The sequence below is a fragment of the Castor canadensis genome, chromosome 18 (assembly GCF_047511655.1).
Source record: "Castor canadensis chromosome 18, mCasCan1.hap1v2, whole genome shotgun sequence".
NCBI classification, from domain to species: Eukaryota; Metazoa; Chordata; class Mammalia; order Rodentia; family Castoridae; genus Castor; species Castor canadensis.
In genome coordinates this window covers 37,686,129-37,756,037 of record NC_133403.1, presented here as the reverse complement: position 1 = coordinate 37,756,037, position 69,909 = coordinate 37,686,129, and the positions used below count along the sequence as shown (strand labels likewise).

General features: G+C 49.7%; 3 protein-coding genes across 6 annotated transcripts; all 3 read left to right on the top strand.

Annotated features, from left to right (window-relative positions):
- Positions 1–1,411: 1,411 nt before the first annotated feature.
- On the top strand, positions 1,412–10,205 carry Oas1 (2'-5'-oligoadenylate synthetase 1). The gene is given in 8 exon segments (XM_074060803.1): positions 1,412–1,654; positions 2,696–2,904; positions 2,906–2,967; positions 5,982–6,157; positions 6,949–7,181; positions 7,950–8,103; positions 8,659–8,711; positions 9,393–10,205. Coding segments are annotated over 8 exon segments (1,068 nt in total). The 5' UTR covers positions 1,412–1,477; the 3' UTR covers positions 9,397–10,205.
- A 10,484-nt stretch (positions 10,206–20,689) lies between these two features.
- Positions 20,690–43,634, top strand: Oas3 (2'-5'-oligoadenylate synthetase 3). Of its 3 annotated transcripts, none has more exons than XM_074061260.1 (16): positions 20,690–20,996; positions 23,202–23,484; positions 25,772–25,947; positions 27,520–27,758; positions 28,801–28,951; positions 29,219–29,653; positions 31,461–31,740; positions 33,815–33,990; positions 34,697–34,947; positions 35,356–35,500; positions 36,543–36,716; positions 37,902–38,187; positions 39,280–39,455; positions 40,065–40,303; positions 41,235–41,382; positions 41,513–43,634. In XM_074061260.1, the coding sequence occupies exons 1-16, from the start codon at positions 20,817–20,819 to the stop codon at positions 41,522–41,524; spliced, it is 3,351 nt and encodes a 1,116-aa protein (XP_073917361.1). In that variant the 5' UTR covers positions 20,690–20,816; the 3' UTR covers positions 41,525–43,634. The 3 variants fall into 3 exon arrangements, with proteins under 3 accessions (XP_073917361.1, XP_073917360.1, XP_073917362.1); XM_074061259.1 differs by having other exon boundaries at positions 33,788–33,990; XM_074061261.1 differs by lacking the exons at positions 40,065–40,303; positions 41,235–41,382; positions 41,513–43,634 and having other exon boundaries at positions 33,788–33,990; positions 37,902–39,362.
- Positions 43,635–45,357: 1,723 nt separating this feature from the next.
- Oas2 (2'-5'-oligoadenylate synthetase 2) lies at positions 45,358–62,564 on the top strand. 2 transcript variants are annotated; one of them, XM_074061262.1, is made up of 11 exons: positions 45,359–45,766; positions 47,318–47,576; positions 49,661–49,839; positions 50,940–51,172; positions 51,900–52,044; positions 55,853–56,026; positions 57,193–57,475; positions 58,635–58,816; positions 59,625–59,863; positions 60,610–60,763; positions 61,295–62,564. In XM_074061262.1, the coding sequence occupies exons 1-11, from the start codon at positions 45,590–45,592 to the stop codon at positions 61,391–61,393; spliced, it is 2,124 nt and encodes a 707-aa protein (XP_073917363.1). In that variant the 5' UTR covers positions 45,359–45,589; the 3' UTR covers positions 61,394–62,564. The 2 variants fall into 2 exon arrangements, with proteins under 2 accessions (XP_073917364.1, XP_073917363.1); XM_074061263.1 differs by lacking the exons at positions 50,940–51,172; positions 51,900–52,044 and having other exon boundaries at positions 45,358–45,766.
- The last annotated feature ends 7,345 nt before the right edge of the window (positions 62,565–69,909 follow it).

The following is a 69,909-nucleotide window of genomic DNA, read 5'->3' as shown; positions in this document are numbered from 1 at the left end:
GATTGGCCAGTGGTGGATGGTGGTTGGAGGCGCGCTGGGGTGGAGGACCTTCCCTGTGAGCTATAGAGAGAGTTGGCACTTTCTAGGATGGGGGTCCCAGTAAAGCAGCTCAGATCCCGGAGGAAAGCTGGGAGAGCAAGGTCAGTGCCAGGAACTCAACTCAATCCCGAGTCTCAGCACCAAATGTTAGGAAAAACGCCGCTCTCAAAGAAAGCTCACGAGAAAACTCATGTCCATAGAGCGAGGTTTAATGGCAGGCCCAAACTGCCAGGCTGGCTGGGGAAAAGATGACACAGCCCCGAGTCTGGGGGAGCAGTGGCTTTTATAGAAGGGGGAGGGTAAGGAAGTTAGTACAGGTGCAGTAGTCTCTGATGGGGTGGGGCTGTCTTAGAGCATGGGAATTTGTTTAAGGGTGGGGCTGCCATTTTGGCTGGTTCACAAAATGGTGACATTATTGTTCTATCAATGATAACTTAAAGCCACCTGAAGGGCATGAAGCCTTAACCCTGAGTGAAACTAAAACTTCCAGTTCTTCCCTCAATCTTTTCCAGCTTCCTCGTCTCACTCTTGGCTTGTTCTGTGCAGGGATTCACATTTTGTGAGACAGGGTCTCCCTATGTAGCCCAGGCTGGCCTCAGCCTCAGTGTGCTGGGATTAGAGGTGTGACTTATAAAATTCTCCTGTATTGTATCTTTCAAAGAATTTGGTGGGGGTTTGCTTTGGTTGGTTGGTTGGGTTTTGGAGTGGTACCGTGTGTGCTTGGTATATTTGAGGCTGCGAGCTCATTCCCTAGTATGTGTGTGGTGGTGGGTAGGGGGATAAAGAGAATGGAAGGAATTATGCGTAAGAGGAAGGAGAGGGGGCTTATAGGAGCTCTGAGCTTTTTGTTCAATTGTTCTGTAAACCTGAAACTGCTATATGAAGTGAAATCCATCATGAAAAGAGAAAAATATATTATGGTATTATTTCTTAAAAAGAAAGGAGAACTGTGTCCATATCCATGTGTCTGTGTGTCCACAGCTGAAAAATCTCTGTGCCATGGTGTCTGCAATGGTGAGTAGTTTGGAGTTTCAGATCATAGATGATCTTCATACTTCTGATTTTTTTCTGACTTTTTTCTTTTTGCAGTCTGCATGCATTCCTATTAAAAATCACAGAAGACTATGCAACAATTTTTTCAACAACAAAGAAAGCCCAAGGAGGAAACCCCAAATCTGGTTTTAGTATGAGTCCTCTTAGTTCAGGGTCAGGGGGAGGTGTTAAAAAGCAACAGGCCGGTCTGGTTGTGAAAGGACAGAGGAAGTTTCAGGAAGCAGGGAGCAGGTGACCAAGAGGAAGTTGTGGGGTGGGGCGGGGACAGGCCACATCTTCTCCCTTCCCAGGAAACCAGGAAGCCAGCACAGCCCAGGCTCAGCCAGCTGAAGACATAAGAGCTAGCAGGTCCCCAAGACAGTCCTACTCTCTTGTCCTACTGAGGATGGAGCTCAGAAAAACCAGGGCCACGGAGCTAGACAAATTCATTGAAGACCACCTCCTGCCAGACACTGAGCTCCACAAGCAGGTCAAAGCAACCATCCAAATCATTTGCAAGTTTCTGAAAGAAAGGTGTTTCCAAGGGGCCACCCACCCTGTGTGGGTGTCAGAAGTGGTGAAGGTGAGGCTGCTCCTGCCTGTCTGGGCAGGGGGCACTGAGTGGGCAAAAGTCTCTCAGAGCTCAGGCTATTAATCTGAGGGGTGGGGATTGAGATCTTTGGGGCTGGGGGTGTCTGATCTGTCCACATCACAGACATAACCAAGCTTGTTACAAATCAGCTCTGCGTGAGGTCTTACATTTGGATTGTTAAGAAGTATCTTAGGTAAAGTTTATGATCCACCACCATTTCACAGAAAGGGAAACTGAGGCCCTACTGTGGTAAATGATGTGCTGATGATAGCCAGGCTGGGGTTTCTTCAGTCTTGTGAGCTAGTTAAGAGTCGTAAGTTTTGAAAGTTTTGAAAGCAATGGCATTGACTTGCTGTGAAACCTTGAGCAAGTTACTTAATTTCTCTGTGCCAGAGACTCCCCAAGGATAATTTCTAATTGGCTCATGCTTGGAATCCCAGCTATACAGGAGGCACAGATTGGGAAGATCACATTTTGAGGCCAGTCTGGGAAAAAAAGTTATTGAGACCCCAATCTCAACCAATAAGCCAGGTTTGATGTTCACATCTGTAATCCCAGCTGGGTAGAAGGCCCTAGGTAGGAAGACTGATGTCTGGGGCTAACCCTGGGCAAAAATTTAAGATGCTACCTGAAAAATAAACTGAATCAAAAAGGGCTGGAGGCGTGGCTCAAGCAGTAGAGCACTTACTTAGCAAGCATGAAGTCCTGAGTTCAAACCCCAGTACTGCCAAAAATAAAAATAATAGTAACACAAGATAGCAAAAGACAGAGAGTACAGAACAGAGACTCTGGAACAAGGTAGTGGACTGGTGAACTTCACTGAGCATTCATTCCGGTCTGTACAGTGGGAACTTACATTGCAGCACTTAACTTAGCCAGGTGTGCATTGCAGACACAAAGACTTGTAGCCCTCTGAGGACCGAGTGTCTTGCTGGAGAAGAATGTTAGTGATTGCTCCCAGTACTTCATATGGAAGGTTCCTCCCAGTGTCAGTGTCCCACCCACTAAGCTGCTATTCTTGTCATTGTTTAGGATGGTTCCTCAGGCAAAGGCACAACCCTCAGAAGCTGCTCTGATGCTGACCTGGTTGTCTTCCTCACAAATCTTACCAGTTTTGAGGAGCAGAGGCTACGCCGGGGAGAATTCATCACAGAAGTCAGGAGCCAGCTGGAAGCATGTCAAAGAGAGAGATGGCTTGGTGTAAGCTTCAAGTTCCAGAGCCAATCATGGTTCAACCCCGAGCACTCAGCTTTGGCTCCAGAAGGAGGTGGAGTTTGATGTCCTGCCTGCGTTCGACATCTTGGGTGAGTGATCTCAACCTTCATCCTACACTGTAGCTCCTTCCTCACTCTTCTATTTCTGGGTTGAAATGGCCCATAATTTTGAGTGTTTTACCAAAGAAAGTATTGCATCCCTTTAAGACAATGGACGGGTGAGGAGAGAGGGAGATCAGAATTTCTCCAGGGGCAAGAATGAATAATCCATCACAGAGGTGACATTAAATAGCAAATTTGCACAGTTTGGGGACAGAGACATTTCTTTCTTTTTTTTTTTTTTTTTTTTTTGCGGTACTGGGGATTGGACTCAGGGCCTACCCCTTGAACCACTCTACCAGTTCTTTTTTGTGATAGGTTTTTTCGAGATAGGGTCTCATGAACTATTTGCCCAGACTGGCCTTGAATCTCCATCCTCCTGATCTCTGCCTTCTGAGTAGCTAGGATTACAGGTGTGAGCCACCGGCACCCGGCCAGAGACATTTCTTCTAGAACATCTATCTGCACAGCTTCCTAGCTCTATTGATGACAAAGCATGTGGATTTTATCTTTCTAAAAGTGAGGCGGCATAGATCTAGCTTTTAAAAACCCGGGGAGGGGGTTTGAGACAGGTTCTTGTTATGGAGCTGAAACTGGCCTTGAACTCGTGATCCTCCTACCTCCACCTCCTGAGTGCTGGGATTACAGGTATGCACCATCATGTCCGGCAATGTACTTAAAACTAACATCAATTTCACATTTCTCCCAACAAATAGGGAACCCTCACCAACCTTATGCTGAGGGTTGTGTATCTTCAGGAACATTTGGACAGGACTGGTAACTTCTCACAGGCTCGATGGCCATGTCAGGAAAATTGGTAAAACCCCACCACCTACATCATATAATTATTTAATATTGAATGATAAATCTACACTAAGACCTTATGATGGGCCTGACACATAGTAGGTCTTTAAAAATATGAGTTCCTGGGACTTGAGATGTGGCTCAAGCAGTAGAGCACCTGCTTACAAAGCATGAGGCCTTGAGTTCAAACCCCAGTATCACCAAAAAAAATGAACCCACAGCAGGTAAGTTTTGGAATAACTGAGGTTTTAATTTTCGAGCTGAACACAGAGACATCTGTTGGACACATGGAGAATTGCTACTTTTAAGCTGCAGACCCTACTACATTTATTTGCTGATTTATTACATTTGCGGCGGGGGGGGGGGGGGTGCGGCGACACTGGGATTTGAACTCATGACTTCATGCTTGCTAGGCAGGTGCTCTACCACTTGAGGCACTCCGCCAGCGCTTTTTTCATGATGGGTATTTTCAAGATAGGGTCTTGTGATTTGCCCAGGCTGGCTTTGAACCACCGTCTTCCTGATCTCTGCTTCCTACAAGGTTTTCACCAAGCTTGGTTAAAAATAAATAAACATCAGTTTCTAAGACAGAATTTTAAATTCCCGCATGTGCATTACAAGGCTCGGTGGATGTGGAGAAGCTCAGTCAGCTCTGTGTCACAATCCTCATGTTTAAATCCTCCTGTGATCGGCCTATCATTTAGTGAAAATCTGCCTCCCAAAAAGCAAGCAGTGTCCAAAACACAAGGTCAAAGCAAATAATGAAGTGGTGAAATGAAAACTTTAGATTTGTTGAAAGGTGGAGTATCTTTTGTGCCTCCACAGAACAGAGTGGGCTCATATATATATGAGCTAAAGGCAGCAGGAAATGTGAAAGACTAGAATTCTATATTAGATGCAGGGGTCCTACAGTTGCCAAAAATAAGAGGGAGAGAGAGACAGGGAGGGAGAATGCTCCAGGCAGAGGGAGCCCCCAGGACAAAGGCCTGGGGGTAGGGAGAGGGCAGGGCTCACTGGGGACCCTGCAATGGACTGGAGAGAGCCAGGAGGAGGCCACCCAGAAATGAGCTGGGGGTGCTGGTCTTGCCCCAGTGTGTGATCTTGGTAATGAACTTCTGAGCACTGTGCAGCCATGATCAAGTTTGCAGTGGGGAAGTGACTCAATTGGATTTGTCTTTTAGAAGGACCCTAAACACAGATTATCCATGAGCTGAGCACTTGCTCTGTGCACCAGGTCTATAGCCACGAAAAGTCAGACAAGGAACCTCTCTCCCAGAACCTGGCAATAAACACTTAAGCAAGCACGTCCACAAGTTGCCTAGCAACGGGGTGCATTCTGAGAAATCCATCATTGGGTAATTTTGCCATTGTGCAAACATCAGGGGCATACTTACACAAACCAGATGGTATAGTCTACTGTACACCTACAGCACACGGGGAGTATACACGAATAAGTGTATCTATACATTTATGGTATAGCCTATTACTCAGAGGGTCACAACAAACAAAATGAGATTATTCAAGCAAAGGGAAAAGAGTAACGACAAGAGTCATGGTGTAACATAGTGGCCGACTGCTCTACAGTAAGCTTTTCTTATAAGCAGGAGTGCATGTTGGAACACACCTATAATCCCTGCTAGTCAGGAGGTAGAGGCAGTTGGATCTTAAGCTCAATGCAGGAGTGCATGTTGGAACACACCTATAATCCCTGCTAGTCAGGAGGTAGAGGCAGTTGGATCTTAAGCTCAATGCCAGCCCCGGTGGCTGGAAGAGTGATTCAAGTGGTAGAGTCTCCCTAGCAAGCATGAGGCCCTGAGTTCAAACCCCAGTACCACCAAAAAAAAAAAAATGCCTAGGCAAAGTAAATGAGACCCTGTCTCAAAAGCAAAAATACAAACAAAAGGGCTGGGTGTGACTCAAGTGATAGAGCATTCATCTTCCATGTGCAAGGCTCAGGTCAGTCCCTAGCACCAATGGCTATGATGTCACTAAGCCATAGGAATTTTGTAGCTCCATTATAATCTATGGGTCCAATGTCACATACACAGTCTGCACCATGTGACTGTAGGTGGAGTTATTGTTGCTGTGATTAAAAACTAACTACCCTTTGCACTGACCCTCATACCAAGTTTGTTCCACTTCCAGAGACTGAACTTCAGAGAAAGGCTGACATCTTAAAACTGGAGTTTCCACCCTAACAGGTCAAGACAACAAACCTGAACCCAAACACTACATCAAACTTATCCAGGAATGCACTGCCCAGAACACAAAGGGCGAGTTTTCCACCTGCTTTATGAAGCTACAGTGAGACTTCCTGAAGCAGCGTACAACCAAACTGAAGAGCCTCATTCAACTCATCAAGCATTGGTACCAACTGGTATGGCCGCCTCACCCAGCCACTGTGATACCTTTCTAGACAGGGGGCAGAGGAGGAGATGGGAGGGGGGGATGCTGGAGGAGGGAAATTAAATTGAGGGAAGGAAAGGAAGAACTTCTTTTCATAGTTTATTCTGGATGGTTTCTTCTAATCTGCCTTCCAGTTAACCAATTTCCTTTCTAGTTGTGTTTAATTTACTGTTGTTAGTGACGATTTTCATTTTTATTCTAGGATTTCTACTTCATTCTTTTTCAAATCTGCCATGTTAATCTTTTATGGGTTCTAATTCCCTGCTATTTCAAGCTTTTATGTCTTTGAACATGACATTCTTAGTTATTTTCAATATCAAATATTTTGTACTTTATTACTATTTTCTTTTGTTCTGCTGGCCACCATGCCTGGTTGTTTATGTGCTCATTGTTGTACTTGAAAATTATTTGTGAAATAAAGAAAAAATTGAGCCACTGAGAGACTAAACCACCAGCCCAGAGTCAGACAGTAGCAGAGCTAAGATCCAAATCCACCTCAGTAAGAATCCATAGCTCAGGCTGCACCCAGGGCTACACACACTTGTTTGGTACAGGACCAGGTAGTAAATATTTTAAACTTTATCAACCACTTGCTGTCTGTTACAACTACTCACTCTGGCTATAGTAGGGAGGTAGCCATAGACCATAATAGAAATGAATGGGTGTGGCTGTGAGCCAATAAAACTTGGTGGCAGGCTGCATTTAGGCCATGAGAAAAAAGCTAGAAATCCCCATTTTTCCAATTATTTTTCCTCTTCTCAGTGCAAGGAGAAGCTCGGGAAGCCACTGCCACCACAGTATACCCTGGAGCTGCTGACGGTGCATGCATGGGAACATGGGAGTGGAAAATCTGAGTTTGACACAGCCCAGGGATTTCATGCTGCCTTGAAATTAGTCGGGGACTACCGGCTGCTGTGCATCTACTGGATGAAGTATTACGACTTTAACGACCGTATCATTTTTGATTACCTGACCAGGCAGCTCAGGAAACCCAGGTACCTGTACCCTCACAGTTTTGCTCCCACCTCAGGATGCAGCTGCAGCACAGTAGAAATGAGGAGGTGGAGGCTCCACATTTACAGAGCTTCTCCTGTTTCCTGGCACTGGGTGGGGCCTGTCCTATGCTACTTGATTAAAACAAGAACCTCCAGCCCCAAGAGAGGCCCTGTGGCCATCCTTCACAGACAAGGAAACTGAAGTTCTGAGCTTGTCCAAACCCAAACAGAAAATGAGTGAGGCTGGAATTAAAACTTAAACACCATGGTGGCAGCATCAATAATAATAATAATAACTGCTCTAGGAATTGAAAATTTGTTACAAGACTAACATATCCAAATATGATAACATGATAGCAAAAATGATCACCCGTGTAAGTGACAGGTATCGTTGTGGTCCAGCCACCTGCCAAGCATTCTGCTGCCTGGGTTTATCTTCATGTCTTGATCTTTGACATTGGCACAGGTCAATCCCCATCTCACAGATGAGGAAACTGAGGCTTAGGGAGCTCAAGTGTCCTGCCGGAGGGCGCACGGCTAATGAAGGGCAGAGGACGAATTGACACCCAGGCCTGCCAGGCTGTGAGCAAGGCTCACCTCTCGTGCACCTGTGCTGTGGGGCAGGGCCTCAGGACACATCCCGGAGCAGTGCCCTGTGGACCCCTCCTCATCTGAGGCCCAGGCTGTCCAGGCTGTTGTCAGCTCTGCCAGGAGACCCCGGCCACCTGGACAGCACCCAGCTCTTCACCCTCCCCTTCTGCTCTGCAGGCCTGTGATCCTGGACCCGGCTGACCCGACAGGAAACCTGGGTGGTGGAGCCCTGGAGGGCTGGCGGCGGCTGGCAGGAGAGGCTACAGCCTGGCTGACCTTCCCGTGCTTTAAGAAATGGGACGGGTCCCAAGTGGGCTCCTGGGCTGTGCTGGTGAGACCTGCTAACTCCCTGTACTCTGCACCCCCAACCCTCCGTGAAGCCCCGCCCCCTGCAAACAGCCCCGCCCCCTGCACGCAGCCACACCCTGCGTGTAGCTCCGCTCCCTGCACAAGCCACTCCCCTGCACAGAGCCTCGCCCTGTGCTCAGCCACACCCTGCATGTAGTTCCGCCCCCAGAGCAGCCACACCTACTGCTCACAGCCCCGCCCTGTGCACAAGCCACACCCCTGCACAGAGCCCCGCCCCTGTGCTCAGCCACACCCTGAATGTAGCTCCGCCCCCTGAGCGCAGCCACACCCACTGCACGCAGCCCCGCCCCCTGCACACAGCCCCATCTTGCTCTAAGTCACCCAGGCTCTTAGAGCTGCAGGTTGAGCTCCGTATTTCTCAATCATTTGGTTCTCAACAGGGAGTTCTGGGATTTTCCCATCCCCTGTCCAGCATTCACTCCACTAGGAGTAGTAATAAGTATGAACGACTTGCACTGCCTTGGACTATGCTTCTGTCCCAAGTCCGCTAATAATCATTTCATTAAATCCCTGCCAGGTGTGCTTACCAACTCCCTCCGGATTACCCACAGGAAAAGGAGGCTCAGAGAGGTAAAGTCACTTGCTCAAGGGACGCTCAGCTCGGGAGTGGCAGGGCTGGGGTTCGAAGCTAGCAGACACCAAGGCCACTGCTCCTTGCACTGTGCTAAACAGCCCGTCCTGTCTTGCCCCAACTTATCTGCAGACGGGAGACTTGGCGCCCCTGAATGACTTGGGCTGTGTCACACAGCTGAGGAGGCATATGAACTTGGCCTCTCTGATGCTATGAAGCTGATGATGTCATGGCAGCAATATGTCCCTAGGCAGACTCAGGGTGGACATTAGGGTATTTGGGGTGAAGTCCCATTGGAACCAGCCAAATGGGGAGTGGAGGGAGCAGGAGAGGACAGGGGAGGAGTGAGCAGTGAGGAGGGAGAATGGCAGCTTCCGCCAACTCCACAGACAGCTCCCAAGCTGGAGTGGCCTTTAGAGCTGTCACACAGCTGTCAGGTGGCCAGGCTTTTCTACCCCTTCCCTTCAGTCACTGAGTGTGGGCACCGCTGGAAGGGGCTTGGCTTTGTGGGGAAGATTCTGTAGCCCAGGCCACCCTACAGGGGCTGAAGTCTGCTGCTGGCCACCTGCCCAGCAGCTGGATCCAGCTGGCCAGTCACAGTGTCACCCCCCCATGCTCACAGGCATCGAGTTCCAAGGTAGGAACTGCTCCCTGATGTGACCATGTGTTTTACTTTGCAGATAGAGAGCTCCATTGGCACCTTCGACATTTAGAGTAAATGGGATTTTTTCTTGTTTATTTGTTTGGTTTTTGGCACTTCTTTTGGCGGTACTGGTGATGAACTCAGGACATCATGCTTTCTAGACACGGGCTCTACCTCTTGAGCCACACCCCGTCCTTTTTGCTCTGGTTACTTTGAAGATAGGGTTTCACTTTATCCCCAGGTCAGCCTGGACCATGGGCCTCCTATTTACATTTCCTGTCATGGCTGGGATGATAGGCACAGGCTACCATGCTCAGCTTTTTCTGTTGAGATGGGGTCTCATGAACCTTTCACCCAGGCTTGTCTCAAACTGCAATTCTCCTGATCTCCACCTTCCAAGTAGCTAGTATTACAGGCATGAATCGCCACCCCCTAAACCAGATGCTTTCTTACCCTCCCCAGCCAGCAAATGCTCCAAGGCAAAGAGACAATGTCTGCCCTCCTGTGAATGCATCTGCACCTGAAGGGAGAGGGAACAGACTCATCCAGACAAGCCCCTCCTGGCAGGCATCCAGAGAGGACATGGTGCCACTCTAAGGTCCTGAGTGCCCAACCCAGGACCAGGACCCAGTCCTCCTGATCCCTGCCTGCCCCAATCTTTTAGCTTCTTCCTTCTCATGGAGAGCACTGCCCCACAGCCAGCCTCATCCTGACTTAATCCATGACAATATTCTCTGAGAGATAACAGGAGTTATTTAGACAAGAGAGAGGAATACAGCCATGACGTTCATCTGTGTCACTGGTGCAAAGGCTCTGTCCAATTTATTATCAATAATAATGAATAAAAATAATAGATGCCATACTGTGTGTGTGTGTATTTTCAATGATTCCACTACACTTATTTATTGAGCACTTGCTAAGTGACAAGCATAGGTGTAGGTGCTGGGGACACAGAAATGAACAAAGCAGGCAAAAATCCTTCTTATGAGTTTAACATTTTGATACTGGGTGGTTTGAGATCCTCATAATTTTCCTGGTTTAAGTAATCCTAAAACAAGCATCCTTGCATCATCCTTGTCTGCATCTCTAGGGAAAATTCTAGACCTGTCCCATCTAATGCATAGTTGTTCAGGAGCTATGTGTGGCTGTTGTAGCACTTAAAATGTAATTAGTTCAAAAAGGATGTGATGTGGGTACAGCATGGATACTGGGTTTCAAGACCATGGAGAGGAAAAAGGAGGAGGGGGAGGAGGAGGAGGAGAAAGAAATGGAAGAGGAGATGGAGGAGGAGGAGGGGATGAAGAAGGAGGGAAGGAGAAGGAGGAGGAGGAGAAGAAGGAGAGGAGATGGAGGAGAAGGAGGAGGGAAGTCAAATTCTTGACAACTGATAATTTTAAAAGTCGGTTGTGTATTGAAATGACAACTATTGATAGAGTTAAATTCATTGTTTTACTTTTTTTGACACAGGGTCTCACTATGCAGCCAAGGCTGGCCTCAGATTCCAAACCCTCCTGCCTCTGCCTCCTGGGTGCTGGGACTACAGGCTTACACCACCATGCCCAGCTCTCATTTTAATTTTTTAAATGCAGATACTGGAAAATGTAGAGTGACACGGGTAGCTTGCATTGAATGTCTACTGCACAGCTATTTCCAGATTTCCTGTTCTCATTGCCAGGTTGTCATGCTGTCCTTGGACCAAAAGCCATCAATTCATTTGTAAGACTGCAAACAAAAAATTCCCCAAAAGAACCAAGCCTGCCCTTATCACCCGGGTCACTGGTCACCCAAGTGGCTGGAAGGCAGTCTCTGTTTTGTCCTTATTTCTTTTCCTCCTCTTCATGCCCCACGATCCATGGCAGACGGCTTCATTAGTTTCTCATAATAATGGAAGAACTTGAGATCCTCAGAGGTCAGGGCACCTGCTCAGGGCCACTGCTAGTGGGAAACAGACTGTGGTCTTGACTTCTGATTCTTCTCTTAATCACCATAGTATGGTCCTAGGGATTCATTCACTGAATTCTTCTGCTCCCCCACTCTGATGACCTTGAGAACCAGGGGCACCGATGTCAAAGGCAAGAGAAAATGAAAGTCCCAGATGGACCAGCCTGCCACTCCCCCTTCCTCTCCCTTTTGTTCTGTGTTGGTTCTCAGCAGAATGCATAATGCCAGCCCACAATTCCAGTGCAGCTCTTCCAGAAACACCTTCACAGATACCCCAGAAATGATGGATTTCTTTTGTTTTGTCTTTTGAGACAGGGTCTCAGTACATAGCCCAAGCTGGCCTTGAACTCACCATCCTCCTGCCTCAGCCTCCCTACAACTGGGATTACAGGCATGAATCACTAGCCTCGGCCCCAAAATAATGTGTTGATAAGTAACACCCACTGTTCTCTGGATGTCACCCAGTGCATGTCATGGGGACATTATCAAATTAACCATCGTGTATCCATGCAGACAGGGAAGTTTGGGCTTGATATGTGATGCCTGCGTTTTGCTTTACCATGTGGATGACCCACCTGTGTGATCTTTTGAGAGCATTTCAGTGTGATAAACAATATCACAACCAACAATAGACTAATGGAACTTGTAACAAGCTGCTTAATTGAAGAGTCACATGATCAAGCGTCTATTAAAAATGCTCACCCCAGGATCCTTCTGTAAAAGGCAAAGAATTTTTTTTTTTTTTTGCAGTTCAAATCCAGCCCAGGCAAATAGTTCACAAGACCCTATTTTGAAAAAAAAAAAAAATCACAAAAAAAGGGTAGAGTGGGTCAAGGTGTTGGCCCTGAGTTCAAATTCCAGTACCAAAAAAAAAAAAGAACTAGGTCTTTACCTAGTGACTGTGACCTTTAATTGTCCTCAGCCTTTTGGCTGTCTATGCTTGATTTCTTTTAATGACCTAAACTGAGTAGTACCCTTTCTGGCTGCCCCAGGAGGCCATACTGGATTAACCAGGCCCACAGCTCATAGTGGCTCAGGACCCCTGGCTGCCCCTCCAGCCACCACTACCTGGTATCTAGGGTCCTTGCTGGGTATTAAGTCCTGTATCTCTGCAAAGTCCCCTTAATCTGTGAGCTCCCCCTTATCTGATCTGACAGCACCTTGACCAAGACGCTCAGCATCCTCTTCCTCTCGTTCCCACATGGTTGGCGCTGGCTTGGTCCTTTGCTACTTTGGGTGATTGGCCCCTTCTTCCCTTAGTCCTCAGACACAACCCAACTGGATGGTGTTGGAACTTAAGCTTAGTGCTGGCCTTCTGGGCAGAAGGGAGGTGGGTACAGGTCCAGGTGAAACCAAGGCCCAAACTCCTAAGGTTCCATACTCCAGGTCCAGCCACCCACCCCTAAACGCCAGATAAAGAGGCATGGTGAAGGCAGAGAAAGGAGGTTTATTACATGACTCAGGATATGTCATGGGAAGAGGCACAGTTAGCACTCAGCTCATCTTCAGCCTTCGTCAGGGTACAGACATGAGCTACAGGTTAAATACACAAAGAACTGGGGACGGGGGACAAGGGTCTGCATAGTTAAACAGTCCCAGTCACAGGTGTGGTCTTGTTGACCATTACCTCAGTCTAAGGGTTCCCAGAGGGGTTCCAGAGAAGACATCATTGCTGTCATCACTTTAGGGGAGGATCTGGTTCCCATGATCTGATTTCTCCTGCTCTAGGGTACAGCCTTATCATTACAGGTCATTGTCCTCATTTGGAAGGGTTGTTTGTCCTGCAAGTCTCCTCTGTTCTTTGTGGGAAGTTTCAGTCCTTTGTCATAAAGATGTCATCAGTTCTGTCCTTTCTGGAATCCAAGGTGATTGCAAAGTGAGTGTGAAGAGAATGGCTTAGAGCAAAGACAGATACAAAATGGAGGCAGGGATGCCAAGCTTCTCCTGCTTTTAGTTAATTCATGGGCCCAAGTAAGGAGTCAGTGCTTTTCAGCAAAAGCAATTTGAGTGCCTCTCACACTGGGGACCGCGTGTCTTGCAGACAGGAGTCCTCTGCCTGGGGAGAATTAGGGAATTAAAATCAGAGTGGGAAATTTTTGAATTTCCATTCTGGGCCATTGGGGACACAACTCCTAGAAGTGTTCTTGTTTAGCGACAGAGGTGAGGGTGGAGTTCACACTGGAAGTGGGCTGTGACAGACAGCTGTCAGTTCACACTGGAAGTGAGCTGTGACAGACAGCTGTCAGCTCACACTGGAAGTGAGCTGTGACAGACAGCTGTCAGTTCACACTGGAAGTGAGCTGTGACAGACAGCTGTCAGGAAGAGGAACCTTCCCAGGAGGTTCACAGGCCCGGCTGTTGGTGCACTACCTCCTCTGACCGCCTGGGGGAGCCCTCCCACGTATCCCCTCCTCATACACAGCCTCCCCAGGTCACAGCACAGGCGGCCCTGCCCACATCACCTTCAGATAGGTCACAGCCCACCCGTCCCACCTGGAGTCAGGCTGCCCGAGTTCAAATCCAGCTTCTAAATCTTCCCACAGGCTGTGAGCTTGGGCAAGTCCCTGACCCAGTGATAAGCAGCTGGTCCTCTGTTGATGGCTCTGGGGAGAATTTAATGAGCAAATGGGTGTTGGATGTGTACAGAGCCTGACTGACGCTTATCCCCAAAGAAACTGGAGCTAATTAATATGATTATTCAAAAACTGGTTATCAGGACCTGCCTGGCCAAGTCCTATACTTAATGCTGAGAATATAAGGGAGAACAAGGACCAAAGGCGTGGGGAAGCAGGCTATATGAACTCCATTTCACTTATAAATATGTAAGAAATTACCTAGTAAGTTATTAGAGGTCTTATAAATGCAATGACAAGAGCATGTGGGAAGAAACGGCAGGGCAGCTGGAGCAGCCTGGGAACCCAGGCAAGAGTTCACTCCGAAGGAAGGAAAACCTCAGCCCAGGGCAGAAGGATGCAGGAGTATCAGCCATGAGAAAGTGAGTCTTGGCCACAGAAGGAACAGTCTATGCAAATGCCCAGAGATGGGAATGACTCACTCTTGGAAAACCAAAAGAAACTCACCAAGGTAGGCAGTAAAGCCTCACAAAACAGAAATGTGTTGTCTCACAGTTACAGGGGTTAGAAATCCGAGGTAAAGAAGGTTGGTTCCTTCTGAGGTGGGGAGGGAAGCTCTGTCCCAGGCCTCCGACTTTCGGTGGCTGCCACAGTCCTGGCACTCCTGGCTTGCAGGTGCATAGCTCCCGACGCCACCTCTAGCTCACAGGATGTCCTCCCGTGTGCATGCAGGTGCATGCATTTGTGACCAAATTTCTCTTTCTTATGAGGTCCTGAGTTGTACTGGATTCAGATCCACCCTAATGACCTCATTTTAACTTGCTTACCTAAGACTCTGTTTCCAAATAAGGTCACATTATGAGGTCCTGGGGGATGGAATTCTGACAGATCCTTTGTGGGAAAGGCCTCCCAATGAAGCCCATCCCCAAGAGCACCCAGTCCACAGCCACAAGCTGCTGTGCCTCACTTGAGCACAAGGCTGGCATAGCATAAGACACCTCCCAGCTGGCTCTCCAAAGGATCCTCAAGAAGCCACGGGATTGGAGCTAGGACACAGCACTCCCACCCACCTCTCAGAGTGAGGTGCAGACACTGGGTGGTCTTTCCCTCCAGTTAAACCTCGCCGCCCACCATGGCCCCTCCACACTCCAGCTGCAATCTTAATGTAGATGAGGAGTCCAGAGAGGTGAGACTGACGCACAGCCCCTTGGTAAATTCCATTTTTGGTGATTTGTTGAGCACTTAGTTTGCTTCCTGGTGCCACCTATCTTAGAGGCTTGGAAAAAAAAACAATGCAAAAAGAGTCTCTTTTTACATAGTAAGCAATAATAATGAGGGGGAGAGGAAGGCAGAGGCAAGGAGGAAGAAGTAGTGGTGACTTTGCTGGGTGCTTTTACTAAGTCCCAGCCACTGTGCTCAGCACTTCATGTGTTGTCTTGTCTATCCTTTGACATAGGCAGGTTCAACTCCCCATTGAGCTCAAGTGTCCTGCCGGAGGGCGCACGGCTAATGAAGGGCAGAGGACGAATTGACACCCAGGCCTGCCAGGCTGTGAGCAAGGCTCACCTCTTGTGCACCTGTGCTGTGGGTACACATCCCGGAGCAGTGCCCTGTGGACCCCTCCTCATCTGAGGCCCAGGCTGTCCAGAGCTGTTGTCACCTCTGCCAGGAGACCCCGGCCACCTGGACAGCGCCCAGCTCTTCACCCTCCCCTTCTGCTCTGCAGGCCTGTGATCCTGGACCCGGCTGACCCGACAGAAAACCTGGGTGGTGGAGCCCTGGAGGGCTGGTGGCGGCTGGCAGGAGAGGCTGCAGCCTGGCTGACCTTCCCGTGCTTTAAGAAATGGGACGGGTCCCAAGTGGACTCCTGGGCTGTGCCGGTGAGACCTCTGCTGTTTTCTGTGCCCACCCCCCACCCCCGCCCCCGCACAAGCCCCACCCCCTGCAGCCCCGCCCCAGCGCACAGCCCCGCCCCCACCACGCAGCCACACCCCCTGCACAAGACACATACCCCGCAGCAGACCCACCCACTGCATGTAGCCACGCCCCCTGCACGCAGCCCCTGCATCCCATAGTCCTGTCCGCAGCCACAGTGCCCTCAGTTTCCTTGCTTCAGAGAGCATCACCAAGTTTGGGTCATTGCATGCAAGGCCCAGAACGTTCTTGGTCTGCTCAGAGAAAATTCAAGGACGGACACAGATGGGATTTAAGCAGGAGCGAAAGGGCGCCCTCCAGCCGGGAGAGAGGACAGGCTCAAGAGGGAGCAAGGTGCTGGAGGTACCAAGACCTCAAGCTTCTGTTGGGGTCTGTGAACCTGGGGTGGTCGGTCCTGGGAAACTGGGTTGTGCGTTAACTTCCGGAGACTGAGTTATGAGTCGTTGACTCCTCCCACATGTCGCGTGGGGAGTTCATGGCCTGGGATGGTCGGACACCACTGTCATTTTCCACAGGCTCTGGGGCCCAGGCCCTGCTGTACATCACAACCGTTCGGCTAACGTCAGCGGTGATTCCTTGTCAACCTCCGAGCCATCGTTCTCAGCCATCAGGTTTCCTAACCTCTGCCTCATCCTAGATCAGGAGGATCAAGGTCCCCTTCGGCTTTGGCCAATGTGCAGTGACCGGCTGTGCTCCTACAGAGCAAATATGAACAGAATCGGGACACAGGATAACTGCAGCTCGCCAGTGTAGATGGTGTCAGCTCCACGGCTTGTGCTCCCTCAAATAGCATGCCCCATGTCTCTCTCCCTCTCTCTCTCTCTCTCTCTCCCCCCCCCTCTCTCTCTCCCTCTCTCTCTCTCTCTCTCTCTCTCACACACACACACACACACACACACACACACACACACACACACTCCTGGGTTAGCCAGCTGATCGATGATCAGCACTTGAAGACCTGCTGGTTTTCTTTTTTTATTTCCAATAAAGTTCCATGTATTGATTTGATGCAATATTAAATATAAATTGCATGACCATCACAGCACCTCTTTACACCACACAATCACTAGAATTTGAAAAGTAAAAATAGGACATATATAGTCTGACAATTAGAGGTTGCACTGTTACTATATAAAAACCAGGTACATGGTTCAATGCGACTGCAAAAATAGAAATCTGCAGATTCGACAAGAAGGCCAAATTGTGTTTTAAGACAATCTTTGGAAATTTTTGAAGTAAAATATTCAACACAGCAGGAAATGGACCAACAAAGGAAGAGGAAGAGGAGAAGGAGGAAGAGAAGAAAGCAACCTATAACCAAATAAACATCTGATATTTTCTCTCCCTTTGAGAATAAATGCAGTTAAGGTCACTTTAGCCTTGGAGCAGATATACGTGTGCCTATGATGACCTTGCTAACGACTACACAGTTTCTGACGCCGTCTGGATTAGTTTTGAGAAAGCCATAGTTACGAGAGGCATCAACCGTAAATACCTAGAACTTCCTTTCATGGCAACCACTGTAGAATTCACTTGTCTTCAACAGTAAACAAGGGAAGATGGCCTCATGTTTCCTTGGCCATAAAAGTATATGTTGAGGACCAAGTGGCTTTCAATCAGCATGGTGGGTATGAAAACGTTTGCAGTTTAATCGTTCTGTTGCGTTTATGGGCTGGTGAGTCTGTGATGACATCACCACACTGGGCTGAGGTACGCTTTCTAGTTCCACTGTTGTCCCAGTAGAGCCCCGTTTCTTCTGACAGGAAAGTGTGCAAATTGACATCATGGAGTCTGTTTCTCCTTCGATTAGCATCCGATCCACTGCTTGCATGTGCAGGAGAGCCTGGGGTCCTCGACCCACACCCACACCAGCCATTGCACCAAGACGGGCAAAGTAGGGCAACCCAGGAGGCTGCACATCAGACCGAACTGGTTCTACGAGTAGTTCTGCGTTTTCTAACCCAAGTCAACACGTCCTATTTTGCCACTGATGGCCGATCTGAATTCCAGTGTCAAAACTTGGCTGACGGGTAGCCCCACTTTCTCTGTAGAGGTTGGTGACAGCTGTGGCTGCGTTTTGGAAGGGGACCCAGAGAGAAAGTCCAGGCTGCTAACTCGGTCTCTGTAGAGCTGGACCATGCTGCCTAGACCTCTACCCAAGCCAGCCTGTGCCACCGAGCCTACGCCGCGGGCTGTCGGCCACTTGCTGGTTTTCAGAACAAGATGAGGTCGGCTTCCATTCCAGCGTCAGGCTGAGCTGTTGACCGATGGGCTCCATCTTTGTGCTGTTTGACCAAGGCCTCTGGGTCATCGTTAGCACACATACCATCCATCGAAGAGCAGAACCGCCACCTCCCTGCTCTCAGTCTGCATCACGCAGCCTGGAATTGTACTGGACTTTGTTTTTGACATTTCACTGTGAGGCGCGAACATACACATCACGGCCCCCACGTGTTAACACTGAAGTGTCTGAAAGCTTCACGTTCACCCTCGCATCTCATCCTCATGTAACAGCCTCGTGACACAGCAGAGCAAGGAGTTGAAAAGCAAGGAGTCTGGGATCAGGCTGCCTGTGTTCCAATCCTGGCTCTGGCAATTACTGACTGTGTAACATTGGGTGACTTACTTAACCTCTCTGATCCTCCATTTTCTCATGTCTAAAATGAAGATGATAGTAGTACCTGCTTCATGGGGCTTTTCAGAGGATTGAGTTTATAAAGTATTTAGAACAACACCTGACACCTAGTAATAGTTCAGTAAGTATAATCCCATTTTACAGATGAAGAAACTGAGGCTTGGAGGAGGGTTGGGATAGGGGCGAGACTCAAACCTGTGAGAAATACTGTCCAAACTCAAAGGATGAACTCAGAGACACATGGAGTACAGCAAAGTGAGACTTGAATAGTGGTCTTGCAAGATGGGTTGCCCCAAAGCAATTCCAACAAGCATTATATTTTCTAGTGCACGAGTCCTTCCCCTGGTTCCTCTTTGGCTGAGTACTATGGGATGTAAATTTCTACCCCCACCCCTATCGGGTTATTTTAAAATATGCCTCTCTTAGGGTCAGTCAGATCTCCACCTCCCTTTGTCTCTGTCACCGTGCTCTCCAGCAAGTACATAGTTTGACCCTTTTCCTCATTTTTTCACAGTCATTTGTGATTTTCTTCCAGGTGCATTGCTGCTCTGTAAGTAAGTTATCAGTAATTTTTCCATGCGGGGTTGCTGTTTCGCCTTGACAATGGACCACCACTGACTTCTTCTCCCACAAACCCAAGTCCATCTGACTCTACAAATCTTTGTCTTTTTTTTTGAGGGGAGGAGAAGGAGTTACTGGGGTTTGAACTCAGAGCCTTGCACTTGCTAGGCAGGTACTTTACCACTTGATCCACGCCCCCAGTCCTTTTTAGCTTTAGGTTTTTTTTTTCAGGTAGGGTCTTGCACTTTTGCCTGGGCTAACCTCAGATCTCAATCCTCCTACTTACAGCCTCCTGAATAGCTGGGGCAATAGGTACACACCACTACACTGGTTTATTGATTGAGATGGGGGTCTCACTAACTTTTCCCCGATAGGTAGCAGCTAAACATAAGCGTGGCCACAAGAGGAAGACAGGAAGAAATCATTGTAATTCAACATTCCAACTCCACCTGTCTTTTTAAGATCAGATAGTCAGAGCCCAGGGGCTATCACAGGATGCTAAACTTAATTTTTTTTTTTGTGGTTCTGGGGTTTGAACTCAGGACCTTCACTTTGACCACTCCACCAGACCTATTTTTGTGTTAGGTATTTTCGAGATAGGGTCTCTTGAACTACCTGTCTGGACTGGCTTCAAACCAAGATCCTCCAGATCTCTGCTCCTGAGTAGCTGGGATTACAGGCGTGAGCTACGGGACCTGGCCTTAATTTGCTCTCTACCCAAGAGTAACCTACATCCTAAACGTCAACTATGTGTGATGCAGGATGGTTTTCACAAGGAAAATTTGAAAAACAAAAACCAAAACCCTAAGAGCTAGATAGAGCAAAGGTCAGAAGTTTCAAAACATTCTTTGTCAATTAGAGTAGAAACAAGTAGATTACTCAGTGCCTCTCTTAACAAGACAATTATCCAAGCTCAGGAAATCACTCCAGGGACTGAAAGGACCCAAAGCTAAGAGTTTCTTAATAAATACTCCAACCTTAAAACCTAGCTTGCTGTTCTCACTCTAGAGGCAGCCCGCTTTAGTGTGTTGAAAGTGTATTTCCTTCCTAATATATTTTACTATTATTTTCACTAATAATCTTTGTGTCTTGCTGGAATTCTTCTGCTGGATGCAGAAACCGAGGTCATTATCAACGTTATTTTTCCAGTAACACCCCAAAGGGCTGTCTTGCAATTGCTATCCTCCTTTTCTGTGCCTCCCAAGTAGCTAGGATTACAGGTGTGCACCACCTCACCCCACCAGCCTTTGCCCTTTTAACACCTTGCCTTGCATGACTTCCATATGACAGATAAAATGAGTCCCAGAGAAGCTAAGTGACTCACTTGGGGCTGCACAGCCAAGCAGATCAGCAAGAAGGTGTGTGTTGGGGGGAGGGGGGGGTCTCCAGGTGCCAGGGTGGAGTTGCTGGCATGGGCCTGGCTCACTGGCCCCTGTGGGCAGCACAGTCCATCTTCCAGTTCCAAGTGAACTTGACAAGGGTTGGCAGGCATTGCCTCACAACTGGCGAAAGAAGAGGAAGTCACAGGAGACAAAGGGACCCCCTTTATCCCGGTTCCCACCCTGCAAGGTGGCCTGGGGCGGCAGAAATCCCTTAAGAAAACGATCAGAGTCATCAACTGACCTCTTGAGCTGCAGGAAAGAGACGGAAGAGAGGAGGAGAAGGAAATGAAACCGAAAGCAGGAAAGGGAGCCCCGGGGTGCCGGGGAGCAGGAGAAGCGTGGACGGGGCGTGGTGACCGGGGAGCCCCACAGGGGAAACGAAACCCGAGACCCGAGACCCGAGACCCGAGACACGGGCGCGAGTGGCCACGGCCATGGACGTGTACAGCACGGCGGCCAGCGCGCTGGACAAGCTGGTGACCCGCCGCCTGCAGCCGGACGCCGACTTCTTGGGGACCGCGCGGCGCGCCCTGGGCGCCCTGGACGCTGCCCTCCGGGAGCGCGGGAGCCGCGGGGGCGCGCAGCCCACGCCGCGGGTGCTGAAGACGGCCAAGGTGAGCGCAGGAGGTGGGGGGACACACAGGTCACCTCCAGGAGCCTTCACCTTAGCGGCTTGCAGCACTCGAGGGGGAAACTGAGGCACGGAGCGAGGTGAAGTCACCTGTAACGGCCCAGCCACAGGGTTCATGTGCAGGGAGTCTGCTTTCCTCCTCTGCGCGCCCCAAGGCCGCCTCTCCTCATTCATCCTCGCAGTCACCCAGTTATGACCTGGCACTGTCCCTGCCTCCGAGGAACCAGAAATGATCCTGTTGTGTAATGCGCTCCTTCAAGAAGAAATTGCCAGATAGCAATGAACTTGATCTGGTTAAATGAGTGTTACCTCATTCCTCAGACTCGACGAAGTGGAAGTTGTTGCCCCTCTTTTATGAATGGGTAAACTGAGGCTGGGCGTGGTGGTTAAGCCACTGCTGCAAGTGACAGTGTGTCACTTACGCACTGTGACACACTGCAAATGTGACCTCAGGGTGCTCACAGAATCTGGGGGAGACAAACGGTGAGATACTGAGTCCTAGGAGTAAGCTGGGGGAAGCCAGAGGCCGATCCTGGGAACCTGGGAAGGTAGAGCCAATTTGGAGCTTGCCAGGTGAAGGGGTGAAAACGCAGTGAAAGGCGGACCAGGAGCCTTGGAGGTGGAGGCCTGCCTCTGATCTGAGAGAGGCAGCAGGGACCTCCATGGAGCAAGTCTCAGGAGTCCTAAAGCCCTCACAGCTGCACCTGATGCCCCGGTTGAACATGGCCTGTGGCCCTCTGGTCACCCGAAGCTGTCCGACAGAGGTTTTGGCTCCAGAGCCCTCACTGTGGCCGGGGGATACCATTCTCCATGGAAAGGACTCCTTGTGAGGCAGGCTAAAATTAGGGGACGTTCAGGACTCATAGAAACTTAGTACTACATCTCAGATTGACCACTCTCTGGCTGAGGGACCGCCCTCCCCTGGCCTGGGAACCACCCTTTCCCCTCCCTACCCATTGATTATTGGGGATCTCCTGGTTCTTCCCTTTTTTAAAAGCACCTGGAGAAGAGACGCATTCTCTCTTGGCCTCCAGAGTCCACCTGGGCCCACCATGCCCCCTTTTGTAGTTCCCTTCCCTAACTTAGTAAACTCCCTTTGCACCCACGTGTCCTGCCATGGAGTTTCCCTGAGGGACACAAAGAATTAGGAAGTCTTCTGATCCCAGCAACACTTGCAGGAGTGACATATTCCAGGGCCAGGCTAGGCTGTGCCTAAAGGAAAGAAGATCACAAACCTCCAAACTGTGTCAGAATGACCCGCCAGAGACCAGCATGAAGAGGCTCCTTGCTCTGGTCACCACCACTGTCAAAAATATTTCCAGACATAGCCAAATGTCCACGGGGACACATTTACCTACTCTGTGGAGTCACTGTTTTAGACGTGCCCATGAAAACGGGGTACAACTAGAACAAGCAGGGTGGATAGTGGGATGGATTTCTTTAAACTCCTTTCTCTCCTGGCATAGATTTGAAAATCTTCATTATTGTTAATGAAGATTTATTACCATAAGAAGGTAGAGAGATTGTGAGTTTGGAGTCTGACTCCTGGGTCCAACCCTATCTGCAGGCAAAGGTACCACTTCCTGTAGGAAGTGACTTAGGGGTTTGATGCCACGCACAGAACAGAGGCTCTCACCATGTTCAGGGGCCTCCTCACATCCTCAATCTGGAAGCACCGCAGAAAGAAAATCCTGTCAGAAAGGTCTCAGAAATTCAGGATCACATCACAGCAAAGGGTTTTGTTTGCTTCTTTGTTCATTTTTGGTTACACTGGGATTTGATCTCAGAGCCTCGTGCTTGTTAGGCTGGTGCTCTCTCCCACTTGAGCCATGACTCCAATCTTATTTAGCTTTAGATATTTCTTTAGGTAGGGCCTCATCGTTTTGGCCAGAACTGGCCTTGGACTATGATCCTCCTACCTCCCCCTCCTGAGGAGCTGAGATTACAGACATGCAACACCACACTTAGCTTAAACCAGTTTGTTTTACTTTTTTTTTTAAAAGCTAGTTGTTAATATTTAACAGTCACAGATTTACAAATTAAAATTGCTTCTCGTAGAAACTCAGGCCTGGCTGCCTCATGCCTGAATCCTACACCACCCAGCCCACTTCCCTCACTCAGTTTCCCATCAGTCCTCGTGCAGTGGACCTGGAGAGTGTGGAGTTCTCAGCTTCTTCTTTCCTCACAGGGCGGTTCCTATGGTCGAGGCACAGCCCTCAGGGGTGGCTGTGATTCAGAACTTGTCTTCTTCCTCGATTGCTTCAAGAGCTACGAGGACCAGAGGACACATGGTGCACAGATCCTTCATGAGATGAGGCCACTGCTGGACGCCTGGTGGCAGGACCCAGTCCCCGGACTGAGCCTTCAGTTTCCAGAGCAAACCATGACTGGGGGCCTGCAGTTCCGCCTGGCATCCGTAGACCTTGAACACTGGATGGATGTCAACCTGGTGCCTGCCTTTGATGCCCTGGGTGAGGGGTCCCCAACCCTGGGTGCCATCATTGGGGATAAAACAGGTCATCTCATTGTGCCCCACCAGTGACTTGCTGTGTGACTCGGGCAAGCCGCTATCCCTCTCTGGTCTCAGTTCCTTGAATAGACAAACACATCAGGTTTGGACCAAGCAGGGACAAAGAAGGCCTGGGTCCCCTGGACCTGTGGTCCTCCTTGGAAGATGCTTGGCCTCACCCAGTCATCTTTGGGATCCCACATTTCCAGCACTACTGCTCAACCCTTCCAGAAATGCCCCAAGTGGGCAAAGCAAACAGACACATGACGAGTGGCAGTTTGCTGGGGGCCAGACCAGAATCTGATGAATCTTGGGTTTTTTGTTTTGTTTTGTTTACAGTACTGGGGATTGAACTCAGAGCCTCATGCTTGCCAAGCAGGTGCTCTGCTCAGTCCTTTTTTCTTTATTTTTGAGTTTGGGTCTCCCATTTTTACCCAAGACTGGCTCAGATAGAGATCCTCCTACCTATGCCTCCCAAGTAGCTGGGATTACAGGCATGTACCACCACGTCTGACCCAAAATCTTATATTTTATCTAGGAAACAGTGATTTTTTTCCTGCTCCATCATAACACACCTATGCTTGACATACTACAGAGAGCACCTCTGCCTCTGCGTCTGTGAAATCAGGATAGTAATAATAACGGTGCCGAGAGGATTGCACAGAATTAAATGTGAGTCAGGCTCACGCCTGTAATCCCAGCTACTCAGGAGGCAGACATCAGGAGGATCGTGGTTCGAAGCCAGCCCGGGAAAACAGTTTGTGAGACCCTATCTCAAAAAAACCCATCACAAAAAAGGGCTGGTGGAGTGGCTCAAGGTGTAGGCCCTGAGTGCAAGTCCCAGTACTGCAAAAAAAAAGATTAAATGTGTTAATACTTATAACAAATCTAGCACATGATATGGGTTAAAGGCGTCTTTGCTGTTATTATTTATTATTATTATTATTATTTAGCTCTATCCTTTGGGCAGACAGCCATGTCCACCACCCCTGTAGCCCTCAGCTCTTGGTATCCACATGGAGCCGGTTCCAGTTCCCACCCCCCAGAGAAATCCAGGACCTCCGGGATGCTTTGAATCATCTAGCTTACTTCTGACACGTGACTTCCATAAACCGCAGTCTGTGTTGTTACCATCTGCGTGTCCTGAGAAACGGGTCTGTGGTTGATGCCATTGCTGTGTCAACACCACAAAGGGTTCTGACACGACATAGAGCAGGGCAGACTGCACACTTGAGCCTGGTTCATATCCACGGTCAAATATTCTGTTCATTGACTGAATCACAGTGACACAGCATCTGACTGTGACTGTCCTGTGTGCTCAGAGAGTAATGATAACAAGGAGAAAGGGCTGTATGTTCAAAACAGGTTCAGGTATTTTCAGTCTACAGTGGGTTGGGTCTTTGGCCGTGTACCATCGGCAAGTGAGCAGATTCCTGTTCCAGGAATTTGACCTGTTCACAACTCACCTGTGAGGTCTTTACTATTTCATCTTCCATTTACCAGTGGGGGAACTGAATCACAGAGACATTCAGTAACTCACCCAAAGCCGCTCAGCGACCTAAGGAATTATGAAGAGTGCCTACTTTTCCCCAAGCCGTGCCCCATGGGAATGGTGGAGGAAAAGGCACAAACCGTGAAACCAGTTGGCTCTGAGTTCAAATCCTGACTCCACTGCTTGCCCACACTGTGTAACCTTGAGCAAAGCTTGGGTCCCTCTGTGCCCCTTGGTTCTCAGCTAGAAAAGGGGAGGAGGAGTTGAACTTGTCCCATAGGGCTGGGGTGCCGACACAAAAGGAAATCCATGCAAAACCTTTCACAGGAGCCCAACCCCCAAATCGTTAGCCATCGTCCCTACAGAATCACAGTTCCTCACTTTCTGATTCCCCAGCTCTGTTTTCCTCTCCCCTGGTCCCATGTAATTGAAGGCGTGCTCGGTGGCATTTTAGTGCTGCCCAAGGGAGCCACAGGCTGGAAAGGGTGACCTGGTCACTCAGCAGCAGAAGCATCTTCCTGTTTAACCACCTTGGATTAGGATTCCACCTGATCACTGGGAAGGAAGGGATCCTCCCACTGACACCTTCTTGTCTCCAGCATTCCAGCCTCCCTTCCCAATCCGCAACCTCCCATGCTGCCAGACGCCACCCCCAATTCTTCCCACTCCCCAGTGCCCCAGGCTAAGCAGGGCACCGACATCACCTTTCATCTGTGTCCTCGGCATCCTTCTAACTCACTGTTCTTGACTTCCACAGGACAGCTCAGCTCTGGGGACAAACCCAAGCCCCAGGTCTACTCATCCTTGATCCGCAGCGGCTCCCGGGGGGGCGAGCACGCCGCCTGCTTCACAGAGCTCCGGAGGAACTTCGTCAACAGGCGCCCGGCCAAGCTCAAGAACCTCATCCTGCTGGTCAAGCACTGGTACAGTCAGGTGAAGTCACTTAGGAGGGTCCTGACCCCAGACATGTGACTGTGCTGTGTTTTCATACAGTGAAAACACAGTTGAGGACATTTAGGAAGTGCCTGCTTTGTCTCATTTGCTAGCTTCTTGTTGGTTTGCGGAAGCTCTTTATATATTGTGGTTGCTAGTTCTTATTTACTTAATGGAAGGCAAATGTATTCTCTCAGTCTGTGGCTTGCAATTCAGCTTGGTTTAAAGATCATTTGTCCCTGAAAATAGTTGAATTTTAATGTAACCGTATGTATTCATCTTTTTCTTAGGTGATTTTTTTCCTTGTGTGTCTTAAGATGTCTTTCCCCACCCTGACTTCCTACAGTGATTCACCCACGTTTCCTTTTCATAATGAGGGCTTGGCCTCTCGGGAACGGTTTCTGTAGGGTATGAAGTAATGTAGGGTTTGCAGACTCCCTTTCCCAGCCTCAGGAAGGCCCCTCTGCACACTTTTTGTTGACAAACATGGGCACTGGGGTAGGCGTGCCAGCCTGATCCTGGAGGTGAAGGAGCAAGCTCCCCCTAAATCTTGGGGCACATAGCTTAATCCTTCCATTGGCCCATTTGTCATAGTCAGGTCTGGGGGATATGGAGATCCTGGATTCTAATTCTGGCTTAGACACTGACTTGCTGTGTGACTCTAGGCAAGTTCCTAGCCTCCTCTGGCTGGGCTTCAGTTTCTTCCACCTGCACAGAAAAGAACATGAATCTGTCTTTCTCAGGTTCTTCTCACATTACAATGATTCTCTGGGAGCAGAAAATGCTAGTAGCCTGTTACTTATTAAAAGGGCAAACTAGCCAGGCATGATGGTGCATGTCTGCAATCCCAGCCCTTGGGAAGCTGAGGCAGGAGGAGCACAAGTAAGAGACCAGACTGGGCTACATAGTGAGACCCTGCCTCAAAAAAAAAAAAAAAAGACAAAACAGAACCAAAAAGGCAAACTGTGGTGCCGCCTGCCTGGTGCTAAGGCTCTATCACGAGCTGGGTGGTGGGCACAGGTGCACCTGGACTTGTTTCTTGTGCTACCCAGTGAGAGGTGGCAGTGGGGCTGCTGGATGCCTCTATCCAGGCAGGTCACCTCTGGAGAGCCAAAGTCCCCTCCTGACCTGCCCTGCCAGCCCTAAGGCCTGGAACTCTTGCTGGGCACAGAGTTAATTCCCCCCGGGTGCATGGTGCACCAGGAAATCATTTGTGTCCAGATGGGGAAGGGGGGAGCTGCAGGGACAGGTGAGTCCTGATCACTTCCCTGCCCCTACCCCAGAGGTGAGAGGGTGACAACTCAGTGCCCTTCTCCTTGGGTGCCGTATGTACTGTCTTCCCTAATGAGGCATTTGACCAGGACCCCAGACCTGCCTCACCTTTGCTTGGGGTCCCGCTGCCTCCTGGGGTCTTGAACCCCTGCCACCACCACCACCGCCAATGGCTTAGCTGAAGCCACAACCATCCATCTTGTTCCCAGATCAGCCTGGAGACAAGATGGCCAGAGTCCCACAGAGAGGGGCCTCTCCCCGCACCTTATCCCGCTGAGCCCCGGACCCCACCCTTCACAGGTGCACCCCCAGGAGGCCGGGAGAGGGACGCTGCTCCCAGTCTATGCTCTGGAGCTTCTGACCATCTTCGCCTGGGAGCAGGGCTGTGGGGAGGACGCCTTCAGCCTGGCCCAAGGCCTCCAATCCGTCCTGGGCTTGATCCAGCAGTATCAGAACCTGTGTGTGTTCTGGACCGTCAACTATGGCTTTGAGGATCCTGAAGTCGGGACATTCTTGCGGACACAGCTTGAGAGACCCAGGTACCTACTAGTGCCCCCCAGGAGCTAATTCACAATGGCAAAGCAGGGCTAGAACCACCTGGGGGGATTTGGAAGAAAAACCTAACCGCCCAGGCTGCGTATTTTGTGTGAAGACTTTGGCAATGTGCACATTTTCATGACTGTCTCTAAGGTGCTCATAGCAGTGAAACCACCACCCAGGTCAGCACAGACTAGTTCCAGCACCCCAGAGAGCCCCTCCTAGTCAGTAATGCCCCAAAGATGACCCCATTCTGATTCTTATCATTGCAGTTGTGCCTGCTCTCGTATAGTATTTGAATGAAACCATATGGCCCGCCGTTTTGTGTCTGACTTCTCTTTCTCCCCCTTAAGCCTTTGAGAGCTACCCATGCAACTGTGTTCATTCCTTTTCGTTGCTGTGTAGTATTCCCTTGTGTGAATTTATTACGGTGTGATTTCCAGTGTGTGTGTGTGTTTCTGCTGGTTGAACCCAAGGCCTCCTGTTTGCTAGGCTAGCACTTTGTCATTTGAGTTATACCCACAGCCCTTTTGGTTTTTTTATACTTTGTTTTTGAGATAGGATTTCACTAAACAATTGCCCAGGCTGGTCTCAGGTAGCGCCTCTACCTCCCAAGTAGCTGGGATTACAGGTGTGAGCCATTGCCTCCGGCTGATCTCCCTCTATTGATGGATATTTGGGTTGTTTCCAGTTGGAAGCTGTCATGGACATGGCTGTTACAAACAGTTCTGTGCATGACTTATGATGCCCAGTCATCAAATGGACGTGTGGCTAGGAATGGAGTTGCTACATCCCAGGGGTCACTCAGAGCGATTTATCATGTGACTGGCGTCAGGGACCACTGTCCAAGTGAATCTCTCTAATGGCACTGTTGTTCTCATTTTGCAAATGAAGAAATTGGGGCTCAGAGAGGGTAAGCCACCAGCCTCAGGTCACACAGCTGGAAAGTAGCAGAGTTGGGATTGGAACCAGGTCTGCTCGGCTACAGAGCTCTGAGCTTAACCATCTTGCTAACCAGACCCTTCTGTCTCTTTGGGGTTGCAGGCCTATAATCCTGGACCCCGCCGACCCCACGTGGGATGTGGGCAATGGGGCTACTTGGCACTGGGATGTGCTGGCCCGGGAGGCCAAGTCCAGCTATGACCAACTGTGCTTCCTGCAGGCGGGGGACCCTGTGCAGCCCTGGAAGAGGCTGGTGAGTGACGGGGCGGGGGTGGGGTCCCTGGGCTTTTGGGTTTTGCACTTGATTTATGTGTCTGGTGTTTCCTGGGAACCTGCTGTGTGGTGTGGGACAGAGGTGAGAAAGGCAGGACAGTGGGCCCGTCAGACACTGGTCACCTGGTCAAGAGCATGGAGGGGAAAGAGCAAGTGTGACTGTCTGCAGCGCTGCAGACTTTCTAGCTGTGGGGGAGTCATGATGGAAACTTCTGCGCTGGCTGACGTGGCCCCTTGGACTTTCCAGGCCCTTCCACACCCCATCCAGCGAGACCCTGACCAGGGGGGCTCTGGAAACAGCAAGAGCCTCAGTGCCGTGAGTCCAAAAGCTGGAGGCAAGCAGCTCTCACGGCTCTGCTCAGAAGCAGCCAGCATTATCCCCTCGGTGCCTGACCAGGGACCCTCTGAGTGCAGCAAGAGCCTCGAGCCTGGGTGTCCAGGGGCGAGGAGCAAGCAGCACTCATGCTCACCTACCAGGCCTGTGGCCACAGCCAACATCACCCCATCTGTCCCACGGATTGCCTCGGATCTGTCTCAGGTCCCCACCAAAGAGCTGGACCGCTTCATCCAGAACCACCTGAAGCCCAGTCCCCAGTTCCAGGAGCAGGTGAAAAGGGCCATCGACAGTGTCGTGCGCTGCCTCAGAGAGAGCTGTGTGCACAAGCCCTCGAGGGTTAGCAAGGTGAGCTGCCCTGTGAAGGTTCTGTGGGACGCCCTGGAGAAACCACAGGGGGAGGGGACAGCCACAGCCAAGGTTGCACAGGGGAGCGGGACAACCCTGGAAGGGTGGTTTGCTGGCTGGCTGTAGACAGACCATACACAGCTTATGACGGGGTTGCAGCCTGATAAACCCGTGGTAAGTTGACAGTATGGTAAATCAAAAAAATGTATTTAATACACCCAACCTACATTGACTCAAAGCTCAGCCTCACCTAACACACTCAGAATGCTTGCATTAGTCTACACCACAGCAGAATCAGCAGACACCAGCTTATTTATAATAACGTGTTAGATATCTCAAATCAGCCGAAAAGGAAACAAAATGGTTGCACTGGTTGCTTTGCTCCACCATAACCAAACCTTCCCTAAGTCCAGGGCCCACCTGTGTGTTTAAATGCCATGTTTTGTATTCACTTTGCTTTGTTTTTAGTGCTGGGGGTGGAACCCACCCCCCCCACACCACGCAAACGCTCTCCCACTGAGCTACAGCCCTAGCCCCAGTGGAGTTTGTTTTGTTGTTGTTGTTTGGCGGTGCTTTTGTTGTTTGAACTCAAAGCTTCATGCTAGTGGCAGGCACTCTGACATCTGAGCCACTCTGCCTGCCCAATGACCCAATATATACATAGATATTTTGGTGGTACTGGGATTTGAACACAGGGCCTCACACACACTAGGCAGGCGCTCTACCACTTGAGCCACTCCACCAGCCCTTTTTTGTGTTGGGTGTTTTTGAGATTGGGTCTGGAGAACTATTTTCCCCAGCTGGCTATGAACTGCGATCCTCCTGATCTCTGCCTCCTGCTAGGATCTAGGACTATAGGCATTGAGCCACCAGTGCTCAGCTAGGTTTTTTTTTGGTTTTTTGTTTTTAATGATTGTTAAAATAATCAGATCACCTCCCAGGCTCAAAATCCTCCATAGTTTCACAGAGTGAGGATTTAGGACTTGGCTCCAGCAACCTCTTTTCCTCACTAACCCCAGAGGGTCTCCTGGCTGCTCCAATCCCAACCTCTGGCTCTCTCCCTCCCCTCCAATGTGGCCTGACCATGCAATTTAAAATTGCAGGTGTGGTGATGGTACATGGCTGTAATTCACTCAGGAGGCATAAGAAGGAGGATCACAGTCTGAGGCCAACCCCAGGCAAACTTCGGGCCTAACCTTAAAAATAACTAAAGCAAAAAGGGCTGGCTCAAGTGACAGAGCAAGAGTGAGGCCAAGTTCAAACCTCAGTACTGCCAAAAAATAAATAAATTAGTTAGTTAAAATTATGTTCTGCACTACTAGCTCCTCCCACTCTGCCTGCGTCTGTGAGCACTTAGTGTTTTGGAAGCTGTTGCTTATCAACTACCCCTCCCCAACCCTCACACGTCCTCGTACCTGCAAGTGCTCAATAAATGTCTGTTGCACGAGTGAGTCTGGGCAGCAGTGAATCAATGAATTGATGGTTGACTGGCCGAGCCATTTGGTTCTGGGACTGCAATCGGCCACTGTTGGTCCAGATTGCAATAGGTAGGACAGATGTCACTACTCTAACTCTCTGCTCCTCACATGGGTTTGGTCACACTCAGGATCTGACAGGAAGGCAGGTGTGACAGATACAGCTTGGCTGTGCCAGGAGCCAGGTCACAGGGCTTGATGTGCTGTGTGCCTCTGTTCACCCGACATCATTGAGAACTGTTTCCTGCTGCAGCTGCGGGGGGTGGTTGTTGGGATACTAGTGTGACCCCAGGCTCCTGGAGGGTCATGTCTGAGCTGTCCTTCCTCCACAGGGGGGCTCGTTTGGCCGCGGCACGGACCTTAGGGGCAGCTGTGACTTGGAAATCGTTGTCTTCTTCAGCTGCCTCACAGACTTCCAGGACCAGGAGCCTCGTGCAGACATCCTCCGTGATGTGCAGGCCCAGCTGGAATCCTGGGGGCGGGACCCAGTCCCTGGTCTGAGCCTGAGGTTTCCTGAGCAGAACGGGCACCAGGCTTTGCAATTCCAGCTGCTGTCCACAGAACCAGAAAGCAGGATGGATGTCAGCCTGGTGCCAGCCTTTGATGCCATGGGTGAGGGGCACCATGCCTGTGCCTTTGGGTGTATTGGCACCACAGGGGACCAGGAAGCATTAAACAAGGTCTCTCCCATCCTCCTCAGGGTCCTAATTCTCCTGTGAAGGAAGCATTGGAAATCATTTTGGGTTTTCAAAGTTACCACCACCAAATCTTATAAGCATTTAGTGCACCTGCTAAACAAATGCCCTACCACTTGAGCCACATCCCCGTTCTTTTGCTTCACCTTGGTAGGGTCTCGTGCTTTTGCCCGGTCTGGCCTCATACCATGATCCTCCTACCTCCACTTCTTGAGTAGCTGGGATCGGCAGTGTAAAGCACTAAACCTGGCTTGGTTTATTTGGTTATTTTTGTTTGGGTTTTTTTTTTTAATAATGTAGTAGTTTTATTTTTTTCCAGCTTGTTTTCAATATAGGCACTTGCTAACATTTTGCCTGGGCTGACTGCTAGTCATGGTCCATGCATCTCTGCCTCCCAAGAAACTGAGATTACAGGTGTGAACCACCATTCCCACTTCCTTTCATCTTTTGAAGCACTTTAAGTGTTTCATTTTCATCTCTCAGATTGCTCTATTATTATCTCAAATTCTTTTTTTTTCAGTACTGGGGTTTGAACTCAGGGCCTTCACCTTGAGCCACTCCACCAGCTCTTTTCTGTGTTAGGTGTTTTCTTTTTTTCTTTCTTTTTTTTATTATTCATATGTGCATACAATGTTTGGGTCATTTCTCCCCCCTGCCCCCACCCCCTCCCTTACCACCCACCCACCCCCTCCCTCATCCCTCTCCCCCCAACCCCCTCGATACCCGGCAGAAACTATTTTGCCCTTATCTCTAATTTTGTTGAAGAGAGAATATAAGCAATAATAGGAAGGAACAAGGGTTTTTGCTAGTTGAGATAAGGATAGCTATACAGGGAGTTGACTCGCATTGCTTTCCTGTGCATGTGTGTTACCTTCTAGGTTAGTTCTTCTTGATCTAACCTTTTCTCTAGTTCCTGGTCCCCTTTGTGTTAGGTGTTTTCAAGATAGGGTCTCGCAAACTATTTGCTTGGGCTGGCTTCGAACTGCGACCCTCCTGATCTTTACCTCCTGAGTAACTAGGATTACAGGCATGAGCCACTGGCGCCCAGCTATCTCAGATTCTTAAAGCAGTAATTTTCCTACTGGCTGAGACACCCCTGGTGGATCTTGGTGGATTCTTTCCTCCTGTGCTTTGTAAAGTTTTACTGTGAGCTCCACAGCATTTATGGAACTCTTACTTTTTTTTTTCCTGTGGAAGTTTCTTTTGCTGGGAGTTACGGAAATAGCCCTCGGAGGACCAAGTCCTCCTTTTGCTTCAAGCTGGGCCTTAAGTGTCTCACTAAGTCACCAGGCCAGTTTGCACCTTAATTTAACAGCTTGGGGTTTTCCCCACCATGTTCACACTGTAAATTTGAACTTCACACCCACATCTAGCTTAGGATTAGGACCTCTGCTTCTCCTGGGGGACTTTTCCTCCCCTCTTCCCCACCCAGAACAAATTTTCTTGAAACCTCTCTGTGCTGGTGGATGGCAGCCTTATGAAGGACAGGGCTGGGCCTCAGTTCCAGCTTCCTCTGGATGACTTGGTGCTCTCACAGGGGAGATGACAACTTCAATAACTGCAGAAGCGAATGCTTCCTGGGCCATGCTGCTTTTCTCGTGTAGATTTCATTTGAGTAGGGCAGGTGCTATTTATGGCTTACAGATGAGGAAACTGAGGACCAAAGCAGCGACATCACACAGCTTGGCGTCCACCCCGGCCAGTCCATCTCCAAAGACCATTCCCTTCACCTCTATCCTACACAGCTAATGAGGTGCAGAGTTCCTGGAGGGAATATCAAAAATTATTTAAAAGTGCCCAGTTCAGTTGGTACTAAACAGAGAAACCTGATTGCTGTTTAATGTGATCGTGAATTACTGTCCGTGCTGTTTTGTAAATGATGCTGAAATTAATTACTTTAATGAATAACGAGCTCCGTGAACGTTAATGATGGGTGGTTAACGAAGACCTCTGTCTTCATTCAGGGTCGCAAATGTCCCAAACTTCCACAGGGCAGCTCGGTGCTGGTGTCCAACCCAAGCCCCAGGTCTACTCATCCCTGATCCGCAGCAGCTCCCGGGGTGGCGAGCACGCCGCCTGCTTCACGGAGCTCCGGAGGAACTTCGTCAACAGCCGCCCGGCCAAACTCAAGAACCTCATCCTGCTGGTCAAGCACTGGTACCGCCACGTGAGTGCCCCTGGCTCCCCGCAGGAAGTGGCGACTGACATGGCAACTGCCTCAGCCAATCAGCTTCCCCCTTTCACAGACTTCTCCCCTCCTTTGCATCTCATTGGTCATCCCAAGCGGAAGAACCACCTCCTCCATCTCCACTTCCGGCCCAGAACCGGAAGTTACTGTATTTTCTTCCATCAAGCGCTAAGTCCTTATGTCCCGTGCTGGGATTAAATGTACCTGTCTGGCTGCTCTGTTTCTCCTCCTTCTTCACACTCTTGATGATTTCCCTAGTCTTTCCCACCTCCAAGCCCTTGCTAATACTGTTGCACCTGTCACCCTCTTCCTTGCAAGTTGGACTGAACCCCTAGCATCCTTTGCAGGTCCCTTCCTGAGCACTTCTCGGAATGCCAACTTGCATCTGTGCTCCTATACGTTCAGGACTTATTGAGTCCCTGTTGCTGTCAACTGGGGTACCAAGATGGACACCCTGCAGCCCCATTCCTGTACAGCTCCACAACCTCCTTGAGGGGATCCTCCAAGAGACCAAGTCAATGTGTGACCTTGGACAAGTCACTACCCATCTCTGGACTTCAGTTTAACCCCTGAAAAGTGCCAGCCATGCCTTCTCACTATTCTTTCTGTATTTAACCTTCCTGGGGATTTGCTCTGTAGTCAGTAGGTCCCATGTCCTCTGATCTTTGCTTGGTCTTGGTGACAGGTAGTAGCTCAAAACAAAGAAGAAGAACCAGCCGGTGCCTCTCTACCCCCAGCCTATGCCCTGGAGCTCCTGACCATCTTTGCCTGGGAGCAAGGCTGTGGGAAAGACCGTTTCAACATGGCCCAAGGCCTCCGGACTGTCTTGGGCCTTGTCCAGAAGCACCAGCAGCTGTGTGTGTACTGGACAGTCAACTATGGCATTGAGGACCACGATATGAAAACACACCTTCTAGGCCAGCTTCGGAAGCCCAGGTCCATACCCAATACCCCTTTGCCTGCCCAGCCTCCCTCTCCCCATGTCACCCTAGAATCAGTGTATTGGGGGGGGGAGGTCCCAGGTGGGCTGTGGATCACCAGTCCAGTTCCCCAATCTGCTGGCCTCTGGATTGTGATGAAGAAGTGTGACCACATCAGCCCTAAAGGAAACCAGAGCCAGTTTTACAAGCACAATAAAATGCTGTTTCTCAAATTATGGGCACACCCAGTAGCTTTCTGACCAGGACACCCAGTTGGTTGCTTTGACTGCACTTGGTGAAGATTGGGCCAGCCATGTAGCCCTGACACTTTCCAGCCCCCACATCCCTTCCTGGTCCCTCCCTCCCACCTGCCCCTTCACTGACTCCCACCTTCCTAACCACCTGCCTACCCACCCTGCCCTAGGCCTCTGGTCCTGGACCCTGCTGACCCTACCTGGAATGTGGGCCAGGGCAGCTGGGAGCTGTTGGCTCAGGAAGCAGCAGCTCTGGAGTCACAGGCCTGCCTCATGAATGCAGACGGGACACCTGTGCAGCCATGGGATGTGATGGTAAGAGGCAGGGCCCAAGGCTGCTGTGCCCCTCAGCAGGGACCCTTCCCTGCCAGTCAAGCACACATCCCTAGTGCTGGGAGTGCTGGCTGTTGACAGTTACAGCTGCCCCCTTTCTGGAGAGTTGACCTCCACAAGAGGCACAGGTTGCCACATCCCAGCATGTCACATGGGTACAAAAAGTCCACCTTTGTCTCAAGGTGGGACCAACTCTGATACAATTCGCACCCCTGAACCACCCAGGGACTCAGGCAAAAGTTTGTCTCTGGCTGAATTCCCAGCTTTCTCGGCTCCCCCCACTGTGTCCTGCCACCCTTATTCCCTATCTCCTGTGCACTGTGTCCCCACACTATCACAAGCACAAGGTTCCATTTCAGGCTCTGCTTCCAGAGAAACCAATGTCAAGACATAAGCCACTTACAGCTGCCAGAGGGAGATTGTATTGGTCCAGTTTTGTTACTATGACAAAATTCCTGAGGCTGGCTGGCTTTATGAAGAAAGGTTTATTTTGTTTATAGTTCCGGAGTTTCAAGGCCATGGTGCCAGCATCAGCTTGGCTGTGTTGAGGATGCTGTGGCAGATGACATCACAGCAGTGGCAGTGTGCATGGGAGGAACAGGTCACCTCCAGAGACAGGATTCAAGGCTGGACTCACTCTTGTAGTCAAGAAGCCATACCCAGGGACCTCCCACCAGGCCACACCACCCTGTGAACCAAGCCTCCAACACTGGAATCTTTGGGAGACAAACCATATCACATAAAATGTCATCATGTCTGCCATTTGGCAGTGGGGTCTCCTAACCAGTGCTTAGCACTCACGACAATCCAGTGACACATGGGCCAAGTTATTGCCTCCACTTAAAGATGGGAAACTGAGGCTTTCGTCAGTGGTGGGGTCAGGTCCCTCTGATGCTACATCAGGACCTGCCAGCCTGCTGAGAAGGAAAGCAGGCCAGGGGAGACAGTGGGGCCGCGACCCTGGCCTCATCAGCGCTCTGTGGAGTCCTGGCTCCAGTGGGCCTCACCTGGCTTCTCTCCGCAGCCCGCCCTCCTTCACCAGACCCCGGCCGGGGACCTGGACAAGTTCATTGCTGAGCTCCTGCAGCCCAACCGCCAGTTCCTGGCTCAGGTGAACAAGGCCGTCAACACCATCTGCTCCTTCCTGAGGGAGAACTGCTTCCGGGGCTCTCCTATCAAAGTGCTCAAGGTGGTCAAGGTGAGTCCCCAAGAGCTCAGCCAGGGTCAGACACCTCTACCCGACCTACATCTCCAGCCATTGCAGCAGCTGGCACAAGGCCAAGCATAGAAGACGAGCCAGAACAAGGGCATGGGTGGGCAGTAGAAGCCCAAATAAGCCCAGCAAGGCTCTAGGCTGTTGGTGACACCCAGCTTAGAAGAGGTGGCTGTGTTGGCCGATGTAACTGGAAAGCCCCTGACTACAGCGAGCTGCGGGCACGGCTCGATCCAGGAGCCCATGCCGGGTTACCAAGACTCAACTTTGTTCTTTTTATCCTTTCTTTCTTACAACATGATGACTCTGAACAGTCTAATTTCCATAAAATCTACAAAATTTGCTGTACTCTTTATGTATTGGACAGGGCCTTCCTCTGTGGTAGTCCTTGGCAGGCATAAGCCACCAGAAAAAAAAAACAAATTTTGTTTTCTCAAACTTCAAGTGAGAATCTTGGAATTGAGTCCCACTAGCCTGGCTTGGGTCATGTACCTGTCCCCAGACCAGTCACAGGGGCTAAATCTGACCAAGCCTGGGTCACACGGGCTCCACATAGAACTCGTGAGTGGAGGAACAGTGGGTCCCCCAAAAAAACAGGATGCCAATCCCAGGTAGAAAGGAGGCTGGACGTGCACAAAAAGTCATACTGTCCACACACTTGACACAGCTTCAGTTAACAACTGGAGAGGCACAGGGTGGCCCAGGTCAGCTGAAGAAAGTGGCCCAGGTCAGCTGAAGTGGCCCAGGTTGGCCACTGAGTGGTCCCAGGCCTGCTGATGTGCTGTGTGATCCCAGGCAATTGCTTTCCCTCTCTGATCCTCACCTTTCTCCTCCATCACACTTGAGGCGGTGTCTTGGCCTCCTGGTTTTCTACCCTGCTTCCACCCCAGAATCACGGAGGTTTTTAAGAGAGATGAACTCAGGGATGGGAGTTGGCCATCAATTATTTTTTTAAAAGCTCCAAAAAAAAAAACCACTCAGACCAACCCCAGTCCCAAACCATTTGTCAAGGGTTTAAATTGACCTCTTGGTATTCTTATAAACATACCATATTAAAGTTGCAGCACAGAGAGGTTAAGTGACTTGCCCAAGGTCACACAGCATGTTTCTAACTAACTCAGAATCCAGGGGAAGTCAAACAGACTTAAGCCACCTGCCCTGTTCCCCCAGGGTGGTTCCTTAGCCAAAGGCACAGCTCTGCGAGGCTGCTCCGACGCCGACATCGTGGTGTTTCTCAGCTGCTTCAGCCACTTCAGCGATCAGGGAAGCAGGAGGGCAGAGATCATCTCTGAGATCCGGGCTCAGCTTGAGGCGTGTCAGCAGGAGCAGCAGTTCGAGGTCAAGTTTGAGCTCTCCAAGTGGGAGAATCCCCGTGTGCTGCATTTCTCCCTGACATCTCAGACCATGCTGGGCCAAAGCGTGGACTTTGACGTGCTGCCAGCGTATGACGCCCTAGGTGGGGTTCCCGGGAGGGGAAGAACAGAGGCAGGGCGGACGTGGGCCGTGGTAGAAGTCGTGCACTGCACAACCAGGTCACACCCGTTCACATCACAGGTGTTGTAGATGGAGACCTCTGTCACAACTCTCCTGCAGCCTGTGGAGAAAAAGATATTTTTTCCTGCTTCACACAAAGATGACGTCTGGGCCACAGTGGGTTCTAGTCCCAGTACTTCCACCTTCTTGCCCCCCTGGCCCCAGCGTCTTCATCTGGCTGGGTCTGAAGTGTTTTCTGTGCCCGGTGCTCTTCAGACACCAAGGAAAATGTGCTGAAAAAAACAGATGCAGAAGGGCTGGTGGCAGAGCACCTGCCTAGCAAGCGCAAGGCCCTGAGTTCAAACCCCAGGATCAAAAAAAACCAAAACCCAGACACAGATCTCCCCGTTTGTACAGTTCTGAGTTTGGGAGGTAAACCCACAGCGTGAGAAGACTGTATCTAAATATATTTGGTTCTGGAGTTCTGGAAAAGTAGCAAAGGACAGAGTCACACAGAAATTTATCACAAGCCAGGTGCTGGTGCTCACGCCTGTAATCCCGGCTACTCAGGAGGCAGAGATCAGGAGGATCCCGGTTCAAAGCCAGCTGGGGAAAATAGTTCTTAAGACCCAATCTCGAAAAAAACCCATCACAAAAAAGGGCTGGGGGAGTGGCTCAAGTGGTAGGGCACCTCCTAGTCCCAGTACCACCCAAAAGAGACAGAGAGAGAAAGAGAGAGAGAGAGAGAGAGAGAGAGAGAGAGAGAGAGAAACTTGTCACAGTCTGTTCCGCGGCTCAGGCCAGGGAGCAGGGGCTGAGGGAGTTGGCTCGGGCTCTCGATGCAGCAACACTGGACGGTGTTGTCACCTCCGTGTCACATGTGGCTCAGAGGCTTTGCAGTGACCGGTCCTCTCTGAGAGCATTGAAGGCACTGGAACAGCACCTGCTGTCCTCCCAGGGTCCCAGGCCACCCTTGGGGAAGTGCCCTCTTGGGGGGACCCAGAAGTCCTTTGAAGCTGGGCCCCTGGGGACTCCGTGGGAGATGGGGTGACGCTGACCTGCTCCTGCCACACAGGCCAGCTGGTGCCCGGCTCTAGGCCCAACCCTCAGGTCTACGCAGACCTCATCCACAGCTACAGCAACACCGGCGAGTTCTCCACCTGCTTCACCGAGCTGCAGCGCGACTTCATCGCCACGCGGCCCACCAAGCTCAAGAGCCTCATCCGGCTGGTGAAGCACTGGCACCGACAGGTGTGGCACGGGGACGTCCTCCTCACCCAGCGTGGCCTGGACTCTGCGTCCTGAGCGCTCGGCCCGGCCCCGAACCTGAAGGGCTGCTCTCAGATTTTATCTACAGAGCAGAGGTCACCTAACCGTGCCCTGGGATTTACGTGTGGCAGGCTATCTGGCAGGTGTGCATAGACGCTCAGTAAACAACTTGAGAGCCGGACACAGCGGTTCACACCTGTAATCCCAGCTACTTGGGAGGTGGAGATTGGGAGATTTGTAGTCCCAGGCCAGTCCAGGGAAAAAAAAATTAGCAAGACCCTGTCTCAGCAAAAAAGCTGGGAATGGTGGTCCCTCTTATAATCCCAGCTATAAGAGAGGATTGTGGTCCAGTTTGGCTCAGGCCAAAAGGCGAGACCCTATCTGGAAAAAAAAAAAAAAAAGGCCAGGGGCGTGGGTCAAGTGGTAGAGTGCCTGCCTAGCATGTGCAAGGCCCTGAGTTCAAACCCCTGTGCTGCCACATTAAAAACAAAGAAGAAACCTTGGGGGGTCAGTTTGCCAGCTCCACGAGGGTCTCTCCTGCACCCTGCCATTGTCAACGTGGACCTGTGTGTCTCCTTTCTCATCCCCCAGTGCAACAAGGTGCCCAAGGGGAGAGGCCCCCTGCCCCCCCAGCACGGGCTGGAGCTGCTGACCGTGTACGCCTGGGAGCAGGGCAGCCGGGACCCGCAGTTCAGCATGGCCACCGGCTTCCGCACCGTCCTGGAACTGGTCACCCAGTACCGCCAGCTCTGCGTCTACTGGACGGTCAACTACAGCACTGAGGATGAGACTGTCAGGGACTTCCTGAAGCTGCAGCTGCAGAAGCCCAGGTCGGTCCCCTCCCCACCCTGTCCCCTGGGGTCCCAGAGCCTCACAGCCAGGGTCTCGCTCGCCCTGCTGTTCCTAGTGACAGAGCGGAGACAGGCTGGTCCTCGTTCTAGAACCCAGTTCCTTTCTTAGCACCCCAGGGACAAGCAGTGCTTCCTGGTCACTGACAGGGACAGTTGCTAGATGAAATGCAAGACTCCAAGTTCAACTGCATGTCAGACTGACACTGAATAACTGTTTGAATAACTCCCATGCAAGACTTGGGAGATATTTATGCTTTAAAAAAAAAGTTTGCTGGGCAGGTGGCACACACCTGTAATCCCAGCACCCCTGAGGCTGAGGCAGGAGGATCACAGGTTCTAGGCCAGCCTGGTCTACATCAGGAGACCCTGCCTCAAAATTATTTTTTTTTAAAGTGTGTTTATTATTTGCCTGAAACTCAAATTTGACTGGCTATTAAGTAATTCCACTCCTTAAATCTGGCTCCCCTACCTGTGAGCCCACCAGGTGACAAGCATGTCTCCCTCGGGAGTTTTGGGTCCCTCTGAAAGTCAGAGGCTGGTGGTGACACAGAGCCACGTGTTAAAAAGACGCTGACATGGTGACCAGTCGCAGCTAGGGAGAGTGGCCGGTCGGCTGGTCGTGGACACAGGACAGGAGGGAGGTGCAACCGTGCTGGGGATGATCAGCAGGGGGGAGCCGGGGCCCCGGGTGGGTTCTGACGTCACATGGGCGCAGCGTGGGAGGGTGACCCTCGTGGGTGTCACTTCCTTCCTAACTCTGCCATGGAAAGTGTGCCCGGGCCACTGGGGAGCCCCGAGCGCTGTCCCCAACCCTGCACAGCGTTGGGCCAGGGTGGAGAGCAGTCCCACCAGGGCTGCAGGTGGACACAGGGATGTCACCAGGAACAAGACTCACCTTGTGGCATTTCAGACCCACCATCTTGGACCCAGCGGATCCCACAGGCAACTTGGGCCACAATGCACGCTGGGACCTGCTCGCCAAAGAAGCGGTGGCCTGCATGGCCGCCCTGTGCTGCACGGGCAGGGATGGCGCCCCCATCCCACCGTGGCCCGTGAAGGTGAGAGAGGAACGGGGTACCGGGTGGCATGCTGGGGAGAGGGCCCTGCACCCCCACTTCTGTGGCCTGGGCTTCTGCAGGAAATGTGGGTGACCAACGTCTCCTGTCACCCATCCGCCCTCCTCCCCAGGCTGCTGTGTGAAATCCAGAAAAATCAGTGCTCAGACTAGACAGACAGACCGTGGACAGCAGCTCTCAGCAAGGGGCAACTTGGAGACCCTGCCAGATGCACCTGTGTGCACGCGTCTCCGTCTGTGCGTGTGTGTGTGTGAAGCTGTGCGTATAAATGTCTGTGTGTGCACCCCTGTGTGTATGTGTGCTTCTGCGTGTGCACACGTGTGCACCATGTCTTGTATGGATACATGCGTGTGCACGCCTGCGTGTGGTGTGCACGCCTGTGTGTGGGGGGGTGTGCATGCCTGTGTTGTATGTGCACACCTGTGTGTGCGGTGTGCACACCTGTGTGTGTGGTGTGTGCACACCTGTGTGTGTGGTGTATGGTGTGCACGCCTGTGTGTGTGGTGTATGGTGTGCACACACCTGTGTCGTGTGTGCACGCCTGTGTGTGTGGTGTGTGGTGTGCACACCTGTGTGTGTGGTGTGTGCACACCTGTGTGTGTGGTGTGTGGTGTGCACACCTGTGTGTGTGGTGTGTGGTGTGCACACCTGTGTGTGTGGTGTGTGCACACCTGTGTGTGTGGTGTGCACACCTGTGTGTGTGTGGTGTGTACGTGCACTTCAGTGAATTGCTCCCCCCCAGCCTCCTGTCTGACCTCCTGCTCCCCCTCTGCTCCCCCAGCTTCATTAAACACACTTGCTTCCGCCCCCCCCACCCCCCGTTGCACACATGCTGGGGTCTGGACTCTATGATGTCTGCGTCTCCACCTCCCCTGGGCTCTGTCCTCCACCTCTACAGCTGCACCCCACGCAGCAGCCCCCCCCAAACAAACTACCTTCCCTTCTTCCAAGCCAGAAAGCAGCCTTCCCTGCGCGGCCTCCCCGTGGCCTCCCCTCCTCCCACGTCCAAGCTCTGTGCAGGGGAAGCTGAGTTTCCATGTCACCGTCAGTGTCAGCCACAGTCAGTGGTGGGTCGCAGCCGTCCCGAGCTCTGCTCTGAGGGACTGTGAGGGATGGACCCTTGGTGAGAAGCGTGTCCTCGTTGGTCACCCATGTGTGCTGTGGATGCAGGAGAGGAGGTAGGTGGAGTGTCGTGACTGGTCAGCGGTGTCTGGGCAGGAGAGCGGGTCCAGGTCGCTGGCCACATGGACCCCTTCACAGGACCCCGTGTTGGATGCCTTCCGTGGCAGGGGCCTTTTCTGCACCGTTCCTCCCCCAGCTGACACATCTTGATGTCACAGCCCGATTTGCATCCTGGAGTTTGTCCTAGGTTCCTCTCTTGTCTCCTGACCTGCCCGAATGCCACCAGCCCGTTCTGTGGCCCCAGTACCCAGACCCACCTGGCCCAGGCAGGCAGCGCTCCTGACCTCAGGCCCGACAAGGGCCTGGACCTGCACAAGGGTCTCTCTTCTGCTTCCTGCTCCTCCCTGGGGATGGACCGCTGCCTCATCCAACCTTCAGGTGGTCACATGGGTCCTGGAGTGGACACAGTGTCCTTGGCACCTAGCGGCCTGCCTTCCCACGCTGCACCTGTTTCAGAAGCCCCTGCAGCCCACGCCTGGCTGTGGCTGCCGGTGCCCATGTCCCCAGCCTGGACCACAGCTCCCTGACCTCCCATCAGCCTCCTGGGGTCTGATTGTGAAGCCAGTAGCCCAGGGGCAGCCCCTGCCTTCTGTCCCCCAGTGCAATGGGTGCTGGGTGCTTTCCGTGTGCTGGGCAGAGACTGGACTAGGCTGGACCTTGTTGGTCAGGCAGACTCAGGGAATAAGCCTAGACCCTGTCTCAAAAATAACCAGTGCCAAAATGGCTGGTGGAGTGGCTCAAGTGATAGAGTGCCTACCTAAGCAAGCATGAAGCCCTGAGCTGAACCCCCAGTACCCCCAAAAAAGAGAATGCATAATAAATAAATGTCTCGGTATACAGTGGGAGACGGCTGCGTGTGTGTTACACTGTGGTGACATGATCTAGGCTTGGATCGGAAAGCATTGTATTCCATTGATTCCTTTTCATGACTGAGTAATACTCCACTGTGTGGACAGACCACATTCTATTCAGCCACTCAGCTGACATCGAGAAGACATTCCGCAACACAGTGTCACCGTCCCTTTCCCAGTGGCCTCCCCAGGAAGTCATCCATGACACAACCATTAAATACAGTGTAGGATCCTAGATTTTTTGGGGGGGGGATTATTATACATAATAGTATTTGGGAGGCTGAGCCAGGAGGATCACAAGTTCAAGAACTTGTTTCTAAACAAATAAATACATAAGTGAATAGATGCATAAAGAAATTGTATTGGAGCACGGGTGACATTTCTACTTAAACACGTATCATTTTACAAGGGCTGAGACGCTGTGGCATTGACTCTGTATCAGCTGTAGGCTGGGTCGTTGTTCTGTGTTATCTGAGCCCGAGTCCTTGTTCTCGGGAGGACGTGTGCCGAGGCAGCTCACAGACAAGATGCCTGTTCCTCACCAAAAATACTCGTGAGCTGGAGGCATGGCTTAAATATTAGAGCGCCTACCTAGCACACTTAAGGCCCTGAGTTCAAATCCCAGTACTGCAAAAAAAAAAAAACAAACAAAAAAACCCAGCAACATGAACGAAGAGTAGTTGGTGTAGTAAAATATCCTCGGATAAGACTCAGAGGGCTTCTTTGTATTCATCTTGCAGATATTCTTGGCATTTCAAATTATTTTAAAATAAAATTTAAAAAATAATACATAAGCACAGGCTTTGGAGTCAGGCAATGGTGGAGTCAGAAGCTAGTCAGACGACTTGCTAGCTGTGTGACCTTGAGAAAATGTCTCTACCTCTCTGAACCGCCTGTTCTTATCTACTAAAGGAATGTCGTGACTCTTGTCCAGTCTGCTGACCTCTCAGTGCTGGGGTAAAGGTTGGAAAAGGCAGAAATGGGCAGATATATTTGTCAGAGTTCAGATAAAAAGCCAGTTGGGTGTAACTGTATTTATTTTAAGACAGATTTGTTTACAGAATGACTCATGATTGTGGCAAGCTCAAAACCTGCAGGGTAGCTTCACCAGCCCAAAGTCAGTCTGTGGGCAACATCTGTAGGGAAATGGTCTTTTTTATTTATTTATGTATGTATGTATGTATGTATTTTTAAATAAGGCCTTCATCTGATTGGACAAGGCCCACCACATTTGGCAGGCAATCTGCTTTCCTGAAAAGTCTACTGATTTAAATGCTTGCTGTCTCTAAAACTATCTCCACGGGACGACCTGGAACATTTGACCACATATTTGGGTTCCTTGGCTTGGCTAAGCTGACACACAGAATTAACTATCCCCGCGTGAAAGGGCCGGCTCCCCCACACCTTCAGGATTTTTCCTTCCAAATGAATTACTGTTGAGCAAGGCCTGTGTGAGTTTCGTTTTCACCGCTCTGGAGGCGGAAGCTCTATGTCTGCTTCCCGGTGCTGGGTCCTGCAAGTCCCTCAGGAGATCCTACAGCCGTCCCTGGGAGGAGTGCAGCCCGACCCCGGTGGGAACTGGGCTCCCCCAGAGGCATCTGGCCTGGTCCCTGCCTGGCCGTGTGTCCTGCAGTGGGTCAGGCCCCTCTGGTCTTCGTTTGCTGACTGGGACTTTTCTTGCTTTCCCTGGGACTGAGCTCTGGGTACAGGGAGGACCACGCGCTCAGAGGACATCCTCTGCCCTGCGTGAAACCCCACTCACTCAGCTCTCCATGGCGATTGTCACACGGGCGCCCTCTTCTAAGCTCTGTGCAGGCGTTTGCCTCATGAACCCTGTGAGAAAGGGACCATCCCCCCATTCTACAGGTGGGGAAACTGAGGCACCAAGAGGCAGGTGTGGCTTTCAGGACACACACGTCCAGGGTGTGCCCAGCCCGCAGGGGGGACCCAGGAGCCCTTGGAGTCCATGGCAGCCAGCCGCAAGACGGAAGGTTCTGAGCCTGAGTTTCGGTTTCCTCTTTGCAGGCTGGGGGCGGAGCAAGGCTCTGAACTTGACTTTCCACTTCCCGGCTCCCCCGGGCCGAGCAGAGGCCCCAGGACCCGAGTTACCAGGCAGGCGCTGCCCTTCCTGCCAGCCCACCAGCCAGCAGGGAGCGATGGGGAACTGGGGGTCCCAGGTGACCTCGGTGCCAGCGGACGAGCTGGAATTCTTTATCCAGAATAACCTGGAGCCCTATGGAGAATTCCAGAAGAAGGTCCACACGATCGTGAGCACCATCTGTGACATCCTGATGAATTCCCTGACGTTCCCTGTGGTGCAGGGCATGGCCATGGTGAGTGGCCCCGGGGTCGGGAGCCCCCACAGCTGACCTGGAGGCCAGCACTTGCTGCTTAAGTGCCAGGTCCTGGGCTGCTGGACAGGCCCGGCTCGCCTGCCTGGCTGTGTGACCCCGGGCAGGCTGCTTGACGTCTCTGTGCCTCTGTCTCTGGGTCTGTACAGTGGGGGGTTAGCATAGCGCCCACTCCACAGCTCTGTAAAACTCAAACTGCAATGCCCTTAGCACAGGGGCCACAGGTATTTTGTGCTCAATAAATTAATTTATTCCTTCCTCCTCCTTCCCAACCTCCTCCTCCTCTTTTATTTCACTGGGAATGGAGCCCGGGCTTTGCACATGCTAAGCAAACGCTCTACCTCTGAGCCTTAGCCTTTTGTTTTGCTTTGCTTTGCTTTGTTTTGTTTAGACAGTGTCTCACTATGTACTCCAGGCTGGTCTTGAACTCGTGACCCTCCTCCCTCAGCCTCCCAGACGCCTGTTAAGGCATGTGCCACCATGTCCAGCTGCTAGGATTGTTCTCAGTCCTCCACGTCACAGAGGACTGGAGGAACTGCAAGGCTGGGGGTGGCTTGGTCCATTGGAAGCATTCGGAGCTGAGGGACAAATCCAAGGTCTGCAGACCTGTGGGGCAGCAGTGATGCTGGGAGCCCTAGGACTGGGGAGGCTAAACCCCAACACCGCTGTGTTAGTCTGTTTTTCACTGCTGTAACAAAATACCCAAGGCAAGCCAACTTTAGAGAGAAAAGAGGCTTAGTCAGCTCACGGTCTTGGATGCTTGAAGTCCAGATAGCACCGTGCAGGCTCCGCTGAGACAGGAGTGCATGTGGACAGAGGCCCCATCTCAAACCAGGAAGCCAGAGACACAGCTTCCACTGCCACTCTGCAGGGCCCTGTCCCAATCGACAAAGGACCCCCCACGAGACCCCCCCCTCGTAAAGGTCCACACCTCTATGCCATTGCCGCAGTGAGGACCCAGCCTCCACCAAAGGGACCCTTAAAGGAGAGGACACTTGGAAAACAACCCCCCTCAGAGCCCCGGGCCTCCACCCCCAGGCAGTCACACTCCTGACTTCTCACAGTAGAGATTCATTTTGCCTGCATTTTTAACTTCATATAAATGTAAGGTGACCAACCAACTCAGTTGGAGGTCTTCCCTGGGATACAGGACTTCCACATCTCAGAAAACCCACAATTTCCTAAGCGAACCAGTTACTCCATATAAATGACATCATGCACTGTGTGCCCTTTACAGTGTGGTTTCTTTGTCTCATCACAGTTATGAGGTTTCTGTTAATGCATGCAGCCAATTATGTTTTTGTTGCTGTATAGTATTCCATGGTGTGAATAAACCACATTTGTCCATCTTCTTCTGGTGGCCATTTGAGTTGCCTTCAGTTTGGGGCCAGTAGGAAAAAATGCTACTATGAGCATCACCACATAAGTGCCAGTCTCCATTTTAAGATGATGGTGGCATTTTTTTTGGCTTTTGCTTGAGTTGGTAAAAATGCAGAGACCAGAGTCTCATATCTGCTACTCTGTCACTGGCAGGGTGGCTCCTACGGCCGGGATACAGTCCTGAGAGGCCACTCAGATGGTGTTCTCGTCCTCTTCCTTGATCACTTGCAACAATTCCGGGATCAAAAGAAAAGCCAACAGGAAATCCTCAATATCATTGAGCAGCAGCTGAAGAATTACCTGCTGATCGACCAGGTGAAGATCCTGAGATTCCAAGAGTGCCTCCTCATCTCAGTGTCCTGGTGGAAACAGCAGATGATCTTTAAGGTGGTCCCCGCCTTCAACCCTCTGGGTGAGTGCTTCTGGGGGGGATGGGGGCAAGGAAGGCCAAGAAGGTGCCTGACAGACATGTGGGTCCCCTAGGCTGAGGGTGGGAGAGAGAGAGAGTTCCAAAATGGGAGCCCATAGACCCATCCTGGGCTTCCTCTCCTCTCAGGAACTTTTTCCCCATCCCCTAATTGACTTTGGAAAAAATGCTGTAGACTCTTGAATTTGGGTGGATGGATGAATGGGTGATGGATGGATAGGAGGATGAGTGGATGGATGGATGATGGGTGGATGGATGGAGGGATAGATGGGTGGATGGATGGTGGATGGATGGAGGGATAGATGGATGGATGGATGGATGGATGGATGGGTGGATGGATGGATGGATGGGTGGATGGATGGGTGGATGGATGGATGGATGGATGGGTGGATAGATGGATGGATGGAAGGATGGGTGGATGGGTGGATGGATAGGTGGATGGATGGATGGATGGATGGATGGATGGATGGATGGGTGGATGGATGGATGGATGGATGGGTGGATGGGTGGATGGATGGATGGGTGGATGATGGATGGATGGATGGATGGATGGATGATGGGTGGGTGGATGGATGGATGATGGGTGGGTAAATGGATAAATGGATGATTGGATAGGTGGATGGATAAGACTTGACATAGTTACAGTAATCTCAAGTGAAGGCACACACATAACCACAAATTTAAAGAATGCCAGCCATAATGGAATTTCAACCCTTTCTTAAATAAGTGGGGAAACAGGAGATGAAGGTGTGCACAGCCCCAGGACCAGCTGTTGACAGAACTTGAGCAAAGCCCAGGTCTTCTAACCTCCAGGCCAGGGTGCCTTCCGTTGTCCTCAGTTTTTGGAATTTCTCAGTCACAAGGGACCTTGAAGAACAGTTAAACAGACCATCATCTGATAAGGGGAGGCATACCCACCCCGATGATTTGCATTCACAGGAAGGTGGCCCGGCTTAGAGAAAAAAAATGCACCAGGTTGGGAGGTGGGCAGCCCTGACTGTTTATCTGGGTCCCATGTTTCCAACTGTAGGATCGGATTAGAAACGACTAGGTGGGTGGTGGGAGAAGAAATCAACTCGCCTCACGTGTGGTTCCTGGAAGCCGCCACCAGATGGCGATAGCGCTGCAAATTCCAAATTAAGATCCCTGCCACACAAGGATGCAATAAGCTTTGCCTTTGAGAAAATTAACTCAACAGGGGAATTCATAAATTGCTTCCTTTACTAAATATGGACCTAACTAATTTGGCTCATCTTTTCCACCTGGCAAGGCAGGCTTCCTTCAACTCTGGGTCTCTGCAGAGCTTTTGTAAATCACTGTCTGTTGAATAAGCCTTTGATACTGAAGGGCTCAATTCCCTGACTTTCCTGATGATTGCACTCACCACGTGAGTTTTGCAAGGCTTGTCTGTTTTGATGGACATACAATAAGCACTCAATAAATGATAGCTGTGTGGTTATCATTATGGACCATGCCTAGGGATTCCGTGCATATCCATTGCAAGGGACCCAGCTGGCACCTTCTCCTGGTTGCTTAAGGAAACCACCCTGCCAGTCATGGGGTGGTTAGGCATGCCTGTAATCCCAGCACTCAGGAGAGCCTGGGGCAGGAGGGTCTCAAGTTCAAGACCAGTCTGACTTATGTAGCATGACCCTGACTCAAAAAGAAAAGAAATAAAAAAGCAGAAACCACCTCTTCCATTCTGTTTTGTTTTAGCTGGTGCTGGGAATTGAACCATGGGCCTGTGCTTTCTAGGCAAGTGCTCTACCACTGAGCTTTCCATTCTGATTTGGAGCAATCCTTTCTTGTTTCTGATCATCCTTGTCTCTCCACTATTCAGTCCTGCTCATCTAAGTGTGGGTCGAACCATACCTGTTAGACTGTTGACTCCGTTTTGTTCTTAGCAGGGCAAGCGCCTTGTCTGTTAGCTTTCACGTGAGGGCACCAGCCTTCTTACAGATGAAGCAATCAATGTGTACCACCAAGCTGCTGCTGACCTTCACCATTGACCTACCCCAGCTCTGACAGTGTACAAAAGAACCAAGATCCCCACTTCTCTTTCCCATCAGGCGTAAATGAAAGCCCCAGCCCTTGGATCTACCGACAGCTCAAAAGCTCCTTGGATGAGGCCGGGGCCAGTCCGGGTGAGTTCTCCGTGTGCTTCACGAAACTGCAACAGAAATTCTTTGGCAAGTATCCCAGAAAAGTGAAGGATTTGATCCTCCTCCTCAAGTACTGGCTTCAACAGGTACTTTTCAAATTGTGTACTTTGCAACTATTTACTTCTTTTTTATTGAGATAATTTACATTTGGTCATGCTCCATTCGGGTTCACAGCTCCAAGAATCTTTATCCTCATTGTCCACCCCAAATCACGACAGGGAATGGTTCCTCTGTCCCAGAGGCTGCCCCCATCAGTAACCCCAAACTAACCTCCCTTCCAACCTCTGTCACCACTCACGGGATTCGCTTATCACTAAACACTGTAAACGAATTTGTGCTGTGCACACGTCAGGTGTCCCTTCTTCTGCTCAACATAATAACCCATAATAACCCAGCCACATCGTGACCCGTAGTAACCCACAGTGGTAGCTGTTCATAGTTTCTGTAGTATTTTGTTGGATTTGTGTGCCACAGCACACACCCTGCCTGTCATTGCTGGGCTGTTCAGTCACTTCCAAATCAGAGCTATTGTGAGTGGGGTGACCATGGCACTGTCCCACCTGTCTTTTGTGAATTCCAGCAGTCCTTTCTCTTGGGTAAAATCTGCAGGACTGCAATTGCCCGGTTCTGATTTGTATGTACGGATGTGTGCCCAAACAGACACACATGCTTGTATGCATGCGGACTCTGTATGAAGTAGATGTGGGAAAGATTTATTTAACTTCAGTAAATATCCCCAAATAGTTTTCTAAAACCACGGTACAAAAGTACACTCCTGCTGGACACCAAAGACTCACGCCTATAAACCCTGACTGTGCAAGAGGCAGAGATCAGGAGGATCAAGGTTCAAAGCCAGCCCCTGGCATATAGATTGTGAGACCTCTATCTCCAAAATACCTAACACAAAATAGGGCTGGTAGAGTGGCTCCTGTGGTAGAGCACTTGCCTAGCAAGTTTGAGGCTCTGAATTCAAATCCCAGTACCACCAAAAAGAAAAAACAAGTACACTCTCATGAGAAATGTGTACAAGTTCGTTTGCCAACATTTGATGTTGCTGGTCCATTGAATTCAGGCATTTTGGTGCAGGACAGGGACTTCTGAGAGACTCTGGTTTCCTGATTTCAGACCCCAGACGTAAGAGAAAGTGGGTCTCCAGATTGGACACTGCTCTTGTCTTCTCTCACAGTGCCAGGAAAAATGGGGGGATTCCTCACTATCTTCATATGCCCTGGAGCTGCTCACGGTGTACGCCTGGGAGCAGGGATGTAATGCAGAAGCCTTTGACATAGCTGCAGGCGTCAGGACCGTCCTGCAGCTCATCCTGCAGCAGGAGCAGCTGTGTATCTATTGGACAGTTAACTACAACTTTGAGGTGGAGACCATCAGGAACACTCTCCTGTACCAGCTCAGATCACAAAGGTGCCAAGCTTCCCATTCCCTGCCCCCATCTCTTCACCTGCACCCTGAGAAGGTCAAAGTCCTTCCTGGGGAGCCAGAAATGCACCCAAAGAATGGCAGCATGGTGGGTGGGGGACAGAGGGTCTGTCTGCAAGGGGAGGTATCGTGAGTGCTTTTCGTCTTCCCTACTGTGGTCACATCTGTCCTGCAGAAGGAAGGGGCTAGAAGGGAAGGGTTAGCGGGAGGAGAACAGCACATCTCCGAGCAACAGGCTGGAGAGGCATCTTACACAGAGCCCCTCAGCGCCTCGCAGGAGCCACAGGGATCAAAACCCAGGCTCCCAGGTTTTGTTTGAGACCTCTTTCCTCAAAACTCGTTTCTTAGCCATGCACCAGTGGCTCACGTCTGTAATCCTAGCTACTCAGGAGGCAGAGATCAGGAGGATCGTATGTCATAGCCAGCCCAGGCAAACAGTTCACAAGACCCTAACTTGAAAACACCCATCACCAAAAAGGACTAGTGGAGTGGCTCAAGGTGAAGGCCCTGAGTTCAAATCTCAGTACCACACACACACACACAAACCCCTCCTTTCTTCCCCCACAACCAGCTCAACTGATTTGATTTTAACTTTTTTTTAAATTGGCAGCATGGGATTTGAACTCAGGGTCTCACGCTTGCTAGGCAGGCACTCTACCACTTGAGCCACTCCTCCAGCAGCTGACTTGTTTTTATCTAATGGAATCCACAGGCCAGTCATCTTGGATCCCACAGACCCAACCAATAATGTGAGTAGAGACCACTCATTTTGGCTACAGCTGAAAGAGGAAGCCAGCCACTGGCTGACTTCCCCCAGCCTGAATAATGAGTTGCCTGCACCACGCTGGAACGTTCTGGTAAAAGAGGGTTTTTTTTTTTTTTTGAGGTGTAGAAAAGCACTTTATTTATTTTTTTATTTTATTGTTTTATTATTCATATGTGCATACAAGACTTGGGTCATTTCTCCCCCCTGCCCCCACCCCCTCCCTTACCACCCACTCCACCCCCTCCCTTACCACCCACTCCACCCCCTCCCTCTCCCCCCCACCCCCTCGATACTCAGCAGAAACTATTTTGCCCTTATCTCTAATTTTGTTGTAGAGAGAGTATAAGCAATAATAGGAAGGAACAAGTGTTCCTGGTTGAGATAAGGATAGCTATACAGGGAGTTGACTCACATTAATTTCCTGTGTGTGTGTGTTACCTTCTAGGTTAATTCTTTTTGATCTCACCTTTTCTCTAGTTCCTGGTCCCCTTCTCCTATTGGCCTCAGTTGCTTTTAAGGTATCCGCTTTAGTTTCTCTGCATTAAGGACAACAAATGCTAGCTAAATTTTTAGGTGTCTTACCTATCCTCACCCCTCCCTTGTGTGCTCTCGCTTTTATCATGTGCTCAAAGTCCAATCCCATTGTTGTGTTTGCCCTTGATCCAATGTCCACATATGAGAGAGAACATATGATTTTTGGTCTTTTGGGCCAGGCTAACCTCACTCAGAATGATGTTCTCCAATTCCATCCACTTACCAGCAAATGATAACATTTCGTTCTTCTTCATGGCTGCATAAAATTCCATTGTGTATAGATACCACATTTTCTTAATCCATTCGTCAGTAGTGGGGCATCTTGGCTGTTTCCATGACTTGGCTATTGTGAATAGTGCCGCAATAAACATGGATGTGCAGGTGCCTCTGGAGTAACAGTCTTTTGGGTATATCCCCAAGAGTGGTATTGCTGGATCAAATGGTAGATCAATGTCTAGCTTTTTAAGTAGCCTCCAAATATTTTTCCAGAGTGGTTTTACTAGTTTACATTCCCACCAACAGTGTAAGAGGGTTCCTTTCTCCCCCGCATCCTCGCCAACACCTGTTGTTGGTGGTGTTGCTGATGATGGCTATTCTAACAGGGGTGAGGTGGAATCTTAGTGTGGTTTTAATTTGCATTTCCTTTATTGCTAGAGATGGTGAGCATTTTTTCATGTGTTTTTTGGCCATTTGAATTTCTTCTAAAAGAGGGTTTTTACAAAGATAGCTTGGGGACTGGAGGCGTGGCTCAAGTGATAGAGAGCCTGCCTAGCAAGCATGAAGCCCTGGGTTCAATCCCCAGTGCCACAAAAAGAAAGAAAGGAAAACAAAGACAGCTCTTGTTTCAAGCCACAGGGAGGGTCTTCCCAACACCCTGACTGTCTCAAGACGACCATATCTGGGTTTCTTGAGTACCACAAACTGAGTGACTTAAAACAACACAAATGTATCCTCTCACCTTTCTGATCCTAAAGTGCAAAGTCAAGGTGCTGGCAGGGCTGTGCTTTCTCCAGAGGCTCTTGGGAAGAACTTCCACACCTCTGCCAGCTGTGGTGGCTGCTGGCATCCCTCGGCTTGTGGCTGCATCAGTCCAGCTTCTGCCTCCATGTCACATGTCCTTCACACTGTCTTCCTTCTGCACAGTCTGTCTGGGTGTCTGTCTTCTCTTTCTCTAAGAACAACAGTCATAGTGGATTGCCCCTCCGCTGATGACCTCATCTTAACTGGATTCCATCAGCAAAGACAACCACTTCCAGATAAAATCACTGTCACTGGTGCCACCAGCCAGAACCCTAACATCTCTTAGAGAGACACAACTCCACACACCATTAGGGGCCCCTAAAATGACTGTGACATGAAAAAGGGAACAAAGAGAAAGGGGGAGCCCACAGAACAGAACTTTCTGGTGAAATGAGGTGAGCAGGGGTGACAGAAGTGCAGGGGAGCCCAGGAGAAGCAGGTGAGGTCACATCTGTGGACCCCATTCAGCGAGTGCAGAAGGTGAGCAAGAAGTAGGGCAAACAGTCCTTAAAGTCCAGCTGTGAACAGGTGCCTGCCTCCCCCTCCCACCCCTAAAGACACAAGACACTGGCACATTACGGAAGGCGTGCTCTCCATTCTGTTTGCAGAGAAGCTGAGCGCGATCTGAGCAAAGTCTGGATGTAAATGAAGATGTGGGGCACTTCCCAAACTTGGTGGGTTCTGGAAGTGAGGCACCTTATAGAATCCAGAGGATCCTGGCACTGAGCCGTGGTCTCTGTGTCCCCACCCCTGCCCCGACTTCACTGGCGTCTGGTCTCTGCTTCCTCACTCCAGCTGTCCTGGCTTCCTAAAGCAACTTTTTAGAAAATTATTTATCCCTTGCATTTTATTCTGAAAAGCCTGCAAACATACAAGAGTTGCAAAAAAGGTTTAATGAATTCCTGTGTGCCCTTCACATAGATGTGCAAATGTGTAAACGTGTACCAAGTGTGTACACGCTTCCATTCCCATTCCTTGTGTGCACCACTGGTTATTGTTACCACGATTGCCATTCCACTAATCCCAAGTCATCTGATACTCCTTTATCCTGAAATATTTCACATGTACCTCTAAGAACTCTTCCATGACCACCAACCAAGGTCAGATGTGGATTAGGACTCAGGTTATTATGCTCTAAGGAGTTCATTTTCAGGTTTTGCCAGTTTTTTCCAGCCCAGGAGTACCCGCTGCGTTTAGTTCTCAAGTCTCTCATACACGTTCTTCAATCTCCACCTCGGTCATGTGTCCTCTACCCCATTGGCCTGGGCTTCCAGACTGTGAGACCACCCCTCCATACAGGGGCTAGCAACCCCAGACCCAGGAGCAGTGGATTAGCAGATCTGAGCACTGGAGCGTTCACACACACCCACGTGTGCACACATTCACATGCAGGGAGCAGCTCATGAGAAGCAGGAAGGCAGGTTCCTCTTGTTACAGTGTCATGCCCCTCCCCGAGAACTGCTGCTCCACCTCCTGTTTACCTCTGTATATAAAAGACTCACTGAAGGAGGATGGGAGGCTTTTTGATGGGGGATTGATGGAAGGTTTTTATGGAGTGGGGGATTTTTGATTGGCTGGCTGTGGCCTTCTTGTGAGGCTGCTGCTGCGGAGTTATGCTAGAGATGAGAGGAAACATGGGACAGTGTAAGTCTACAGAAAGAGACTTTAAAGAACAGAAAAGAAGAAAGACTTTAGAAGTAAGGTTTTAAAGAATAGAGAAGAAAGACTTAAGAAGCAAGGTTTTAAAGATAGAGAAAAGAAGCAGAGAAAAAGAAGAGAAGTAATGAAGCAACAAGGCTTTTGTGTGTCTCCATCTGAGCACCCAGCACACCTGGCCCCAGCTTTCTGCATGTCTGTCTTCTATCATTTGTCCTTTCTGCATCTCCAGTCACCCCCAGTTAGGTCAGGAGAACCAGGAGCACGAGAAGTCTAGCTACACTCACACCTGCACACACATTCACACACACACACTCACATAACATACACATGTGTGCACACCTGCATGCATGGTGACACACACTCACACATGTGTTCACATACATAAATTTAGGCATCAGCAACCTGGGTATCCAGGACCACCCCTCCCCACCACTGGGTCCTTCCAGGAGAAGGATCCAGAGCTCTCCTAGAGATAAAGAGAGGAATTAGGGTACTTTTCACTTTGTAGGGGATCTTGGGTACCACCCTAAACTCTCAGGTTTGTTCTTGGGGTATACTGGTTCAAGGAACAAAGGCAAAGAAGGGGCCTGCTGTGCCTGCCCACAGGCTGGGAGCAGGAGAGAGGACCCAGCACAGGTAGGGCTGGCTTCTAGGTTGTCTCATGCCTGGTCTCTACCAACCCCCAGCCAGCACCACTCTTCATGACCCCCAGCCATCTTCTGGACAAGTTCATCAAGGATTTTCTCCAGCCCAACAAGGATTTCCTGGGGCAGGTCCGCAGTGCTGTCAACATTATCTGTGATTTCCTTAAAGAAAATTGCTTTCGATACTCACCTACCAAGGTCCAGAAGGTTGTCAAGGTAAGTACTGGCCTCTTGGGTGTCACTAGAGGGGAGCTGGGTGTTCCCTTGGCTACCATTAGAACCTTAAGCAGGGTGCAGACATGTCTTTGGGAAGGCCACCTTTCCGCGCAGTGCAGATTCCATCCAAGCTTGGTGTGTGCTAAACTAGAAAATGACCACTTCTCATGTTTCAGTGACAGAGCTCTGCTCACCACATCAGCTGATCCAAGAGTGATGTCCCATCAGTGACAAGTAAACTCTCACTAAGCTTGGCCCACCAAAGCAGGACTGAGTTCATGACCGGTGTTAGCATGGCTAAAGCCTGTGCTTTCTCCTCTCCTTCCTGACACCCCATTAACGTGACAGCAAACAAAGGAAAGGACCAGATTCTTCAAAGAAAGTAGGAAGGACAATGGTAGAGCCTTTGGTTAGCATGCACCAGGCCCTGGGTTCCACCTCCAACAGTAAAAACAGAAAAAGAAAGATGGAGAAGAGATGAGAAAGGAGAGGAGGGGAGGAAAGGGGAAGGGAAGGGAAAGAAGAAAGAAAAACAGAAAAAAATTGCTTCTTATCTTCTGAAAGTTGGCTGCAAGCTGGAAGGTGTCATCTGTTGAGGACAGGAGGTGCCACCCAGAGGAGGCTGCATCCATGGAGGGGTCAGCAAAGCTTGGCTGTCTCACATGTGCCACAAGAATGAAGGGGTTGGGAGCAGGGTGCATCAAGGATCTCATACAGGAAATACAACACCCTCATCCCTAACCTGGGCAGCCAGGCATCCATTTCCTCTATGGAAACTGAACAGAGGAGAAGGAGGGAGTTAGTGGAGAAGCCTGTGTAGCAGAGACCTTGGTGACCCACAGAGCCACCAAGGCTCATTATGGACAGGTTGCCCACTCCTGTGACTCAGTTAGGAATATGATGGTCTCCAGATGATGGCAAGAAACTGATACTCCAGGGAACGGAGTGGGTTTGATTCCTTTCAGGTCAAGGGAATTCAAATAACACTGACTACTCTTTAGGACACATCTTTAGGAAACTGACTTGAGACGCAGATAACTTACACCCAGCCTCATTCATGAGCTCCAACTGGTGTCACTCCAAAGGAGTTAGTGATCCTCAGGCAGCCCATAGGGTGAGTGCCTCCTGCCAGGAAATGCTGAGTGTCAACCTGCCTTTTGTTCTAGGGGGGATCAGCCGCCAAAGGCACAGCTCTGAAGAATGGTTCTGACGCTGACATCATCGTGTTCCTTGACTCCCTTAAGAGTTACACCTCCCAAAAAGAGCAACGGAGCCAAGTCATCCAGGAGATCCAGAAACAGCTGGAGGCCTGTCAGCAGGAGAAGGAGCTTGAAGTGAAGTTTGAGGTTTCGAAATGGAAGGCTCCCAGGGTGCTAAGCTTCTCCTTGAAATCCAAAACTCTCAACGAAAGTGTTGACTTTGACGTACTGCCCGCCTTCAATGCACTGGGTAAGCCTTCGAGACTCTAGATCTACAGGAGGAAGATTCTGGATGCTGGAGGTGATGGCGGGCAGTGGTGGAGGGAAATCCAAGGGCTTAGTGATGGGCTATGAAAAACGCGTGGTGTCCAAGGTGCAGAACCCCAGCAGGTGCATGGCGGGAATGCAGCATGCCTGCATAGGAGTGAGCTCATTCTCCTTTTGTGCACCCAGGACAGCCAAGAGCCTCCCTATCCACCTCCATGTGACCCACAATGTCGGAGAGTGGGGTTCAGGAGAATTCTGTACACACTCCAGATAAAATGCCTCGCATATTGGTGAAGGAAGTTACAGAACAGAATGTGGGAAGCATTGCAAGACAAAAACACAGGAAATCTGGGTGTTCCCTTCAAGTTTAGGCAAAAAATTTCCTTTAGAATTTCAGTTCAGGGGGTGACAGGTACATAATGGTGTTGAAAGAAGTCAGAGCTAGTTGGGGCATTTTCCAAAGCAAACTCTTAAAGACTTCCAGTACGTCTCTAAATGGCACTTCGCATCTCTCAGAAAGTATAGAATGAGGGTGAGCAGACTTTATTTTTTTATATAAAAGGCAAGATAGCAAATACTTTCAGCTTTGAGGACTGTGTGGTTTTTATCATGACTACTCAACTCTGCCATTGTAGTATGGAAACAGTCATACACAACACATGAACAAATGGGTATAGCTGTGTTCCAATAAAACTTTATTTGCAAAAACAAATGATGGGCTGGATTTAATCCAGCAACCACAGTTTGTAAATACCAGGCAAGCATTGTCCAAAAAGGTATTTCTTCAGTAATGAAAATTTTATATGTTTGTATTCTATATCTCCCAAGAGTTTGAAATGTGGCTGGTACAACTAAGGAACTAAATTTTAATGTTACCTCCTTTTAATTAATTCAAATGCAGACAACCACAGTGGTTGGTGACCACCGTATTGGACTCTAATACCACTTGTCACATATAGACCATATAATTTTTTTTTAAATATCGGATTATTCTGAGGATGGACTCTCTCTATTTTACAGCAGGGATTCTAATACCATTCAAAGTAATTTCCCAAAATTCAATTATGTTTGTCAAAAAAGTTTTGAAATCTGTTGCTTACAGTATACATTAAAACACAATATAAGTATCTCCCCCATGCTAGGTCAACTGACTGCTGTGTCCAAGTCCCAGGCCTATGCACAGCTCATTGGTCTGTACAAATCCTCAGATGTCCTGGGGGGAGAGTTTTCTACCTGCTTTACAGAGCTACAACGCAACTTCGTTGAATCCCGGCCCACTAAACTGAAGGATTTGATTCGCCTGGTGAAACATTGGTACAAACAGGTATGTCAGTCACTGTTCTAGCAATCTGGTTATTATTTTTACCAGTGAGATGTCACCACAAAGCGAGCACTCACCAAGTGCCTTGTATACCCGAATTCTCCCTTGCTAGGCTTGGCTGCTCCTTCACCCTGGGTGTCTTTGTGGAGTTCCCACTGTCAATCCTACCTGTTTGGGCCAGGTACATAAGACTTCCAACCATCAGTGCCTTATTTTGTCCTCACACTGGCCAAAGGATTCAGCAGGATCCCAAGTTCTCCCACCTGCAAAGGGTGGGTGGAAGATCACCACAAGTGTGACTCATCCGTGGGTTCCCCTCACAATGAACAGACAGGAATGCCCTCTTGGAAAGCAGGTTGAAGTGCAGGTGGGACCAGCATCCCCACGGTATGACTGCTCAGAGGGCTCTGGTGTGACCTTGAGCAAGTCACTTCACTCCCTCAAGTCTCTGGTCTTCCTCTACAATGGAGATCATACCCCTGTTGGTAGGATTAGGAATGGGGCAGATAGAACACCTGGGCCTGTAACCAGCACGAAGTGGGTGTCTAGCAACCACGGCTACATCGCCTTCTCGGGGGTGTATATGATCAAAAACATGACAGAGAAATCTGTGTCTGCTGCATCGCTAGCTGCAGGTCTCCTGTGAGCCCGATATACAGGCTTAGACCTCTGGGGTGCAGAGCACCTGCCTGCCAGCATTGCATTGTGACTCAGTTCCCCTATTGTGGCCCCAGTGGTCTGTGTGACTCTCAGAGTTCCTTGGGCTCCTCTGCCTTACTAAGGTCATCTGATGTCCCTGTTCTTCCCTCAGTGTGAAAGGAAATTGAAACCAAAGGCATCTCTGCCCCCAAAGTACGCCTTGGAGCTACTGACCATCTATGCCTGGGAGCAGGGGAGTGGAATGAATAATTTTGACACTGCTGGAGGTTTCCGGACTGTCCTGGAGTTGGTCACAAAATATGAGCAGCTCTGCATCTTCTGGACGGTCAATTACAACTTTGAAGTTGAGCTGATGAGGAAGTTCCTACTGACCCAGATCCAGAAAACCAGGTGCCCTCCCCCAGATCCCTCTTTTCTTAATTAACCTGATTCCCTTCCACACTTTTTTTGGTGACCTGGATTCTCCTTCCCGGGGGCCATGATTCATCCCTTGGGTGAGACTTGGGGTGTGAGGTGCTAACCAACAGAACTGCTCACTGTCTGTAGGGGTAAAACCCTAGGGAGGTGGTAGAAAGTGCCATCCAGAAGACATAGAGGACAGATCTAGATGCATGCTCCCTGCTTGCTTTCTTCTTTCTCTGGCAGGAGGAAACACATGGATGGAATAGCAGGTCTAAGAGGGGCTTGAATTGAAATAATTTATTATTCTCAGGCTGATATATCACTAGTGTTTTATCTGCCTTCTTGGACCTTACAAAATGGTAAGGAATCTCAGAACACAGCTCAGAGCTACCAGGAAGGAAAACAATGGAAGCAAGAGGAAATGAGAGAAAATAAAGGAGTACTGAGAAAGAACAGAGGAGAGAAAATAGGATGCCCTGGATGGCAGCATGGGTTGCCTCCTGCTGGCAACAGTTATTTGATTCAATGACACATTGTATGTTGGAGAACTTAGTCTCCTGGAGATAGATACATTCGTTTACATTAATTTTGACAAATATAACTTAGTGTCAGGAGTTACTTGGAACTGTATTTGAATTACTCATAAAGCTACAAGGACACATTTTTTATTGGTGAAAATTCTGAGTCTGTCTTATTGGAAAAGAATCCTGAATGCCTTCTCACCCCTCATGTAGGCCTGTGATCTTGGATCCAGCCGATCCCACTGGCGACGTGGGTGGAGGAGACCGCTGGTGTTGGAACCTTCTCGCAAAAGAAGCTAAGGAATGGTTTTCCTCTTCCTGCTTCATAAACGGGTCTGGGTACCCCGTACAGCCATGGAGAGTGCCAGTAAGATTGATCTAAAGGAGGTGGACTGCCCTGTACCAGGCCAGAATCAAAGAATGCCCCCTGCTGTAGCACCTTGGAATAGTTCAGCCACAAAGAACAGAAACCCTAGCCAAGAGCGCTAAGACAACCCACTCCAGTCCCCATCTCAGAAGTGCTTGCTCCAGAAGCAGGTTTTTTTCCAGCCTTGACATCTGGGGACAGGTGACTCTTGGTAGAAGGGATGAGCACCGTCCCAGGTCTGTACCCACTGGATGCTACCCAGTTAGGACAATTAATATGGAACAATTGTCCTATGTCCTCTTGAGCAAAATTGCCTCCAGATAAGAACCCCCCGCTATAGAGAAGTGCTCTCAGCGTCACCCACATGGTCAGCCCTGCACATCAAGATCTGAACTATCAGTATGTACACAAATTGTGTCTTTAGCCAGTTTCCTTCCCAGCTACAGTTCCCAATTTTTTTTTCCAGATTCTTTTAACCAACAATTGTCACTGCTTAGGAAACCGTGTCCTCTTCCATCTGTTTCTTTCCAGACAGTGCAGACACCAGGAAGTTGCGGAGCTAGAGTCTACCCTGTTGTCAATGAGACATTCCCAGTCAGCTGTCATTCAACCCTGATTTGGCAATATTAGAAGAAACTTCTAGAGGTCATCTGGCAATTGCTGCTAAAGACTCAATTCCCCCTTGCTGGTTCCCACCCTCTTTCCTGGGTCCACTCTTTTTCTTCTTCTTCTTCTCTCTTTTTTTTTTTTTTGATCATGAAAGTATAGATTTATTTCTCTCTCTTTTTAACTTTTTTTTTTCTGGGTCCACTCTTAACAACAAGAGTGCAAAGTCTTTCACGAGGACATGCCTTGAGTGAGTGACCCACCTTTAAGTGCATTTGCTCTTGCCTGGCCTCAGGTGCCTCCTAATTCTGCCCACCACTCTGTACTTTTCAAATCAGCTCCCCTCTCTCACTTCAAATCTTAAAAAGGAATTTCCCTGTGTCTCCAAAGTGAAGCCCTGCACTTGCACCCAGGCTCCCATAACTCTGAGCTTGCTCTCAGACTCTCCCCCTCCACCATGTGCACCAGCCCTCCCAGTCCCTGCCAATGTGGGGGTCAGCAGTGACCATGCCCCCAGACCCACCAAAGGCTTGGAAGAGAACCATTAGTGTGTTGGCTTTTCCTTCTCATCAGCCCAGGAGTATCATCTTGCCAAGTCAAAAGGTTTCCTTCTCAGACCTGAGCTTCAAGACACTTGAAGGTCTAAGTGTTTTAAGGTCACACAGTCCACTTACAGTTTTATTTCTGGTGCCTGTCCCAGCTGTGACACAGCAAAGAGTATACCTGGCCTTTGTGCCCATTCCTGGCACAAAGACTCAAACCCCCCTGGAATTTCCTGAGCAATGTCTTTTGCATTCACTATGGGCCCCCTTCCGCCACCCCTGACTATATAAGCTACATGTGATTCGTGCTGAACCCTACAGATTCAAGGGAGGGATCGGCCATGCCAGAACACCCATGCATGTGATCGGAGGGTTGAAACTCTGCCCTACCCCCAACCTGCAGGGAGGAGAGGGGCTGGAGTTGCATTCAATCACGAGACACATACCCCATAATCCCTAAATGATCAGACCTCCATCAACATCCTGGGCAGTGGGGCCCGGGGTCCCTCCTGGTTGGTAAACAGCACATTCCACCCCCATGGGGACGAACGTGCCCCCGCTCGGTACCCCCCACCCCAGACTTTCAACACTAAGCAACTCTTCCTCTGGTTGTTCGTTCATATCCTCTGTAATAAAACAGCGATTGTAAGTTAGACTTACGCTTTCCTGAGTTCTGTGAAGAGGGGGTCATGGGAACCACCAAATTTGTATCCAAGTTGAGCAGGCGTGTCAGCAGCTGGGGGACTCCGCTTGTGGCTGCAGTCTGAAGAGATCTGATTGCTCTCGAACTTGTGGGGTCTGCACCAACTGCAGGCTGTTACTGTCTGAACAGGACAGTCAGGGAACTGGTGTGGGAATGTCCTATTGCTCTTTCCAGAACAAAGACAAAAGAAAAAGCTGTGACTTGAGGTTGCCAAAGAAAAAGTGACCCCACCAAGTACTCATCCACTCAGTCTACACCTCCTAACAGGACCCTTCTAGATGGGCCAAACTTGTGCCAGATATGTAAATAAGAATCAAGGAGACGAACACTATAAGCCACTGTCCCCACCCATGCAGGGCTCACCGTGTGGCTGAGGGAACTGAAAAACACAACCCTAAACCCCGGAAGGAAAAACAAAAGTCATTGTCAGTCACCTGCAAAGTGACAGATACATGAGGGGCAAGGTTCCTAAGAACAAAACAAGGGACTCAAAGCTACACAAAGGTGGGCAGGGGTCTTTCCAGTCCTTCCCACCAATATCTTCTCAACATTTGATGGACGGTTAAACTCATGAAGAGCTGAGATGAGGGAGGACTCACTGTGATCAATGACGCAGCCATTGGTCATCACTGCAGTGACTCTTTCTCAGGAACTCAGCAATTAACAGCAACAAACAGGAAATAATTAAACCCAACTTTTCTTGTACGATCTGTGCCTCAGGATCAACAAGCAGTCAAAACTACTGGTGAAAATTTGTTAATATTAATTTTTTTGGCTGGTACTGGGTCTTGAACTCAGGACCTTGTGCTTGCTAGACTTGAGCCTTGTTTGGAACCTTTTTGGCTTTAGTTATTTTCCAGATAGGGTCTCAAAGTTTTGCCCATGCCAGCCTGGACCTCTATCCTCCTATCTATTCCTCCCACATAGCTGAGATTGCAGGCATGCACCACCACACCCAGATTATTTATTGAGATGGGGTCCTGCTAACTTTTTACCCATGCTGGCCTCATGATCTCCACCTCATAAGGAGCAGGGATTATGGTGCGTGCCACCATACCTGGCCTGAATTTTTTTTTTAACAGAAGAATTTATTTAATAAATGCTGAAAGGATAACAAAATTAGCAGTATCATTTTTGCAACCTTGGACAGAAGTGGAAGGGTGTGCACAAAAAAGAAGTGAGCCAAGAACAGAGCCAGAAAGCCATTAAGTAGACTTAAAAGTCAAAATCTGAGACCTTTGTTCCACACCTGGTTACCCTAGTAACCAGGTCCCCACTCATGTCACAGGAACTAACGCATGGTCAGAGGCAGGTTTGCACACGTGAGTGGTCAAGGTGCAGGACTTTGGGAAGAGTTTGAGTGAATGAGGTTGCCAGCTGGAGGGTGTGGCTCCATGAGGTGAGTTGTAGACCTGGACAGAAGAATCTGGCGTGGGGAGCAGGGGGGAGGACCCCAACAATTCTACCCACCCATGGGGTTCCATGTCCAGCAACCAGCTGTGGACAGAGTCCCCAGAGCAGCGCCATAAGGAAGCACAACCCCTCAGCTGCACGGCCAGGGCCAGCAACTTTGCATCTCTCTCTTCGGGCTACCTAGGGATGAAGCCACCATGAAGAAGGCCAAATGGATGGTAGGAAAAATAGGCTGTGTGCTTTCCTGTGCGCCCCAGTGCAGGATGAGCAAATCTGTCCTCCTGCTAACGGGACAGTCTCACTCCCTCCTCACCGCTGCCTCTGCTTTGTCCCCAGAAACGGGGCAGAGACAGACTCAGAGAGACAGTGACTTGCACAGACTCGCATAATCAGGACCAGGACTTTACGGGAAGGAAGGACAATGAGTTCCCAAAGATGTCCCAATCTTGTTTAGGGGTCTTTGTGGTCCTTAGCCACGCCACCAGCCCTTTTCACTTCAGTTATTTTGTGGATAGGGTCTCCAGTGTTACCTGGGACTGACCCTCCTACTTTCGCAGCGGTCTGGTCTCAAGTGTGCTGTAGTCAGGAACTTTGTCTCCTGCCATCAAAGAAGGAAAGTCACAAATGGGGAGCAAAAGAGCAGAGTTTCATTTAAGCAGCGAAGGAAGGAGTAGAAAAGCCCCCAAGGCTGTCTGTTAGGGGTTTTTATAAGGATTTTATTTCCTGGTTGAAGATAAGCTGGGTGTGTCTCTGTGCTATGGGTCCATTTAGGAGATGTACGTCATCACCAGCCAGTGTGTTCCTGGGGACACTGTGCGTGTCCCTCTTTCCCTGATCAATGGTCCTGAGGTCCAGTGCACCAGCTGGGCATCCTATCAGGGCATAGCTCACCACCCATGCGCCTCAGTAGTTTCAAGACCTGGGAGAGAGTTTCAAGCCTCCCCAGACTCCCACATCTGTTTATCTCACCTCTGTGTCCTTGGTAAGTTTTCCTGTTCCACCTGACCATGTTCTACCTCCCAACTTTCACTCTCACTACCTATGGCCTCCTGCGTGGCTGGGATCGCAGGCAGGCTTCACCAAGCTCAGCTTATTGATGGAGTTGGCGGGGGGGGGGGGGGGTTCTCACTAACTTTTTGCCCAGGCTGGCCTTGAACTGCAATCCTGGTCTCTACCTCCCGAGTAGCTGGGATTATAGGCTTGAGCCACTATGCACGGCCTAGTTATCTACACTTTAAATTTGCCACCTTAGTATTTGCACTTCTAGGGATTAGCTTTAGGGAAATACTTACAAGGGGATGCAGGAATATTTGACCAAGAGATCATTGAGGAAATTTATAGGTTGATGGAAATCTTCCAAATCTCAATTCAGGTGGTAGTAACTCAGATACACAGTCACAAAACTCTCCAAATGATACATTAAAAATGGGCTCATGGTTACCCCTAGTCACAACGGCCATGATATGGGATCAGCCTCTGTGCCCATCAACAGATGACTGAATAAAGAAAAAGTGGTATGTGTACACAATGACTGAATAAAGAAAAAGTGGTATGTGTACACAATGGAGTATTATTTAGTCATAAAGAAGAAAATTATGTCATTTGCAGGGAAATGGATGGAACTGGAGATCACGGTGCTCAGCACAATAAACCAGTCTGCCTGTAATCCCAGCTACTTGAGAGATAGAGGAGGCTCACAGTTCAAGGCCAGCCCAGGCAAAGAGTTAGCAAGACCCCATCTCAACCAATGAGCTGGGAGTAGTAGTGTACACTTGTGATCCCAGCTAGGCCAGGTAGGAGGATTGAGGTCTGAAGCCAGCCCCAGGCAAAAACATGAGACCCTGCCAGAAAAAAAAAAAAAACTGAAACAAAAAGAGCAACTGCCCAGCAAGTGTGGAGCCCTGAGTTTGAACTCCAGCACTGCCAAAATAAATGAATGAATCATAAGATAGTCTTCGGAAGACAAGTTTTCTCTCATGTGGAATTCAGGGTCAGAAAGGACAGGAAAGTAAAAGGGGGAATTTAAGGATGTGAAAATGGATGGTGGGTGAGAAAAGGTAAGTGGGGTGACGTGATCGAAGTACATACCCCTGTGTGCAGTGTTGGGATGAGGCCCATTACTTTGTGCAATTAATAGACGCTAATAAAAGTCTCTACAAAATAAAATAACATGATGGGTACAGAGTAAAGTGTACAAATCTGTTTGCATTGCCTGCAGTCACCAGTGGGTAACAGAGGGGCATCCCACCCAGCATGAGATGGCTGAGGGCAGCACCTGTCCCAGACGGACGAAGGGACAGAAGTTATCAGTGCAGTCACCACCACGTTTGCAAATTGGCAGGAGCAGAGGCTCACACACTTTGTAAAGCAGGAGTTCGTGGCGTCACCGTCCTGCCACCTGACCACACAGCCGGCTCTCACCTGCCTGGACCGTGAATCGCAGACCGGAGTAAGAATCTGAACTCTGAGTCTGGGTCTACACTGACGGAGCAGAGGATTTAGGGTGCTGCCATGGCCTGACAGGTGCTGAGTGTGCAGAGAGGAGTCAGTTAGACCAAGAGAGACTCTGCAGGTTAGGGACTGAACTTAACCTTCCGAGTTAAATCTCCAACAGGTGTCAGAATGACCAAGCTCTTACATGTGACTGTCACACAGATCAGCTTTCAACTATTTCATCAACACGTCAATGACTTCACAGTTGCTTATCTAAAAGCAACAGAGCAAACGCCTTGTAAAGCAAATAGCACAGAGGACAAATAGGACAGGGAAGCGCCCACAGGAGTTGTTAACACGACAAGAAGACTTTGGAGTAACCAAAGACCTGAACATATGTGTTGAATTTTAACCCAGATAATACGTTTTCTTAGTCAATCAGGGAAAGGTCGTCACAACTTCATTGAAGTAGAAAAAATTCTGCAAATCTGAAGACATGTTTAATATTGTGATCAGAGGGACCCGTGCGCTGTCATTAATTTAAAAAAAAGTACAAAGCAGGGGCCGGTGGCTCACACCTGTAATCCTAGCTACTCAGGAGGCAAAGATCAGGAGGATTGCAGTTTGAAGCCAACCTGGGCAAATAGTTTGTGAGACCCTATCTTGAAAAAACCCAACACAAAAAAGAGCTGGCAGAGTAGCTCAAGGTATAGGCCCTGAGTTCAAACCCCCGTACCACACACACACACACACACACAAAATAAATTGGAATCAAGAGACTCCATAGTCATTCATTCATTTATTTTTGGGGTTTGAACCCAGGGCCTCACACTTGCTAGGCAGAGACTCTACCACCTGAGCCATGCCTGTAGTCCTTTTTTGCTTTAATTATATTTTTGGATAGGGTCTTGAGATTTTGCCAGCGGCCAATCTTGGACCGTGATCCTCCTACCTCCACCTCCCATGTAGCTGGAATTACAGGCACACACCACCATACCCAGCTTGTTATTTGAGATAGGGCCTCAGTAACTTTTTCCCCAGACTGTCCTTGAACTCAGATCCTCCTATCTCTACCTCCCAAGTAACTAGGATTACAGGTGTGAGCCACCACACCCGACAACAGACAACTCCTCTATGTGCTAAATACATATAAATATATACACATGTTAGCCCTGAGGTCAGCATTAGTCTAAGGAGGGTCCACCATGAAGAGCAGGAATAACACAAGCACGTTCATTTCCTAGGGCTATGGTAACCAAGTGCCACAAGCGTGTGTGGGTTACACAACAGAGACTTACAGTCTCACGGTTCTGGAGTCAAAGTGTCACCTCCGTGGGTTCCTCCTGGGGCTGGGAGGGAGAAACTGCTCTGTGTCCTCTTCCAGCTTCTAGTGGTCTACTGGTGACCTTTGACCTTCTTCTCTTCCTTCCTTGCAGACACAACACCTCATCTCTGCCCTCGTGATCATGTGGCATTCCCCCTGCAGGTGCCTGCCTTCAAGTTTCCCCCTTCTATAAATCACCTCTCATCTTAGATTAGGGATCCACCCTGCTCCAATATGACCTCATCTCAACTAGCTACACCAGCCATTACCCTCTTTCCAAATAAAGCCACTTTCTTTATGACCTAGACATATGAAGTGAGGGGGACACAAAGGTGAGCACTGTCAGCATTGCTCTTCAGTGTCACACTGATGGGTTTACCCTCTGCAATTAGATACACACAGCCAATCACAGGGGTAAAAACTGGAAAAGAGCCGGGCACCAGTGGCTCACGCCTGTAATCCTGGCTACTCAGGAGGCAGAGATCAGAAGGATCGAAGTTTGAAGCCTGCCTGGGCTTCCTGAGATCCTATCTTAAAAAACCATCACAAAAAAGGGCTGGTGGAGTGGCTCAGGTGGTAAGAGCACCTGCCTAGCAAGCTTGAGGCCCTGAGTTCAAACCCCAGTACAACCAAAAAAAAAAAAACCAAAAAAAAACAACTCACATACACAAATGATAACCAGCTAGAAAGACGGAACACTTAGGAACAAAGCTAACAAAAGAAAATTGTACGGGAGGAATACCTACAAAACATTCCTGAAAGCACAGATGTCGAGCAGCACAAACAGGAAAGCATCCTTTGTCCCCGTGTTGGGCATCTCAATGCCGTCACAGTGCCTGTCCTCCTGAAAATGATTGATAAATTTATTAAAATATTGATAAATCCCAATAAAACACCAACACATCTTTTAAGACAGATTTATATTAAATTTCATGCAGAAAAATAAACATGCAACAATAGCCAGGAAAACACTGAAGAAAAAAGTGGGTAGGGACCTAACCTTATCCAATATGAAAGCACACAAAAAGCCTGAAGTTAAAACAGTGTCAGTCCAGCGTGGTGGAGCACACCTGTAATCCCAGCACTTGAGAGGCTGAGGAAGATTAGAGTTCAAAGCCAGGCCTGGCTACATCGTAAGTCCCTGTCTCAAAAGAAAGTATGTTACTGGCTCGTGAAGAGAGAATGGGGAATCCAGCGACAGATCCAAGCGCATATGGTCCTGCACAAATGACACGTTTGAAATAACAAAAATGAATAAGTCATCAAGATATAACTTTTTTTGTGGTACTGGGGTTTGAACTCAAGGCCTCATGATTGGTATACTTATTTTTTTCTAATGGGATCTCAAGTTCATGCCTGGCTGGTCTGGACTCAGTTCTCCTATTCACACTTCATAAGTAGCTGAGGTGACAGGTGTGCATGACCACACCCAGTTTTCTTGGTTGAGATGGGGTCTCTCGAATTTTTTGCCCAGGCTGACCTGGAACCTTGATCCTCCTGATCATCTCTGGAGTAGCTGGGATTACAGTTGTGAGCCACTGCACCCAGCCAAGATGTACTATTCTGGAATAACTGTTTGCCTATTCAGAAGAAGATAAATGTGATCCATATCTCATGTAACATTAACAAGAAACTCCAGACGGGTCTGAAATCTAGGTGGAAGAACGGAAGCTTTGAAGTACGGGAAGACATATGGTGCCTTCCTTCTTAACTCAGAGGCAAAGGTTTCCAAACTAACTCAAAATCCAAGTGTAAGAAAAGTAAGCACTGAAAAATTTGACTGCACAAAAATCCAAAACTACTCATGTGAAAAAAAGACCATAAACAAACAGAAGACAATTTTCAAGCTGGGAGAAAATATCTGCAATGTATTCGATCACAGATCGTACAGCATATATTATGGATAAAGAGTTAATTTTCTTATTCAGCCAGGGTCTCACTGTGTAGCCCAGCCTGGACTCAAACTCATGAGCCTCCTGCCTCCTAAGTGCTGAGATTACAAGCGACCCCAGTGCACTTGGCCTGTACTTGTAAGAATTCTTAAAAACCAAGAGAAAAAGAAAAAAACATACACATGCAATAGAAAAATGGTCAAATAATGAGAACAGGCAATTTTAATTATAAA

Bases quoted from the DNA above. Each gene is read 5' to 3' on its own strand.
- Oas3 (XM_074061259.1), top strand. From the start codon at position 20,817: ATGGACGTGTACAGCACGGCGGCCAGCGCGCTGGACAAGCTGGTGACC. The intron at 27,759-28,800 runs GTACCTACTAGT...TTGGGGTTGCAG, and splicing joins ACACAGCTTGAGAGACCCAG to GCCTATAATCCTGGACCCCG. The intron at 35,501-36,542 runs GTAAGAGGCAGG...TTCTCTCCGCAG, and splicing joins TGCAGCCATGGGATGTGATG to CCCGCCCTCCTTCACCAGAC.
- Oas2 (XM_074061262.1), top strand. From the start codon at position 45,590: ATGGGGAACTGGGGGTCCCAGGTGACCTCGGTGCCAGCGGACGAGCTG. The intron at 51,173-51,899 runs GTGCCAAGCTTC...TGGAATCCACAG, and splicing joins TACCAGCTCAGATCACAAAG to GCCAGTCATCTTGGATCCCA. The intron at 60,764-61,294 runs GTAAGATTGATC...GTTTCTTTCCAG, and splicing joins TACAGCCATGGAGAGTGCCA to ACAGTGCAGACACCAGGAAG.